The sequence below is a fragment of the Anomalospiza imberbis genome, chromosome 7 (genome assembly GCF_031753505.1).
Source record: "Anomalospiza imberbis isolate Cuckoo-Finch-1a 21T00152 chromosome 7, ASM3175350v1, whole genome shotgun sequence".
NCBI lineage: Eukaryota > Metazoa > Chordata > Aves > Passeriformes > Viduidae > Anomalospiza > Anomalospiza imberbis.
In genome coordinates, this window is record NC_089687.1 from 37,965,695 (window position 1) to 38,026,642 (window position 60,948).

Sequence of the window (60,948 nt, forward strand, 5' to 3'; positions counted from 1 at the left end):
TTTAACTTCCAATTTATGGAGGCATTTTACCATCCTTCAACTCTCATTTTCTCTGAGGAAACGCAGGCCCCACTCTGCGAAACGTTAAAATAAATGGATGTCGCCAAATTATTAAAATTAAAGGCAAGTGCAGGGTTGGCCAAGCAGATCATGGCTGGAGCCCAGCTTCCCAAATTCCCCGAGCAGCTTTCAGCTGATTGTGGAAAGGCGCCATCAGCGGGAATGCCGTGTCTGCAAGCATCACCTCACCCTGGTATGTTTGGAAAGCTCATGGACAGCCTGTGCCACAGGGAGGGGAGCGTGCACGGATCGTCCATCATCCTGGTGCCTTGGGGGAGATGGCTGGAGCCATAAATCAGCAAAGCTCTCCTGCTCCCTCCTACCCATCCCGCTTTTATTTATCTCCCCGTGCTAGATCGTGGAATCACAGAGCGCTTTGGGTTGGAAAATATCTTGAAACCCATCCTGTTCCACGCCCTGCCATGAGCAGAGACACCTTCCACGAGGCTGCTCCAATTCCTGTCCAGCCTGGCTTGTCTCAGTTTGGAGTTTTTAGACCCTTTTTAGGAGCAAGGCCGTGGTGGCACACGTGGACTCTTGGCCAGGCACGCTCGGGCTGGCTGAGTTTCTGTTGGAAAGCTCTGCCGTGCCTCTCACAAACACCAGATGCTCCACGCCGGGGAAACAAAGAGCACTTTGCTGTAAACAACAGCACACTGCGGCCCTCTCCCCAGCACAAACAATGGGAACCAGCAAAACAAGTGAAAAGAGGTGGAAAACAGAACAGCACGCGTGTGCTGGGGGGGGGAAGCGCTGGATGCAGAGGGAAGAATGGGAAAGGTGTTGGATGCAGGTGGGGGAATGGGAAAGGTGCTGGATGCAGGTGGAGAATGAGCTCTGTGGGGACTGCAGCCTCCTGTCACTGTGCAGGGCTGGGGAGGGCTTGGGCAGCCACTGCCCTTTCCATAAAATCCCAGAAAGTTTGGGTGGGAAGGGACCTTAAAGCCCATCCCATTCCATCCCCTGCCATGAGCAGGGACAACTTCCACTATCCCAGGCTGCTCAAAGTCCTGTCCAACCTGGCCTGGAACACTTCCAGGGATAGGGCAGCCAGAACTTTTTCCTTCTTTTTCTTTCACAACCCTTTTCTTTCTTTTTCTTCGTGGTTGCAAGTTGCAGGAGTCACAAAGAGCTCTTCTGGGAAGGAAGACAAGGCTGGAGCAGCTGATGGGGAACAACAACAATAAAAAGTTAAATAACTTGGGGCTTCCCCAGCCGTGCCTGGGGAGTGGGAAGAACAGATCCTAGAGGAAATGCTTTGAGACTGCCAGAGATTTGGTCAGCTCTCATAGCCCAGAGTGAATATTTGGGCATCACACAGCACAAGAAGAAATCTTTTCCTCGCTGCTGCAGATCTCAGAACGAGATTAACAAGCATGAGTAATAAGGAACACGTTGCAATGCTGTTATATAAAGCAAGGACAGGCTCTCAGGTGAGTCTGTCATACAGGGAATTCAGTGAGAGGGGGCCAGAAATCCCAGCTTGTCTGTCCTGGAGGGGACAGGTAAATAACATGCAATTCCTTTAAACAATTCCATGTTTATAGTCCCCAAACTGGCAGCTCAGACACACAGATCTCTCCTGTTTGAGGATAAATCTCCAGTTCCAAGTTGCAGCACAGAGAAGTTGTCACTTACTTGTGGGTACCAATTTGGGGTGGCCTGGGGGGAAATGCATGAAGAGGCAGGAGGGAGACGCTCCAAATGAGAAAAGTATCGAGGCTGGAAGTGTTAAAATTTAAGATTAGGGCTTGTTTGGCTTTGTTTTTCATCACCATCATTCCAGACCATTTGATCATTTACTTCCAATTTAGGAAAAACTCTGGTTTTGCCTTCAGAGGAAACACTGGCACCAGATCAGACAAACATCTCCCAAGAGAAAAAAGCAGGAATCCTAAAAAAGGGACTGTGCCCTTGCCTGGAGGCAGCTGCATGGACTAAATCCTCAGGTACACATGCTAATCCTCGGGAAAAACAGAGCAACCAGCAGAAACTCTTGCTGCTCAAGCTTGTAGGGAGTTTTCCAGTGAAAATGACACAAAATAAAAAAGCTAAGTTATAAGAATCAAAATATTTTGAGGAATTACATCTACTTGCATGCCAAGACAAACTGAGGAGCTGCATTTCCAGAGCTACCAAGGGAGCAGGAGCAGAAATGAGAGGTTTAAAGAGCCCTCTTCAGCCCGGTGTGAAGGCGGAAAATATTCAGGATGCCCTGAATATCGCCCAGGAGGGGCAAGGCAGGAGGTGGCACCGGCGCTGTCCCTGTAACCCCCAGGCAGGGACCGCGGTTCTCCGGCCCCCTCCAGTGGCTACAGAACAGGGAGAGGCCGGCAGGATCCAGGCTTTCCCAAATTCAGAGCCATCCTTCTCTTTACTGGGCTGCAGGTGGATCCAGACACACCACAGGTACCTCCTACCTGCCCTCAGGTCTGATCCTACTGTCCCAAACCATTCTGACCCTGGGAAAAGCCAATACGCACTGATGGGCACTTCTGGAAGTGGCATTTTGTCCCCTTCGTTGTGTCCTGCCAGAGTTTTCTTCACTGGAAGAGGAAGGACTAAAAAGGTACTGTTACTCAAGGGCTAGTTTGGGGTAAAAAGGGCTTTACTGGACTTCGGGGACTGAAAAACAAGAAACAAACAAACAAACAAACAAACCTCCAAAACCAACCAAAAAACCACTTCAACCCAACAGATGCCTTTCCCCCACCTTTTGCAAAATGAGCAGGAAATTATATTTGGATCCCAGCTACCAGCATCCCATGCCCTGGAAATCCTCCCCAAGCAACAAAGACAAGAAAGTCAATGTGAAAAGACAGCTTTGAAGCAGCTTGGCTGATTCCAGATCTGGTTTGGTTCTCTGAGCATTTTCCAAATCTTCTTATCCTGTCCCATTCAAGCTTCCAGCAAGGCCACACCACACATCTTTTATCTATTCTGCACAAATATAATGGGTATTTTTCAATGGATGGGATGTACGCTGCAGGAATGTTTAATTTCCCACCCACAACTTCACAAAACTCAATTTTTACTCACATTATCTGAGCATGCCCCATGGACAACATAGGAAAAAACACCTTTACAAAATGGATTGCTTTGCTGCATAGGAGGGAATGGTGAAGTCCAAGCTAAGGCAAAAAGAAATGCCATTTATATAGTGTGAAAGGATACAAATGCATGAATTATTGAGATTTCTTGCTGGAAGACTATTGTTTCCTGGGTTTAAAAGGGCAGGGTAAGGCAGAGAATGTAGGGTTTGGCCCTATAGGACAGGACAATGAAGTCTATGAATATCCTGAATCTATTTTGAGATTATTATCTTTCTACAGTGAAAATTCCAAATTCTCTTTGTATTAAACCAGCTCAGCAAAGCTGGGTTTAAGTAGCCACAGAAACCAGTCTCCACAGAGACTTCATTCCAACAGAATCCTGTGCGCTTACAGCTTAATTTCATGTGAGTTGTCCCCAGGTTGGATTCATTCCAGGCCCTCAAGCCAAAGGTTTGGCCATTTCCAGAGGCAAAGTCCCTCAGTGAAGACAGAAGTTGGATGGATGATCGAGGCACTCCAAAGCCTTGATTCTGCACATCTCCAAGTCACTGATGAACCTCAGACTGGTTTGCTACTGGGCTGGGAGAACCATCCTTAGACCTGGAGAGATCCATGCTCAGGGGAATCCTCTGGATGAGATCTCTAATTAACACGGGAACAGGCTCAGCTTTAATTACAGACCAGACTTACATCAAGCACTGAGTTGAGTCCATTCTCTCAATTTCTTTGGGCCACCCTCCGATATTCCACTGAGGCATTTCACTGCAGCTCATTCCAGGTGGAACCACCATCCAGAGGGTTGCTGAGCACAGGAACAGGGAATGGTCCCAACCCCAAGGCTGCCCGAGCTCCAGGAGCATCTGGACAATGCTCTCAGGGATTGTTGGGGTGTCTGTGCAGGGCCAGGAGCTGGACTGGATGATCTCTGTGGGTCCTTCCAGCTCTCCTCACATCCATCCTGCCACCTTTACCCCAGCTGGGGGTCCCATTTACAAACCAACTAAAAATCTTCAAGGAAAAACCAACCCCAAAAGCTGTTCCCGTGGCACTTTCTCAAGACAGCCCATCTCATTTTCTGCCTCCCTATACTGGAGCTCAGGAGCACGGTGAGCTCCTGCAAACCATTATGGATCTCCCAGCAAGGTGCCAAGAGGCTTTACAACCTGTTTGCATCTCCCAGGCATGTTCACACCTCTATAAAGCCAGTGCACAACTTGCTGCCAGCGCGGGGAAAACTGAAACCAGCTGCAGGCTTGGGAAGGGAACAGTGCACAACTGCCCCTCCTCACCTGCCCACAGCTCCACGTCCACTGCACCTCACCTGGAGAAGGTCTGGAAATATCCTCTGCTTTGGTTTGCTTTTGCATTTATTTGTGTCTCTGGGAAAAGAACATTTTGGAACCAGCAGTGAGGCCTACGGGGTAAACCCATAGGGTCCAGGGATAGGGTTTGGAGCAACCTGGGATAGTGGAAGGTGTCCCTGCCCATGGCAGGGGCTTGGACCTAGGTGAGTTTTAAGGTCCCTTCCAACCCCAACCAAGGTGAGATTCTCTGGTCTTTAAGGTCACATCTGGAAAATTACCTTTGCCAGGTGTAAGAGCATGGGAAGAAGAGCAAAGAAAAATAATCCAAAAAAGACCAAAAACAAACAAAAAAAACCACCTTATAACACAGTGACTTTACTTGAATCAAAAAATTTAAAGCAAGTACCAATTATCACCTGAGATTTTTCCCAAGATCCTGAGGCACCGTTATCTCTATCCTTCTAAAGTTGCTGTTTCGACAACGATTCCTCTGCACTGAGCACATCACTGACTGACCCTGAGACCCCAACAAAAGGCTGCTGAATCCCTGCAGAATGACTCTTCTGGGAGTTTGTGGCATGAAGAGGCACTGGAAGTCAAGGGAGCCCAGGCTGCTGGATGCAACACTGTGATTAGAAGCACAAGATCTCCCAACTCCTCAAAAAAAACCCCTTTTTTTCTCCCTTTTCCACAATGCAAACAAAACAGACCTATTATGTGGATCTACGGGGGTTTTCTCTGGTCTTAGCATGGGATATGGAGTAAAATGCAGGCAGGAACTTCTGGTTTTATGTGCTGTGATGGGAAAAATAGTAAAGTAAGGACACTTTCCCCACGCAGAAATGCCACAGAGACCCCAGGTGTGTGTGTGACACAGATCAGCAACAGAGGTTACACATTTGCCAACAGCTACAGGATATATTGTATTTGCTCCAGCAACACCCACACACGTTTAGCAGCCTCTCCCCAGGGAGATAAGACACACTGAATCACTGCACCCTAAACCTGAAGGGGAAAAAACAGGAGCAGGGAATTATGTGCACTCCATGAGGGGGAAAGGGGCAGGATTGGCACCTGGCTCTGTCAGGGCACTCATTTACCTAGTCAAACTGTCCCCAAAAGCAGCCAGCCGCCCTTTAACTGTGTTCATGGAGTAAAAATTGTTTAATGGGGTCTGGGATTGGAAGGCTATGGATCAGATCCAGGCGGGATTTGCCAAGGATTCTCCGTACAGCTATGCGGCACAGAGACAAGAGGCTCCGGGTGCGGCCTGCAAGGAAAAACACAGGGAAGAATTACTGGGGAAAGACACAGGGACAGCAGCAACACGCAAGCAGGGCAGGAGAGCCGAGCGTGCACAAATCCTGCCTCGTGAGGAGGTCACACCTCCTGGGTTTGGAGCAGATTTCCAACTGCATGGGCAGGCTGGAAGGGCCAGCTGGAGGCTGGATGGGCTGGGGACCATGGAGGCCATCACTGCCAAGCCCACAGCAGGACCTGAGCGAGCGGCTGGAGCTGTGCCCGGGGGGTTTAGGTTGGATTTTAGGAAAAGGTTCTTCCCCCAGAGGGTGCTGGGCACTGCCCAGGCTCCCCAGGGAATGGGCACAGCCTCAAGGTTGCCAGAGCTCCAGGAGGGTTTGGGCAATGCTCTTAGGGATGCAAAGGGTGGGATTGTTGGGCTGTCTGTGCAGGGCCAGGGGTTGGACTGGATGATCCCTGTGGATCCCTTCCAACTCCACGATTCTATTTGGATCATTTTAAAATGATGTAGATAGTATTTTTTTCCCCACCCATCCCCTGCAAAACAACAGCACTGACAGCCAGCTCAGGCCTTATCCCAGCTTTCTTTTGAGGGCTTCCTCTGAGCCCATGGAGAGCTCTTCCAGCACAGGGACAAGAGGATGGTGGTGCCCATGTTGAGTCAGGAACTGGACCTCCATGGCATCACTCCATTATCCCATATGCTCCTCCTGAGGAGTCCCATCTGCCTCCTCAACCCAGGCCTAATGGCGCTCCAGCTTATGTGAGCTTCTCTCCTCAGAATCCCAGGCAGGTTTGAAAACCAGGCCCATGCAAAGTTGAGTAACCTGGGGATGTGAATTGTATCCCACAGCCTGAATCCCTTTGAAATTTCTCTGGAGTTCAAGAGGGAAACTTTACTTCCACCCCTGGTGCAAAGCTGTGGCCTTCACCAGGTGGGCTTCCGAGGTGCTGTGCTTTTCCCCACCTTTTTTCACCTCCATCCGAGCTTCCTCCTGCCCCTTCTTACCCCTTCTTACCCCCGTTTGTGGCTTTCCTTCCCAAGCAGTCTGTCCAGATTAAACTCCCTCCTGGATCCAGAACCCAGGGTCACACAGGAAGCTGGGACACACCTGTGTGGCTCTGGAGAACTGGATGCCACTGGTGATCCACAGCTCCAAAGCCCAGCTTGGATGGGACCCCTACGCCTTGCCTACGTGTGTAGGCAATGGAAAAGAGCTGGGAGAGATGAAAAAGGCGGAGTAACAGACAGAGGTCGTGCTGCTGAAGGACTCAAGAGGGGAAAACACCATGTGAAGGTACAAAATGCAACAGGGGAAACGCAGGGAGCGGAGAAGTCATTAATGCTTTGTTTGTCAGCTTGTTAGACCCCATTATCTAATTGCTGAAGATGCTTGAAGTGAGGACACCAACACCCACCCCACCACCTCAGCAGCACCTTCACTTCCAAACAACCCCTCCAAAGCGCTCTCCTGCATCTGCAGCGCTGCTCCGGGGACCCAAACCCACTCACCCCTCGCTTCTTTGAACACCTCCAGCGCCTCGGCGTTCACCTTGACCCTCCCCGTGGCCTCAACTCCCAAGGCCTCCACCTTGACGAGGTTGAGATCTGCTCCAAAGTCAATGAGGAGGCGGACGAAGGCCGGCTCGCAGCCGTGCCGCAGGACGGCGTCCAGCACGCACACGGGCGAGCCCCGCGAGAAGCCCTGCACGTTGATGGGCCCGCAGCAGTTAAAATCCGGGTTGGCTCCCGCCTGGAGCAGCAGGCGGAAGCAGGGCAGGTTGTGGTAGGCAGCGCTGATGTACAGGGGACACACCACCAGCGTGGTCAGCGGCCGCAGCGTCTGCCCCGGCCCGCGGGCGGCCAGCTGGTGGTTCACATCCACGTCCGCGCCGTACCTGCTCCAGGGAGAGGGAGGGAAGGTTGGGAATGGCAAGGGATCGGGCTGAAGGACGCGTGCAGAATGAGAACCCTTGGAGCCCGCCCATCCCTACCCTCAGATGGGCCTGGCAGTGCTTCTGAGTGGGGACGACACAGTGTGATCTCCCAGAAGCAAAGATGTTTCCCTGCCCACAACTGCCCGCCCGGGATTTGGAGAGAGGAGGAACAGCAACATCCTTGCCCTCCTGATGGACTGGGTTTGCATGGCCGGGTTTTGGTAGTGGGAGGGTACAGGGGTGGCTTCTTTCAGAAGCTTCCCCCATGTTGTATGAAGGGGAACAGGTAGAGCTTGAGAAGGAGGGAGGGGTGGGGGAAGGTGTTTTTTACGATTGATTCCACTTCTCACTACCCTGCTCTGATTTTATTAGAAATAAATTAAACTGATACCCCCAAGCTGAGTCTGTTTTGCCTGTGATGGTATTTAGTGAGTGATCTCTCCCCTTCCTTATCTCCCCCACTTCTTATCTCTCCCATTTCTTATCTTGACCCAGGAACTTTTAATTGTATTTTCTCTCCTCTCGTGCCTTGGCACCAGGGATGGCTCAGCTCTTAGCCAGCACCACGTAATGCTGGATGCTAACGAGCTGCCTGGGGAGCAGGGATGTTTCCAGATGACTCCACTGAAGAGGGATGCTGAAATAACTTCCCTACCAGGATAAAACAGGCCAAGAAAGCAACACGGGCACTCGATCCCAAACAGCAGGGAAATGGAAACAGGAATCTGCACTCCACAGCGAAACATCCGTGACAAACCCCTGCTCCCGAAGGAGCTGGAGAGGCTGGAATCTGCTGGGGATTCCCTCAGTCAGTGGGGACAGTAATTCCATGTACCTCTCATGCAGCTTGGATGGGAAGAAGGAGGAAGACTTCACAATCCCTAAGGAGTAGCTGGTTTTAATTGTAAAGCCCTGTCCGTTCTGCCCACAGAGGAAGAAAAGGTTCCTTCACCCACCAGTCCCCCTCCCCAGATTGCAAACTGAGCACTCAGAGAACCAGGTTTTTCCTAGATAACATGATATTCCTTTCAGGAGTTCATAAAACTAAGGAAAATACTTGGGGACAAATCCTACCTCAAAGCAAGAACAGTTCTCGCTGAAACCAGCGGGGACTGCTCCCTATCCGGCAAATATTTAACCATATCCTGCAGTCCTGAGCACGGGAGGAGTCTCATTCCAATTAAGCACACCCAGAACAAGGGCTGAGAGACTCCTCTAAGAGCTGCAAATGGCACAAAGTGTATTTTTTCCCTTAAAATCAGATTACACAAGCATTAGGCCAGAGTTATCCATGCTGCTCTGGGACTTCCACAGGGCTGTTTTAAGGCCACTGCCTCCTGAGCAGACAGCAGATCTCCCTTCATTTCAGTCCTTTCTTCCCCCATTATTACCACCAAAATTCTCAGTGGAAGCCCTCAATTCAAAGCAAACTCCCAAATTCTACTTTTAGCAGGGTTAGGCATGCACCCGAGGGATGGGAGTGATCTGGAAGCTCTCTTTTTCCCCGTTTTAGCCTGGCAAAAGGATCCTCTCATCCTTGCTACCCTCAGTTTCACTGCAGGCAGCAGTGGATCCCACCACAGCATGATCCCAAATTATGAGGAATGTCATTTATACCCTGGCATTAGAGCCTTAAATATTTACAGCAGCCTGTCAGCAAAATGGATCCCCATTCCATAGCCACATGTGGATTTACTGTTCATGGATGGGATTTCACCTCTTGCTTGGTTCAGCACTTGTAGGAATGCTCAGGGATCCCAACGGTGCTACCATAGGATTTTCAAACCAGGTGATGTTTACACATCTGCAGCACACCTGACTGGGTTCAGGTTCTCTCAAAATAGTCCCTCCTATCTCAGGAAAAGTGTCTTCCTCGTTGCACTCTCCCTGCCAAATCCTGTAGATCCAACATCTTAAAAATCCCTGTAACATAAAGGCTGCATTTTTCACTAAGTAACTCTGCACAGATCTCTGAAATCCCTACTCCAATATATTTGAAATTTTGGGCAATCTGACAATTTGGTATTAGCTTAGCAGCCTTGGGAGAGACATTGCCTAATAAAAAGAGATTGGACAAACTCCAGTTAATTTTTAATCCTGAAAGTTGTCCAAAATCTTGCTTTTAATATTGCTGGTGAGGTATCCCAAGGAGCAGACACATAAATCAAGGCATCAGCTCTCCCTGTGCTGCTGAAATACCATTTGCTACATTTCACCCTGCCTGGGTGGAGAGAGCAGGGGAGATTTTTGGGAATGCAGCGCGTTGAACCCTGTATCAACAAGCCTGTGCTGATGGGAACATTCTCTCCTCAGCTTGTTGGGAAAGGACCAAGGAGAGGGGGATTATCGCCCCTTCTTCCTCCAAGCTGTACTTGTATGAAAATCCAAAAAAAAAAAAGAAAATCCCCAAGGATTTTGCCTCTTTTCCTATTCAAATACTTTTGTTATTTTCTAGCATTTGAGGTCATCAAAGGGATTCCTTCAATTTTCTTCTCTTTCACTATTTCTCCCTACAACCTACATTTTCCCATTACGATCCCTTATTATTTGGCACCCATGGCCCACACAGCTGTCCAGCACAATCCCTTGGACAGAAAATCTTCCCATTTTAAAAGAAGTAATAATCAGGGCACGCAATCAGGAGCAATTCAAGTTCCCACAGCCTCCTGCTACACCTTGAGCCCTGCTGGTGCTACCAAGGGAGTTGCCCGAGAGACAACCCAACACCCAGGGAGGTCTTTTGGGGGAATCTGCCTCCCTCCTAACTCCAGTCATGGGCGTGGTGGAAGTCGGGGGGACTGCAAGGTTTGGATCTGACTGGATGGCAGGTTCAGCACTGGAGACTCCTCTCCTGAGCTTGGATGGGAACAGGTGGGAACAGACCGTTGCCAAGGCCAAGTGATGGGAAATCCAAGGGTGTCCCTTTGCGCACCTCTCCACCCTCTCCTCTCCAGTCCAAGAGGTGTGGAGGCTGCGGCCAGGTGAGGAGGGAAGGCCTCCCAAGGGAGCAGGAAAAGGGAGAGGCAGCCCCTGAGCGCAGCCCCGAGCTCTGACCTGATGAGCTCCCGCAGGATGTCGGCGCGCCCCACCCGTGCCGCGTGGTACACCGGGGTGCTGCGGTGGTGCCGGCTGCCGTTGGGATCAGCGCCAGCCTTCAGCAGGATCTTGGCACACTCCAGGTGCCCGTTGACCACGGCCACGTAGAGGGCTGTCTGCCCCTTGACGTCCACCAGGTCGATCTCGGCCCCTTTGCGCAGCAGGAAGTCGACGCAGGGGCCGTGGCCGGCGGTGGCCGCGATGCGCAGCGGGGTGCAGGGCAGCCACCCGCAGCACCACACCGACTTCTCGTTGATCCGGCTGCATTGGGGGGACACGCGGTTAGAGGAACCCCATTCCCTCGAGGAGGGTGCCCCCTGGAAGCTTGGGGAGTGAAACAGACTCCCCGGGGAATAGGCACGGCCCCGAGGCTGCCGCAAGCCCAAGGAGGGTACGGACAACGCTGCCAGGGATGCACTGGGTGGGGTTGTTGGGGTGTCTGTGCAGGGCCAGGGCTTGGACTAGATGGTCCTTGTGGGTCCCTTCCACTCAGGATATGATTCTCTGACTTTTGGCACTTTTAGTAGCCCCAAAAAGCTCCTGTCAATCACCTGACAGATGCTGCCTGGACAGGTGAAGCAGAGAAGTGCTTGGATGGTGGGCTTTAGTTGTGCCAGGGGCTGCACACCTGCACAAACCCTGCCTCAAAAATCACTTAGAAAAAAATCAAAACAACCCCTCCCTTCTGTCCCTCTTAAAGGGAGATGTCCCAAACTGGTAGCCCAGAGAAGCTGTGCCTGCCCCATTCCTGGAAATGATCAAGTCCAGGCTGGGCAGGGCTTGGAGCTACATGGTCCAGTGGAAGGTGTCCCTGCCCATTTCAGAGTTAGGGTTAGGATGAGCTTTCAGGTCCATATCTACCTCCAAATTGAAAGACTTCTCTGCTCACTCCATCACCTGTGGAATGGAGCTGTGGGCCCCACCCTCCTCTTCCGGTCAAACTCTGCTTTTTCCCACAAAAAACCCTCAGCCCTAGTGTCCCAAGAGCCCCAGCTGCCCAGGTAGCAGAGAGAAGGGCTGGCTCATTCTCATTTTTTGCTGAAATAACACTTTTTTTTTTTTTTTTTTGAGGCTGGGAAACATTTAGCACTCTAAGCAGATTTCTCCATGATGCGGGAAAATTAATTAACTATCCCCATAGTCACAGGGTTAGCACTGGGCAGATTTTGTAACATGGGGTGTTTCAGGTTTATAGTTGATTATAATCCCTTTTGTATGTTTTCCCCATTATCCGTAGGCTCCCATCTTCCTGGTATCACATTCCTATCCTGATCTGAAAAGAGTTTATGCACAGCTGCCATAGCCTCATGAGCAGCTGTGAGATCTGCCTCCTGGGAAACCGGGGGAATGATCTGGGGGAAAGGGGAGCATCCTCCCACCCTGACACCTCTCCCATAAAAACCCCCATGCCTGGGAGTGTCCAAGACCAGCCTGGATGGGGCTTGGAGCAAGCTGGGATAGTGGAAGGTGTCTCTGCCTGAGCCAGAGGGTGGAATAAGATGAGTTTTAAGGTCCCTTCCAACCCAAACCATGCTATGAAAAAAAACGGATGAGATGAGGGTCACCAAAAGGAGCAGGCTGTGAGGACAGCAAGAACATCCTAGGAAAAATCTCTCCCCAAAACCAGCGGGTGGGATGGGAGTCCCCAAAAGGTGCAGGCTGTGGGAACAGTGGCAAGAACACCCAGACACCTCTCTCAAGAAAAAGGGCGGAGATGGGAGTCCCCAGAAGGCGCGGCTGGGAGGACGGCGAGCGAAGCATCCTCCCTGACACCTCTCCCACAAAAACCCCCATCCCTGGAAGCTTCCCAGGCCAGGCTGGACGGGGCTTGGAGCACCCGGGGGCAGTGGCAGGTGTCCCTGCCGGTGGCAGTGGTGGGACTGGATGCTCTCTAAGGTCCGTGGGGCGCGGGGCAGGCGGCGGGGCCGTGTCCCAGGGCGGCGTGCCCACCTCTGGAAGCTCTCGTCCTGCAGCAGGCTGCGCAGCGTGGGCAGGTCCCCCACGAAGGCCGCGTCGTGCAGCCGGGTGTCCTCGCAGTGCTCCAGCGGGTGGTCGCAGAACTGCTCCCGCAGCCACTCCTTCAGGTCGCGACCTGCGCTGGAGAGAGGCACACGGCGGGATGAGAAAGGGCTGGCAGAGGGGAGCCACCCCAGGGTCCCGCGGCACGGCCGCCCCTGCCCGCGGTACCTGCCCGGGGCGGGCGGGTCCCCGCCCTCCGCCATCGCGCCCCGCCGGCCCCGCTCGCCCTCCCTCGCTCCCTCGCTCCCTCGCTCCCTCCCGCGGCCCCTCCTCCCGGCCCGATTGGCCCCGCTTCGCTTCCTGCTCCCGTTAAGGTGGATCCTCCCCGCCGGCCCCGCGGCCCGGCCGCTCGTTTTCCTCGGGGAGCTGCGGCTCCCGCTGCTGCTGCGGGCACCGCTGGAGCCAGCACAGCTGGGGCAGGCATCCCGCACATTCCCGCGGCTCTTCTGGGCTCCTCCTCTCCCCGTTTCTGGTCATCTGACCGATCTTATCTCGGTTTTCCCGCAGCGCGGCTTCCGGGATCTTCACTTGGAAGGGATCCGCAAGCATCATCCAGGGCAGGGTGCCCAGGACAGCCCAACAATCCCACCCTGGGCGTCCCTGGCAGCGCTGTCCAAGCGCTCCTGGAGCTCCGGCAGCCTCAGGGCCGTGTCCATTCCCTGGGCAGCCTGGGCAGTGCCAGCACCCTCTGAGGGAAGAACCTTTCCCTGATATCCAACCTAAACCTCTCCTGACACCGCTCCCTCAGGTGCTGTACCCTGGCCACGGAGAGCAGAGATTGGAGCTGTCCCTCAGGAAGAAGATGTGGACCATGCTGAGATCTCCTCCCTCTCCCTCCTCTTCCCCAGCTGAACAAGCCAAGTGCCCCCAGCTTTTCCTCATCCCTTGACCATCTTCATTCTTTCTATTCCCTTCACCATCTTTGTGACATTTCTTTGAACACTTTCTAACAGTTTTATATCCCTATTATTGCTCTACAAGCGTTTAAAACACTCCCTCAGCTTCTAAGTGCCCATTTTCGAGTCTCCAGTGGCAACAGGGAATCATGGCCATCCATCCATCCATCCATCCATCCATCCATCCATCCATCCATCCATCCATCCCCTCTCCTGCTGCTCTGTGGCGGGATATCCCTCCACAGACGCCAGGCCCTGGCTGCAAACACAGTTTCCTGTAACTGTTGTAATTTGGGCTGAAGGAACACGCAGGAGAGAGGCACAGCCTGCAAATCAAACCCATTCCCTTTGCCTGCTGGGAGATCAGGAGGGGATGGGATTGATGGGAATTTCTGATCCACTAGCACTGCCACTTTCCCCTGCCTGCAGCCCTTGCGCCACTGGATGAGGCACACCCAGGGCCAGCAATTCTTTGCTTGGTTTCTAACCCGAATTTGCAGCTGCATCCAGAGGCTCTGCATGCCCCACTCTGTGTCCACTCTGGGCAGGGAAGCAGCCATACACATCCCGTTCCCTGCTGCATCCTTACCCATTTAATGGGAATGCATTTAATGAGCTCCCCCAGCTCCAGTGGAGCGATGGGGGCTCATCCAGAGGAAAAACCATGTTGGCCCATGGGCTTTTTTTTGGTTTTGTATTTATTTTTTTTAATTTGGAGCTGATTCTGCTTTTCTCCTGCAGGGAAATTGTGGACAGGTAAGAAAGGGGAGCAGAGGATGCAGCACTGTTTATTAGGAATATATCCATGTGGGCAAAGCAGAGCCCTAGAGGGGAATAAAGGGAAGGATAAACAGAACAGACAAAGCTGGAGTCACTCATAGTTTGAGTTTCCTTCAGTTCTTGCTGCAATGAAGGCAGAAAGTTCTTACATACCATATCCCACTAGATTTTCCAGCAGTTTGTCTCCTGAACCAGGCTTTGATTTTCTCCTTTATTTTTTTTCAATTTTCCTTAAGTGCACGTGAAGAGCGGCCCATCCCAAATTGTCCTGACGAGTTCTTGTACAGTGGTGGTGAGAGGGAGTGACTGTGCAGACTCAGCCTCCAGCACTGAGAATCCATAGGTGTTTAAGAGAAATCCCATGGGGAAATGCACTAAACTCTGCCAATTTATATCACTCTAAGTGGCTGCAGTGGGGAAGTGGAAATTTGCAAACAGTTCACCATTTGGTGAAGACCTAGGAAACGCTTTTTCCAAGTCTGGAGAAATCGTTTTTTTCCAGCATATCCTGACAGCTCCTACCAGATGTGCCACGCTGAGGGCACAGGCTGTTGGCAATCCACACCGAAACTGGAGCCTTCAGGAAGAAGGCTAAGGCTAAAAATAGTCACTTATCCAACACAGCAACACATGCTGGCTCACCCATTAGGCAAGACCTGTTCTCTAGCTCCTAACCCTGAAGCAATGTAAAAAAACCCCTCAAATTCAATAAATAAATAAATACATAAATAAATCCTGCTGCTCCAGAGGATCCCTCAGCCACACCCTCCACCTTCACTAAGATTTCCCACTGCCCCTCCTGAGCAGACACATCCTCCCACTCCCCATCCTCTCCCAAATGTGCTTCTCATGCTCCAAATAAAAAAAGTTCAGCCATCCTGCTGCTGGAAATGGGATCCCTAGAAAGGACCAGGAAGGAATCAGCCCATCCACTGGGGTCCCACCAGGACCTTCCTTCCCTCCTCCCTTCCTTCCTTCCTTGAGTCCTTCCTAGAGTCCTTCCTTCCTTCCTTCCTAGAGTGCTTCCTTCCTGGAGTCCATCCTTCCTTCCTCCTCACTTGATCGTGGCTGAGGGGAAAAGAGGGGGCAGGGGTGAACTCCCATTAATCCACTGCTTTTACTCCCTGGAATGAAGCCACTGGTTGCATTTAGTGCCAGACTGAGAAGAAAATGCACCTCCCTCTCATTCCTGGATAAACATGGAGATCTTGGGAGCCTTGCCTGGAAAGGACAATGATTTACACCTGATGCTAAAACCAGTGGTTAGTCTGGCCACCACCACCACCTCCAACGCCCTTTTCCAGGGGCACCACACCTTTTAAATCCACCTTGGTTCCTCCCAGACCTTCCAAGCAGCAGGAAAAAAAAGCTATATTATGAAATACTTTGCAATTGTAACTGCTTCGATGCCAGGGTCACAGAGAAGGAGAAGAAAGAAAGGAAGGGGGGAAAAAAAATGCCGTGACCAGAAGTGTAATTCACACTTAGCTCAGTCCATAAAACTTCTCCCTGCCTGGATCCAAGCCATCGGCTTGGATTTGTAGTGAACTCTCAAGTGAAGTTGCCCTAGTGATGAATGCATCTGTGGGGAAAGAGGTGGGGGGAGAAAAATCCCTCATCCCCCTGTTTTTAGCACAGCCTGATGTTTTTCTGGGGAATTGGTGCAGTTCCTGAAGTGGACATAAAGGCGTGCATTAACAACAGAAAACGGGAATGAGAGATGGGAGGAGAATTGAATTCCAGCATCCAGGATGTCATTAGGACTGGGGCTGGAAGCACAAAGATGACAACAGAAAGGTTGCTTGGAGTCCAGGAAGTTAATTCTTCTGCAAATGGGCCTGAATATCTCTGTCCTGAGGGAAAACGGGCAGCACTGATGCATCAGCCAGCTGAGTTTTAACCTTCCATCAGGTATCCAGCACTTTGCTCCTTCCATCCTGGCCAGGAGAAAGCAGAGGGTGTGGAGTGGAGATTCTACTGCAACACCACAGAAAGGCAGGGACTAGAAAATCCCACCCATCATCATCATCATCCATCATTGTCATCTTCATCATGAGACAGAGCTGAACAGTCACCCTGCTGCTCCCAGGGAAACTGGGATAATCCGTCCTGACAGTGAGGGAAAAGGGCTAAAATGGAGTAAAGAACCATCAGGATGAACACAGTTAAAGAAAAATAGCCCTAAAAAGGGGAGTATTCCCTCTGGTTGTGCCCAGAGGCGTGTGGGTCACACCACCTCTGATCGCTGGAATTTTGGTTAGGATTTTCAGCCTTGCCCAGAGGGTGTCCATTGGTAAGGAAACAGGGCAGCAATTGTCCTACATGTCACTTCCATTTCTCCCAATTAAATTATGGGATTCCCTGTTTCTCTCTTATTCTTTTCCTATTATTTATTCCCATTAAGGGTGTGAAAGGCTCTGGAAATCCTTGTGGACTGTGCTGCAGGAACACCTCAGGAGCACGAAGAACCCAAATCCATCAGCCTGGTGTCTCCATGTCTCCAGCATGATCCAGCCACAGGTTCCCAGCTCATGGATCAAGCACAGTTGCAGACATTTTTTCTCCAGGGCCATCATTGTGAACAAGTTTGAGGCAGGGAAGGAAAACACCGATGGAGCTTTTATCACCATTTTCCAGGAGAAACAGTCATCCTTTGATGGCAGATGTGGGAATTTCACAGGAGAAGCAGGCGCCTCCTTTACCTCAGTCCACAAAGGAAACACCTCCTTACAGGCAGGTTAGAAAATACCAGAAAATCTGCTGAGGACAAGTTTCCATCCAAAAAGGCAAAGGGCTGCCCAGGAATGAGTCACTCAGGAACGTTTCAGCCCACCTCCCACCAGGGATTTGCAGACAAAAGGGATTTATTTATATTTTTAGCTGGTTTTTTTTTTTTTTCCTCTTCAAAAAATATTCAGATAGCTCAAGGAAAAGCAAGGAGGGGGGAAAGAGCTGGGGAGGAGAAAAGCTAATTTCCAGCAAGCACAAGAGTTGGACCTTGATGATCCTTGTGGGTCCCTTCCAAGGCAGTGATTCTGTGATTCCATGTCCCTCTCTCTTCCCCTGAGTGTGGCCATTGTCCACTTCATCACAAACCAGCATTTCTGACACACAGTGATGCCAAACAGTGAATATTTCATAGACATGATTGAATGGTTTGGGTTGGAAGGGACCTTCAAAGATCATCCAGTCCACCCCATCAAGCAGCGAGTATTTCATAAAACTACACAACAGTTTGGGCTGGAAGGAACCTTTAAAGATCATCCAGTCTAACCCACCGAACAGTGAATATTTAATAGAAATTATAGAATGATTTGGGCTGGAAGGGACCTTTAAAGATCATCCAGTCCAATCCATGAAGGCATTCCAGGCAGTCCAGATCCATGCCCAGGGATGCAGCTCCCAGTGCCTTGGGAGTGAGGTTTTTAAACGAGGTCTGCTGCAAAATTTGATGTGATCAGCACAGAGTAACCCTGTCAGAAACCTGCAATAGTGACAAAAGGCTCATCAAGAACCCCGCAGAAGCATCTACACCTCCACATTCCCTCAGAGGAGGTGGTTTGGGAGGTGCATCCAGCTAGGAACAGGCATCAGGAGCTCTATGGTGCTGGACATCTGTGGAAAAGCACGAAGGTGACCAATTCTGTCAAAAAGGAGAAAATACAGCAGGCAGGGGACTGTGCAAAAATAGGAGACATAAACAGATTAATTAGGCCGGCTCTCCAGGCAGCTCTGGCCTTGTGAGTGCTTGACTTTCCCACCTTAACACCATGCTCTCAGCACACTTTTCCCCCCGAAATTCCCTGGAAATAGCGCTGCCCACCCGCCTGCTCTGCAGCCGGAGAATCCCAGCTGCCCCAGGCACAAGGGTCTCTTTATGGAGCAGCTCTCCAGGCACACAGCACCCGGAGCAGCCTGGGTGAACCAGCAGAGAAAAATAAACATCCTTCTCTTGGAAGTGCCTCACACAATTTCATTAAGCCAGGCTGCAGCGGATGTGTATTTATTGAGTGGAGCCCTCGGAGAAACAAAAAGGGGGGAAAGAAGGCCCTGGGCTGCTCTGCTGAGGGGGGATTTAATGAAACCCAAGCAGGCAAGAACCACCTCCACCCTGCTCGAAGGCCAGCGCTAAAAAAGGAACCCCCAAAGTCGCTTTTAGCCGTGCGATTTCTGTGAGGGCGCTGCGGGCTCCAAACCATTCCCTGAGGAAGGAAAGAAAGGTGTCTTTGGGAAGGAGGGGCCCAGGAATTCCAAGCAGCATTCCTGCCTGTTTTCCAGCAGCCCTGGATGCTGGCCCACCTCCGAGGTGGGCTGTGAACACAAAGCATTCCCCCCTTGTTTGCCCCGCTCCCATCCCGGCCTGGCTGCCACTCTCTAATTAAGACATTAAAAGTAACCCTCAGCTCCACACATTCCTCCCAGGGAAGGGATTTCTCTTAAAGGTATTCCAGGTCATTTTTCTCTGCTTGTGTTGTCTCTTTTTTTAATTGGAAGTGGTTCCAGGGATGCTACTTAAAATGTTTCATTTACCAAAACTCAGCTTCCAGTCTTGTTGCTCAGAGAGGCTGTGGCTGCCCCTGGACCCCTGGAAGTGTTCAAAGCCAGCTTGGACAGGGCTTGGAACAACCTGGGATAGTGGAAGGTGTCCCTGCACATGGAATGAAATGAGCTTTAAGGTCCTTCCAACCCAAATTACATGATACTGATGATCCTTTTGACAGCATCTCTCCCACCGCTGATGCAACATTTCTTTTATCAAATGACCCCAAGTTCCTGTTTCTCCACTCAAAAAGAGGTCATGCAGTGGAGATACTTTGGAAATGTCACCCTGCTGTGCTTGAGAGACACAGAAAACACAGCCAGCCATGCCTGAAGGACATAGGAATGTTTTACTTGTGATCAGGACAGCAATAGAGCAATAAAAACTTTAAAAGCTGCTAGAAAGGTGTTATTTTAGCTTTCAAAATCACAGAATGCTTTATTTCTGCACTCAAAAAGGTTTGCAAAGGGAGGTGGCTACACATGGCTGGGCTGGGGCAGAGGAGCAGAGATAATTATTATCCCTAATTAGGAATCCATACAAACCTATTAAGGCTTTGTTCCTCAAGAGGTGAAAGTTAAGCTCTAATACAACATAGTTTATTCTTGCTTTCATTTGTTTAATTAAAAGTGAAACCTAAAGAAAATGGCAAAGAAAGAAAAAAAGAAAGAAAAACCCTGAACAGTCACCAGCACCTGGTTATTGCCAGAATCCAAGGGTATGGAATCTGACTCCCATTGCCTTCATCAGCTCAGGATTTGACAAATCAAAGATTATTTAGATTTTTCAGGGCCTCTCAACAGCTCAGACAAGCCAAAAGCTGAACAGTCCAGCCTCAGCCTTATTAGCAGCCATTTTCATAGCCATAAACCAAGAGAACAATGTCTCATTTTCTAATTAATGCAGATTGTCATTAATAGATCCCAACAAAGCTGCCTTTCATTCCTTTCCTCGCTGGTGCATTTGGTGAAGCACTTAAAGGGGGCCAGCCCAGTGCACGCACAGAACTGTTTTAATTACATCCTGTGAATTTATTTTTCCAGGGAGAAATATTTCTCAGGGAAAACGTCTATAAAAGTAACTTTAGAAGCAAAGTAATTTTGTGTGTGTTTCCTATAGGAAATCTGTTTAGTTTAAGTCCCAGGTTCTAACACTCTCTTTCATGCAGCAGCATGACCTGGAGAATGCTGCTGACAGCCATGGTAAAATCCTGGTATCTCCTTCTGAAATGAAATTCCTGATGGATTTGGGAGCTGTTATCTTGATGGGACCTGGCCTCCACCCCTTTGATTGGATTTCCCTCACAGGGGGGTCACAGACACCCCCCCAGAAGGGGCACCTCACCTTCAGGGCTGCTCCAGGTGTGGGTGTTGTGTTTGTGAGCTATTTTTACTGTCATTTGTTTAACCAAGGGCTTGGTTGGAGTCTCCCAGCTCCAAGGAGAAAAACTTTATGCATTTTCCAGCCATCAAAGTGAGAGCTCCCAGGAAATGCATCCTCCAGGAGGGGCTTTGCTTCGGTTTCAATGTTTATTTCTTTCCCTTAGGAAGCAACACAGCTGGAAACTCCAGTCCATGGCCCCTTTGTCACCCTTAAACTCCACCTTTCTGGGTTCTGCTGTCATTCCACCTTCCAACTTCATCCTGATCCCCTGGAGCTGCACCAGGAGCAGCTTCCCTCACTTGAAGAAAAGGGCCTGGCTTTGGGGAAAAGGGAGGCAAAAGCAGCTTTTCCTCTAGATTAACAACAAGGAATTGGACACTTCAGAGTGTGCAGTGTGTGCCCTGGCTGGTGAGGGAACATGTGTGACCAGGCTGCCCTTCCCAGACTGGAAAATCAGCCTGGCTTTGTGCATGGAAGTATGGAACTGCTTAGGCTGGAAAGGCCCTCTCAGACCACCAAGTTCAGCCATTTCCCAGCACTGTCAAGCCCACCACTAACCATGTCCCCAGGTGCCACATCTATACAACCTTTAAGTCCATGAATAAAAGCCCATTTCAGGCATAAGGCAAAAAACTTAAAGAAAATCCAGGGAAATCAGCAATTCCATCCGCAGAGCTCGGAGGATCAGCTCTGCCAGCTACAAACCCTCTCCTGGTTCCTTCCTCCTTGTGGTGACGGAATGTTTCCACTTCTCACTCCAGACACTGCATTAGTGGTACCACAAATGGGTCTGTAAGGACCAGTTTTAATTTGGGGAAAGCCAGTCTTTCAATGCCACAAAATGTGCTGCCACATTTCCACTGCCAAACACACGTGGGAAATGGGCGGGAGGTGCCGGAGGCCAATAATGCAGGAGAACCATGGAATCCATGGAATCACAGAGGGATTTGGGTTGGCAGGGACCTTAAATCTCATCCAGTTCCTCTGCTGCCACGGGCAGGGACACCTTCCACTGTCCCAGGCTGCTCCAAGCCCCAATGTCCAGCCTGGCCTGGGACACTTCCAGGGATCCAGGGGCAGCCCCAGCTGCTCTGGGCACCCTGTGCCAGGGCCTGCCCACCCTCCCAGGGGAGGACTTCTTCCCAGTATCTGAAATAAACCCACTCCCTTTCAGTTTAAAGCCGTTCTCCTTGAAGTAGTTATGGCTAGAGGAAGGATCAACTCACCTGAATAACTTCTAGAACTCTGGGAGAGTGGAAGGTGCTGTGTTGAACAGAGGGAACATGGAACAGCAAGGCTGGCATTTCTGAAACACTTTCCACTTGGATTGATGCGAAGGAACAAATCCAAGGGGCCAAGGCCTGGAGGTCTCCAGATGGATGAGAAGTCCAAGGCTGGAACATCCCATCCTTCTGCAGGAGATTGACACTGACTCCAAGGGACACCTCAGGTTTGTGCTTTTAACCAACTCCCCCTGCAGAAAGTGAAAAGATTTAGTGCTTAATGTGAGAAGAAATCATGGAAATCCTTAGGATCCACGGCAGGCTGCAGCTCTGCCCCTTGGCTGAGGCCTTCTTTGAAGACTTCCATGCACCAAGGGTTCAAAGAGTTTTTCCATGGCTGATACTTCCTTGCTGGCTCTCCTGGCAAGGCAAGGACACCCAGCTGCTCTGTGGCAGGGGACAGAGGAGGTGTTCAGGCTTTATGTCCCATCTCACAGGCTTGTGCCTGGGTGAGAACCACACTGTGAGAGCGCTGGGATTTAGGTAATTTCCTCCTTCCTTCTCTCCAGGGGTTTTAATTAGCATTGCCATTGCACTCCTTAATTTGACCACACTCCTGGCTTCCAGGTTAAGCCCCCCTTTCATTTTTCCCCCCTTGTTCTGATCCCTTTAAGACCCAGCTGTAAAACTCCGCAGACCTCGTGTCGTAACACTTCATAATCACACTTAGGCTGGAGTTACCTGGCAGAAATCAGCTCGTTCCTGGTGATCCAGGGGGATTGGGAGCAGCATCTCATTCCTTGCTGAGCTCCAGCAGGACTGCTGGATGCTCCCCGCTGCAGGTTTTCTTGGCAGGGTTCTGTGGTGACCACTGGGATGAGCTGAGGCACCTTGTGGAGGGTCCTGCATTTCTGTGGAGAGGGGTAACACAGAAGGGGAAAAGCAAGATTGTTTTTGTGTTGTGAGTGTCCAGGAAAGTGACCTGTATGTGAAATGAAGCAGGAAAACAATCTGTGTGTGAAGACAAAATCCTGCCAGTGCAGATAATGGAGTCACGAATCCTTTGGGAGCACAAACACACATGTGGGTACAGTCATCCACCAAAACTGGCCTTTCTCTCACAGGTCATGAAATCCTGGAATGGTTTGGGTTGGCAGGGATCATAAAGCTCATCCAGTGCCACTCCCTGCCATGGGCAGGGACACCTTCCACTGTCCCAGGCTGCTCCAAGCCCCAGTGTCCCGCCTGGCCTTGGGCACTGCCAGGGATCCAGGGCCTGCCCACCTCCCAGGGAAGGATTTCTTTCCGATATCCAGTCTAAACCTCATCTCTTCCAGTTTAAAGCCATTCCCCCTTGTCCTCTCACTGATCATTCCCTTCCTCTGCCCTGCAACGTGCTGCACCCCTGTCCTTACACATTTTTCCTCCTGGCTGCACTTTCCAGGCCCTCATCCAACCCTCTGAGGAGCTTCCCATTGACTGGAGCAGGTCTTGGATCAGGTGCCTGGAGTGAAGCCTGTCCCAGCCAGATCCCACCGCGGCGGTGTCGTTTGGGAGCCCGGGTTTTAATCCCGGCCTTGGCTCCCTCTCTGACCTCTCCACAAACCTCTCCTGGTTTTCCTTGGCCTCTCCCGTGGTTCTGCAGCCGCCTGTGGGTTCCGTGGTGGCTCATGTTACTCGCTGATAGCCTGTTCTCCTGCCTCTGCCTTTCAGGAAGGGTTCACTCCAGGATTTATAGCAGGTTCTTGGTAGCACCCTCTGTACTTCAATCTGTGAAACCATTTCAGTTTAACCACCTGTTTTCACACGCTCATAATTTCACAAAGCATCCACCTTTTGGGATAAAATTTTCCATGCTTCAGCTCTTGCCCGAGGTGCTTAGTTTGTTGGGTTGAGTTTTTTTTAACTTTAAATAAAATTCCAAAAGAAAAAGTAAGTTTGATCCAAATCCATTCCACATTTCTGTGCTTGGCCCCAGGCAAGAAACTTTCCCTATTCAAAAAAAAAAAAAAATTCTAACCACACTTCTTGTTGTGGAACTCAAAGGAAAAAAATTCTGCTCCGGAGCTGCCACAAACACTGTAGGGAAAGGACTGGAGCCCAGCCATGGGCTGAAAACCCTGATCCACCCCAAAGACTTGAAAACGAGGTGCTTCTGCCTGCCTTGCTGTCAGGCCGTGGGTGGTACAGAGCCTGTGGTTCCTCTGGCACCAGAGCCTGTGGCCAGGCTCTGCCCCAGCCTCTCCTGGAGCCAGTGGGAACTTTTCCATAAAAATGGATTTTTTTTCTCATGCTGGCAAGTCCATCATGAATTATGGGTGGGCTCAGAGTGCCCCGAGGTCAGGAGGAGCTTCCCAGTGACATCGGCCACTGGGCAGGTTCAAGGGGCTGCTGGGGTCTGGGGGAGAAGCCGGCACAAGCTATAAAATATATCCCAGATTTTCCTTGGATTTTTCACTCCATGCTCTTCAGGGCACCTTGGGAAAAGGAACACAAAGAAAAAACAGCAGGCTGTGAGATCAAGCAGTCAAAGTAATCAGGAAATGGTTTTTAAAAACTTTCAATTGCTCCAGAAATAATGTCTCAGCTTCCCTGAGCCGTTTGTGTTCTCCCTGGTGTTGACAAACGCATCACTTGTCCTGTTTGAGCCTGTCCTCATTCCTGTCACCAGAGCACGCTGTCCCAAGCCACCCCAGACCCCCAGACAGGGCAAACAGAACAGTCCTGACCCCAAAACAGGGCTCTGGCTGCCCCCAACAGCATTTTCCTCCCCCTGCCCTGGAGAGCTGCCCCACTAATTACCTCCATGGTGGCACAAGCCTTCACTCTCAGCCCCAGCCTGGAAATCCGTAACCTGGAAGTGCCCAAGGCCAGGTTGGACAATGGGGCTTGGAGCAGCCTGGGATAGTGGAAGTTGTCTCTGCCCATGGCGGGGGGTGGACTGGATGGGCTTTAAGGTCCCTTCCAACCCCAACCAGTCTGGGATTCTGTGATTCTTGGAGTGCAGAAATACAGTTCAGCCCAGGCTGGATATTTTTCCCAATATCCCATCAAAAGGAGTGGGAGCTGACCACATGCCCATGTTGATTAAGCCCTGCCGGGAGCACTGGGAGTGTGTGAAGGTGTGGAGCTCACCTAGGGCGGGTAAAGCTGTGCCAGGTCCACACTTTAATATTTGATTTAACAAAGGGAACTTTGCACTTGCACAAAATAAGGCCAAATTTTCTGGCCAGGCACTGGGAATGAGCTGGAAGTGAAAACCAGTGGGCATCAGGCACTTCACATAAAGCCTTGGCAAATTTCAGGGTTAATTGGGCACCAAAATCTGTCCTTGATAAACCAACACTGCCCCAAAAGTGCAACAGAACCTCCTGCCCACCAGCTCCTTTCCTGCAGGGCTGGCATGGCCATCACTCCATGAATTTGGGAAGGGCTTCCTGCCTTCTGGAGGGGCTCCAAGCACACTTTTCTCCCCCGGAGAGCCATCCCACAGTGCTCCCCACAAAGCCCAGCCTGATGCTGAGGGCAGCAGTAGAAGCTCCCACACATTCCCCACCTCTGGAAACAGCTGGATGCCTTGGGGTGGTCCCGTGCTCCCGGAGCTCTGGGCAGTCCCACACAGAGAGCAAACACAGCCCTGACACCTGAGAAAGTGACACTGGAACAAAATCCCACGTTCTCAGCGCGTTCCCACACGGCTCCCGGTGGCTCCAGCAGCAGGTTTGGAGCCAGCACAATAGAACAGTATTTGGGTGTGAGAGACCTGGGGCTCCCACCTTGCTCCAAAGACAAGGATCCCATTAATGGGAGCTCCCAGTTCCCAGCCCAGCAGGGTTAAACATAAAACCAGCCCTTTCTTGACACTTCACTGGAATGCCAGAAGCTTGGGAGTGCTGAAACTGGAGGAGAACACCTTCCCTTCCTGCCAGGTTACCTGAGCAGCACAAAGCTGTGGTGGGTGGCCTGGCTGCAGGGCTGGTCCCCTGCAGGAATGCTGAGACCTTTTCTTTTCCTCTCCTTTTCCTGTGTGTGGGGACAGGAAAAGTTTTCACACTGAAAAGCCCTCACCTGTTGGAAACTCCACTGGCTCTTCTGCTCAGCAGCTTCCTCCATCCAGGCTGCTCAGGATCCTGGTTGGATGGGATTTGGAACAACCAGGTCCAGTGGAAGGTGTCCCTGCCCATGCCACAAGATTATCTTTAAGGTCCTTCCCAACCCAAACCATTCCGGGATTCTGTTCTCACTTTTAATCCAGGTCTCTTGGAGCACCCTCCAGAACTGATACCCCTTTGCTGTCCTCTCTGGACATTTGTGTTTGGACCCAGACTGCTGGGACTTTTACTCAGTTGCTGCCCTCCCAGGAGGAACAAGAAGCAGGAATAAAGCTTAGTGAGACAAGAACAAATAAACCTTCCTGTACATCAAGCTACATGTCCCACAAAGGGCTCTGCATCTTCATCAACCTAAATAACGCTGCTTCTCCTTGCAGGCCTCTCCTCCACGTGCAACTGTCAGGGAAGAAAAGCCCACACCAGAGCAGGGAGATGCCCAAAGGAACCTCTGGCCCCATGGGAAGCTTGTGCTGGAGCAGGGTCCTGGCAGGATGTGTGGCCCCATGGAGAGAGTAGCCCACACTGGTCAGTTCCTACAGGACTGACCCCGTGGATAAAGGGACCCACACTGGTCAGTTCCTACAGGACTGACCCCATGGATAAAGGGACCCACACTGGTCAGTTCCTACAGGACTGACCCCATGGATAAAGGGACCCACACTGGTCAGTTCCTACAGGACTGACCCCATGGATAAAGGGACCCACACTGGTCAGTTCCTACAGGACTGACCCCATGGATAAAGGGACCCACACTGGTCAGTTCCTACAGGACTGACCCCGTGGATAAAGGGACCCACACCGGTCAGTTCCTACAGGACTGACCCCATGGATAAAGGGACCCACACTGGTCAGTTCCTACAGGACTGACCCCGTGGATAAAGGGACCCACACTGGTCAGTTCCTACAGGACTGACCCCATGGACAAAGGGACCCACACTGGTCAGTTCCTACAGGACTGACCCCATGGATAAAGGGACCCACACCGGTCAGTTCCTACAGGACTGACCCCGTGGATAAAGGGACCCACACCGGTCAGTTCCTACAGGACTGACCCCGTGGATAAAGGGACCCACACTGGTCAGTTCCTACAGGACTGACCCCGTGGATAAAGGGACCCACACTGGTCAGTTCCTACAGGACTGACCCCGTGGATAAAGGGACCCACACTGGTCAGTTCCTACAGGACTGACCCCATGGATAAAGGGACCCACACTGGTCAGTTCCTACAGGACTGACCCCATGGATAAAGGGACCCACACTGGTCAGTTCCTACAGGACTGACCCCATGGATAAAGGGACCCACACTGGTCAGTTCCTACAGGACTGACCCCGTGGATAAAGGGACCCACACCGGTCAGTTCCTACAGGACTGACCCCATGGATAAAGGGACCCACACTGGTCAGTTCCTACAGGACTGACCCCGTGGATAAAGGGACCCACACTGGTCAGTTCCTACAGGACTGACCCCGTGGATAAAGGGACCCACACTGGAGCAGTTCCTGAAGGACTGACCCTGTGGATAAAGGGACCCACACTGGAGCAGGGAAGAGAGTGAGGAGTCTTCCCCTGAGGAGGTAGCAGCAGCATAGCCCATTAATGATGAGGTGACCACAGTCCCCATTCCCTGTCCCTCTGTGCAATTGGAGGGGAGGAGAGAAAACCAGGAGTGAAGTTGAGGCTGGGAAGAAGGGAGGGGTGTGCAGAAGGTGTTTTTAAGTTTTGGGTTTATGTCTTGCCCTACTCTGATGGTATGATAATAAATAAATCCAATTTCCCCAAGCGGAATCTCTTTTTCCCATGACAGTGATTGGTGAGTGATGTCTACCAGCCGTTATCCCAACCCCTGAGCCCTTCCTCACATTTTTTCCTGTCTGATTGAGGAGGGGAATGATCAAGCAGCTTTGGTGGGCACCTGGAATTCTGGGCAGCCAAGGATAACCCAGCACAGATGGTCAGGGGCGTAACTTGGGTATTATGGACAGGAGCAACTCAGGTTCTTTCTCTTCCCACTGCCACTTCTCCAGTTAAAATAAAAGAAAGTAAAATAAAATTAAACAGCATTGTGCAAACAGTTAAGGGCTGTTGGTCTGCCTTTAGCAGGATTTGAGGAGACAAAGCGGCTGGCACAGGCTGCCCAGAGCAGCTGTGGCTGCCCCTGATCCCTGGAAGTGTTCCAGGCCAGGCTGGAAGGGGCTTGGAGCAGCCTGGGATAATGGAAGGTGTCCCTGCCCATGGCAGGGGGTAGAATGGGATGATCTTTAAGGTCCCTTCCAGCCCAAATCCCTCTGGGATGCCATGAAAACCCAGGTCTCTGTGTTCTGGCCATCAGTGTCACTTGTGGTCATTGCTGTCCCGTCCTGCCTCCAGCCCCTGATGCTGACCCAGGCCCCAGCTCAGGTTCACTCCAGTTTCCAGCCCTGTAACGTGCACTGGAAGTTCTGCCGAGATTTATTTGAATTGGATAGGAAAACTTCCTTTCTCCCTCCCGAGGTTAAAGCCAGAGCAGCTTGGAACCTCCAGCTTGGAGCAACTGATGCTTATCTAAACAGCTTCTCCTTCCCAGACGTGGATCCCCAGCTCCTCCCAAGCTCAGCCGACACTTGGGCTCCAGCAGCAGCAGATGCTGTTCCAAAAAGCAGAGAAAACCTGAAAGCACAGGAGAAATGAAGCACCTCTTGCCACCGAGCTAATCCCAGGGAAAGCTGCTGGCCAGGAAGCAATCCCTGTGGTTAGGGATTGCTGCCAGCCCAGGAATGAGGAGACACTGGGCAGCTCCTGTCCCACTTCCCATCCCTTTCCTTCTAGACCTACTCAGTGCCCCGTTTGTTATCAAAGCTCTCTGCTGAACTCTGAGGTTTGTTCAGGAGAGTGGGATAGAGGTGGGATGCCGTAGTTTTGTCCTGGATGCAAGAAAACATTTTCAGTTGAATGTAAGAAAAGGGACCCACCCTTCCTCAGGGAGGGGACAGGTCCTGTTATGCTCTGGCCATGCAGGATCTGCTGTCTTTCCCCAGGAAAGGAAATTCCTTCTGTTTGTGTCTGTATTTGGACTGGATCTGTTATTTCAGGTATTTTAATAGTCTCTCCTTTTCCTTCTCTGCCTGATCCTGCACGGGGCAGAGTGAGCCCGTTGCCTTCTGCCTGACACTCCTCACTAGCCAAAAAATGCCCAAAAGGGGAAGACAGCTGCGAGGGCAAAGCCCACCTTGCATGTTCCCCACAGACCTGAACACACCCAGCCAGGAGCCTCAGTGACCCAGCCAGCACCTGAGCAGGAGTGACCTGGAAAAAGCAGCCAAACCCCTCCATTCCCTGCCCACCCCTGGGCACACAACAAAGCCAAGTCTGTGGGAGCCAGCAGGGCATAAAACAAGGCTGACCCGGGCAACCTCTGCCTCACAAGTCATAAATCTGGGAAGGAATTCCTCTCCCTTTTCTCCTGGGAAGCATTTCCCTCCTGTGGCTGCCATCGGCTCGTGGATTTTGGGTAGGAGGGGGTGGGAGCTAATCCTTTTTTCGTCATGTTAAATTAAACTATAAACCATACCTCTTAATTCCTTTTAATTAAATTTCTTCCTGGAAAATGGAAAGGTTATTTTGCCATGTTTTTTCACAAAACAGGCATGGAAGAGATGGGTCTTGGTGTTGCAGGGAGTTTTCCAGGGAGTTGTGGGAGGTGCCTGGGGTTCTCCAAGAGCTGAAGGGGACTCCATGGCTGGCAGATCTCAAATCCATCCCTTGTGCTAGACTGGTTCACCTTCACAAGGGTAAATCTGGGAGGAGGGAAGAGCACAAATTCACCTGAGGCAGAGTCCAGCCATTTTAGATAAGTGAAGTCTTATTGCCAGCCCATCCCTTTGGATTCTCCTGCTGTAGAAGGACACATTCCCAATAATCCTTGCAACACTTCTACACAGCCACAGTCCTGCCTTTCACTCCTATGCCATCAGTCTGTGGTGGTTGCTTCCCCAGTGGATGGATCCAAGGTGCTTTGGGGGAAAAAATATTTAAAAAAAAATCACTGAAATATTTCATATTTCAAGCAAAACTGTTGGAGCAAGACCAGCAAGAGCAGCACCAGCTCAAGGAAGTAGAAGCCCAGACTGGACTCGGGGACATCATGGCTAAGTTGGAGATGGGATGTTCCACACATCAGAAATTCCTGATTTCGAGGCAAAACCAGCAATGCTGGTGAGGATGAGACTGGAGCAGAGGTGGAACTCTTCCCAGGTCAGCAGACAGCCTGGAGCCACAGCCTGGGACGACACAAAGCCTCAGTATTCACCTCTGAGGCCAAAGCTTCCACAGCACTTCCACAGCACTCCACACTGTTCATTGCACAGCAGGGCCACAACAAGAGTGAGCTCTGTCCCTGCTGGGGACACTGCAGGGCACCAGGGGAGTGGGAAATTGGGGCTGAGGGTGTCCAAAGTTCAAAGGATCCCCAAGGATCATTGATCCAACCCCTGCACGGACAGCTCAGCAATCCCACCCTGTGCATCCCCGAAAGCTCCTCGGGCTCTGGCAGCCTCGGGGCTGTGCCCATTCCCTGAGGGAGCCCGGCCAGGGCCCCAGCACCCTCTGGGAGTGCTGTGGTTGGATTTATTTCATTGATTCCCTGTTAGGTGCTTCCCCTGGGTTTTGCCCTCCCTCAAAGCTGTCCCTCATGCCATTCCCTGCCCTTCGTTCCAGCTCTTTCCCTGCCTGTCATAGCAAGCCAGCCCTTGACTCCTGAACATTCTCTGCCACTTAAACCTCGGGCCAGTCCCTGTCTGCAGCACCCCTTTGGAATTCCCCTACTCCTGGAAGCCCCACTGGCCCATGTGGCCCATCCTCTCCACCCTCCTGCCCCAGCTGGCCCCAGAGCTTGGTGTGATCCCATCCCCTCACTCCTCCCCTGAGGGTTCCCTGCTGGTATCCCCCCCAACTTGTGTCTGTACAAAACCCCTTGCAGAAGACAGCCAGGGGCTTTTAGTCCTGCTCCTTTCACCGCACACGCTCCTTTGTGGAACCTCCAGACGGAGAGCCTCCTCCTCTCTCCCCTGCCTGGTCCCTGTCGTGGCTGGTTTCTGGCACCTTAGGGCAAGTGGCTCTAAAGGTTCTGCCTCTGGTAAATCCCCAGGCAGTTTCGGGTCAATACCGAGGGCAGTTCCCCGCTCCTGGCGTGGCGCCGGCGTTTCCAGAGCTAGCCCGGGCTCCGGCGGCCACTTGATGGGAGAAGAATCTTTTCCTAATATCCCACCCGACCCTGCGCTGACACAGCTCCAGCCGCTCCCTCAGGTCCTGGAGCTCAAGAAATCAGCTGGATACGGAAGCAGCTCAGATGATCAGGGTAGCTGGGGACACCGGGCACTGGTGTCTCTGGTGAGCACCCAGGTGAGCAGAGGGTCCCTCACAACCCCAGCTGGACCCTCTTGTACCTAAATTCCAGCCGAATTCCGCGTCACACACCTCAGCCCTCCAGCCGTCCCTTCCCTCGCACTCCTGAAGCCTCTGCCATTCCCACCCTCGGGAACAGCCTCCCGCACCCAGAGCCCTCCCAGACGTGTGAGTTCATTGGAGACCTCTGAGCTCAGCCCACTGTCCCCTTCCTTCCAGCCTCCTCTGTCCCTGAGTCCCGCTGGCCTGGGGCGGTCCTGGCACCCCGCGCAGTCCCTGCCTGCCCAGCCGCGCCTTTCCAGCGGAGGAGCATTCCCGGCCCGCAGGCGCAGGGGCTGGCAGCCCCCTCCCGACCTGCGCGGCAGAGGAATGTCAGGCACGTCGTGAAACACAAATCCTGCTTCCCAGAACTGTCAGGCTCCATTAGCGCCGCCGGGGCTGACAATGAGAAGGGCTTTCGATCCCAAACCACCGCTCCGGCAAAGTTTCCTTTGCTAACGAACCACCCACAGGCTGAAACACAACTCCCGGGCCCTGGCTGAGCACCACATCCCAAGCCCTCCTCCAGGCGCAGCTGCTTGGCTTTTTTGGTGCTGCCTCCTCAACCTGCCTCTGCTCGGAGGCTTTGCTCCGTGCCTGGAACACAGAACAAATCCAGAGAGCTAAGGCTGCGTGATGTTGAAACGCTGTTGCACCTTAATACCAACCAGTTCTTGTTTGAAGCGGTATTTGGTCAGCAAGCACAAGAAAATGGGTACATAAAGATGCAAAAGGTCATCCCTGAGCTCTCCCAGGCCTCTGAGCCCAACCTCCCCACCTGAGAAGGGACAGGCACTTCTAACACAAGGACGGAGGGACTCGGGGGTCACGTCAGCAGGCAAAGACCACCCAGAGCCCACCTGCAGGGACACGATGAGGGGAGGCTGAGGGGAACTTCGTGGGGCAGCTGAGGGAAAGGAAAATCATGACTGAAATCCTGTTTAACCCAGAAATCCCTCGACGTCTTTGAAGAACACCTGCTGGTGCTCCCACTGCTTTCCTGCCTACCCCAGGCTCCAGCAGCACCATGCCGGATTTTATGGAGGCAGAGGCTGTGGGAGGGGACCATGGGGTGACAAAGGCTGGGGGACAGGTGACAAATGGTCTTTAGGAGTGGCTTGGAGCAGTGGGAAGCTTATGGGGCAAGAGTTTGAGCAATCCTAGCAAACCCCGTACTGTACAATCCGAGCGTTTAAAGGGAAAAGTGACCACACAAGCTTTCACCGGCAGTTCTGGGGGTGCTGCTGGACATCTTGAACCCCTCTTTCTTCATGTGCTGAGACCCAGGATGCAGTTGAGCTATTGGACAAGGGCCATGCAAACACAAAGAGCTCAGTGTCACAGGCGGTTGTTACAAGAGATCAAAACATTTCTCCTCTTCCTTCCCAAGCCCCCAAATCCTTCTCCACCCCCTCCAAAACCCCACAGAGCAAAGCCTCCCACCTTCCAAATGTCTGTATTCAACACCCTAAACACTCACATTATGATGATGATCACTTGGTAGATTTTTAGGTCCAGACACCAGATAAAGAAACCACGAAGGAAAAAAAAAAACAATCTGAAAAAACATATTTACCAATCAAAGAAGGAAAAACAAGGCCACTAACACTTCATCCACGGCCCAAACAACATCATAAAATCCTTGGCAACAGCCTTGCAGGGGACTAAAGCCTCTGCACCCAGCACAGAGTCACACAGTTGTGTCTGCACTAATACTCTTTGCAGATTTAGGAATCACTAACGCTCGACTCTCATGGGCAGAACACTCCAGGGGTCATTAGGAAAATGCTCCAGACATCTGCAGTTCACTAAAGAAAAATCAGTGGAATTATTCCTGTAGAAAAAGCTACAAGGACATGCATTGGGGAGGAAACAGGTACTTAATTTAATCCTTTCCAAATGAACATATGCAATAAAAATGGAATTAACACCTGTGCAGATAAAACACTTCAGCTCCCTTACGTAGTGATGCTCGAATTGCATTTTCACTTGGTCCTAATCAGATTCCTGATAGTTCTGAACAGGATTGAGAACTTCTGACCTGGAGGAGTTTGGAACATTTAAGGGGAAAAAAGAATTCTTTAATACCCACTTATCAGGCCAGTGTGTTCAGAGGGAATTCAGGGGAAATAAGGAGAGGAAAGGAGACATGGCCGGGGGGGAAAGGGCACTCTGGAAGTGAGAAACAGCAGCTCACAGTTTAACAAACAAGTTCTTTTAATAGCTCTGCAACTTGAGCATTCAAGTGGCTATCATTTTATCCTTAAACAAACAAACAAACAAACAAGTTCTTTTAACGGCTCTGCAACTTTAGCATTCAAATGAATATCATTTTATCCTGCATAATATCAACATCTAAAAATCAATGCAATAACAGAGTTTTTTATAACATTTTTAGGGTTCTGGTCCCTAAACATTCTATATCTGAACAAGGCATGTCTGCTATTTGGGTTTTGGTTTTTGGTAGCAATGTCAGTCAGTGAGTCCTAAGGCTCTTTAATTTCTTTTCCCTCTTCTTCACCTTCTTGAAGACACATTTATGCTAAGAATCATCCTCTGGATTTTTTCGTCGTTCCTTAAAGTATTTGCTTTTACAGCACAGATCTTGTCTTGCTGGTCTTTAATCAGCTGCTCCAGTTCAGCCAGCTCAGCTTTTAGTGGTTCCAGAGTGCTGTCTGTGATGCTGGAAGAGACACAAGGAATGTGATGTTGTTGGAAACTTTCAAGATGCTTCAGGTTATTTAATCCTCCAAGAAAATACATTTCAATACCTGAAAGTCTGCAAAGTATTCCATGGAATCACAGAATCCCAGGATGGTTTGGGTTGGAAGGGACCTTAAAGCCCACCCAGTCCCAGGCCCTGCCATGGGCAGGGACAGCTTCCACTATCCCAGGCTGCTCCGATAGATTCACGTTCTGGTGTGAGACAAATAAGACCAAAGAAGCTGTTTCAACAACTGCCACTCACACCAGAACACAGTGAATCCATGGCACAAAGAGCAGGCTGGGATTTAGGAATGCACTCCTGCTCTGGGTTCAATATTTACATTGTTTGTAAGTTTCAAGGGCCCCTAAAGTTTTTCTCAAGAGACAAGCCCAGCTGCCTGTGGCCCCACTCACCTCTGCTCCCTCCGCAAAGCCTCCGCGTGCTCCCTGTTCTCCTGGCGCCACATCAGCAGCTCGTTCCTCATGGCATCCATGTCCTCCTGGATGTAATCCACCATCCTGCCCAGCCTGAAGACATGCTGGCACACAGTCTGAATGGACCCCTGGAACTTCTCGATTTCTTTGGCTACCAAATCTCTCTCCCTCTTCCTGGATGCTTCTGAGACAATTGGCTTCTCCTAACAGAAGGGGCAAACAGGGAAAGCATCAGAATTAGGGAAGACTGTTGCTGCAGGCTGAATGAAGGATGTTTGGAGACTGCAAACAGAGAAGGAGCTGGAGAAGTGTTTATGACAGTTTGAAATGGAAGAGAAGAATTGTGGAATCACAGAATGGTTTGGGTTTTGAGGGACCTTAGAGCTCATCCCATCCCACCCCCTGCCACGGACAGACACCTTTCACTATCCCAGGTTGCTCCAAGCCCTGTCCAGCCTGGCTTGGGACACTTCCAGGGATGGGGCAGCCACGCCTTTCTGGGCAAGCTTTGAAAGCAGCATCAAGTTGTGCTGCTGTGCGGGAGCTCCAGGGCACAGCCTCCTCTGAGTTCTCTGAATCAGCCCCTTCAAGATGCTTCTCCCCCTCCACTGTCCATATCTGGATTTCCAGCTCCTAATGCTGCTCCTAACAACAGCACTTCAGAGTGAAAACAGCCATGGTTACTCCCTGCCTTGCACTCCTGTTCACGGCTGTAAAACCATACAGGCTGCAGGTGTGGCCTCCATAAACCCCACTACTCCAAAGGAATTTGGGCTTGTGCTACTTCCCTCATGTGCAGCCAGCAGAGTCTCCATGGTGCAGCTCCTGAGGCCTCTCAGCTCACTGCAAGTCAAATTCAGAGTTTGCTCCAGCGGCAAAGCCAGCAGGAGCAAAAGGATGCTGTAAAAAGAGCAGAGTGATGCCACGCTGCTAATACACTGGAATAATCTTATTCCAGCAAAGCCATTAAGGAAAAGCCCACTGGGATTTTCTCCTCCATGAAGAAAAAACAACCTCGTTTTTCTTTCTTTCCAACACTCCTACAGGTCAAATCCCCAAAGCCAGACACACAGAGCTTGAAGTAGAGTTTATTTAAAGTAATTCTGTTGGTTTATTTTATGCCAAACAACTAGAAAGGCCTTTCTCTGCCACCCCAAGCAGAGGGTGAGCCAATTCCTAGGCACAATTCCTGCTAAACACAGAGGTGGCAGTGCTGGGACAGGGAACCCGCCCCGCTGTCCCCTCCTGCCCTCCTCCCAACTGCCTGGCTTCCTGTGCGAGCTGGGGCTGTTTGCTCAGCTGGCTTTTTGGAGGCTACAGGGCCTCCTGCCAAGCACACTTCAGCAGCCCTGGGCTGGCTGGAGGACTGGGGACACGGACAGATGTGTTTGAGGAGAACGCTTCGCCGAAGATCTGAAGGCTGAGCCTCGCTCGGGGCTGCTGCCCGCGCTCTGCCACACACACGGCACAGGGAACGCGGCATTTCTGACTCTACTGGGAGTTCCCGTTTGCATGGATCCATTAGGAGCTGGGCTGAGGTGACAAACGCTGCTGAAGTCACCTCACGAGAGCTGGCTGAGCTGTTAAAAACAACACGGCCCCGAGCTCCCTCCAGTTCAGGCCGTGCCTCCCTCACAGCAGCAGGTGTTCCATTATACCACACCAGCCACAGGATTCACGGCTTTTCTGGAACCATCCATGCCTTTGCTGTTCTTTAGGATGGAAGAGCTGCGATCTCACAGCGTTTCAAACCCTTCTCTCTCTATCCTGACTCTTTTTCTACTGCTTTTCGTCCTCTGTGCTCCACCAAAGCCAGAGGGAAGGCTCAATCCACAGCACTGCATTTTCCACATAGGGCTGGCAAGTGAACTGTGCAGACAAGCACCTCCAGTCCATCAGCAGAGCTGGATCAGGTCCAACAGCTTCCCAGGAAGACATCCCATTCCCTTGTTTTTCCTCTCCTAAGTGCTCCAAACCCTCACCACTCTCCTCCCCGCCATCCATTATCTGAAGGCTCAGCCAAAAAATAAGGAATTTATTTCACATCCAGCTCTCTCAGAAGGGAAAAGACTCAGCCAGTCCATTATCTGAGGGTTGTTGTGAGAAAACTTGCTTCATTTCTATTTTCCAAATGCCATGTTTTGGGATGTTTCCCTAGGCATTCTGCTGGAAAAGCTGGCAGTCTGTGGCTTGCTAAGTGCACTCCTCAAGGGATAAAAACTGGCTGATGGCCTGGCCCAGAGAGGGGTGGGGAATGGGGCCATGTCCAGGTGGGATTGGTCACCAGTGGGGTTCCCCAGGGCTCAGCACTGGGCCCAGTCCTGTTTACTATTTTGATCTTTCTCAAGGATCTGGGTTAGGGATGGAAGCTGCACACACGGAGGTGGTGGGGTGTGGATCTGCTGGAGGGCAGGAAGGCTCTGCAGAGGGATCCATGGGCCGAGGTCAGCGGGGCCAAGGGCCAGGTCCCGCCCTCGGGCCACAAGAGCCCCACGGGGCACCGCAGGCTCGGGAAGAGCAGCCGGGCAGCGGAAAAGGCCCTGGCGGTGCTGGTGGCAGGGCTGAACACGAGCCCAGGTGGGCAGGAGGCCGATGGCCCCCGGGCTGTGCCAGCCGCGGTGTGACACAGCCCCGGGCAGGGACTGTGCCCCGGGGCTGGCCCTGCCGAGGCCCCTCCAGGCCGTGTCCAGCCCGGGGCCCTCCGGCCAAGGGACACCGAGCGGCTGGAGCCCCAGGAGAGCCTGAGGGAGCTGGGAAGGGGCTCAGCCTGGAGAAAAGGAGGCTCGGGGGGGACCCTGTGGCTCTGCACAGCTCCTGACAGGAGGGGACAGCCGGGGGGTCGGGCTGTGCTCCAGAGAACAGGGACAGGAGGAGAGGGAACGGACCCAGGCCGGGCCAGGGCAGGCTCAGGGTGGACACCAGCAGGAATTTCCCCATGGGAAGGGTGCTCAGGGATTGGAACGAGCTGCCCAGGGTGATGTGGAGTGCCCATCCCTGGAGGTGTTCAGGAAACACCTGGATGTGGCACTCAGTGCTCTGGGCTGGGGACAAGGTGGGCATCAGTCACAGCTTGGACTGGATGGCCTTGGAGATCCTTGCCAACCCAAAGGATTCTGTGATTCTATTTCCCATCCTTGTAATGCTGCCACGACCTCTCCAACACCCAGACGGACCAAGCAGCCCCACTTGCCTCCACAGGGAAGTACAGGATCAAAATAAAAAATAAAACAGAAATTTAAATCCCACAATTCAGTAAAGAAGCAAACCAGAACTGTACGCTTTAGATACAGAATGTATCCATATACAGATCTACACAGGTCTGTAAACACAGGTCCAGCTCACAATTTGAAGTATTCCAGGCTAAAATACACAGCTGTTAGAAAAGCTCAAGTGAAACAAACAAAAAAAAAATTAATATTTTTCATTAATCAGTTTCTTAAAGTGTATTAGTAAATACTGAAAATTAATTCCAGTGTCCCTGTAACTCCAGCATGTTCTTTGCGCAGTTGAATACTTCAAAAGTGAGATTAAAAGGAGAAAGTATTATGCCATCCAAAGTCAGTCATGGAATTACAGGATCATCACGGTTGGAGAAGACTTTTAGGATCACCTAGCCAACTGGCATTGCAAGAACTGAAACATTACACCATTTTAAAAAATCTATTAAATATTATTTGAAATAAAAATCTAGTATATATTATTCATACAGGTTCATCAATAGGCTTGTTTAAAATAAAACCAAAAAAATTTTAAAAATTAGTAAGTGTCTTTGAAACACATACGATATTGAAGTGGTGTAAGAACTCCCAAGTTTCAGGAAAATCCAAGAAAAATTTCCTCCCAAGATTTCCCAACCAGAAGGCACAGCAGTTCAACCTTGAAAATCACCATCAATTCTTTGTCTCATTAACACCTGTGCCAATGATCCCAGAATCCCAGAGTGGTTTGGGTGGGAAGGAACCTCAAAGCCCATCCAGTTCCAAGCCACACCATGGGCAGGGGCACCTTCCACTATCCCAGGTTGCTCCAAGCCCATCCAAGCTGGCCTTGGACATTCCAGGGATGAGACAGCCACAATTCCACATCCTGCAGCTCAAGGCTCAGAATTATCACTGTGACACTCTCAAGCTTTGCCAACTCATGCTGATTTTACATAATTAAGGGAGAGAAATCCATTAGTGCCTGTTCCCAGCTCCACAGTTCCAGCTATGGGTTAAAACCTCTGGAATGATGGCAGATGGTTTCCTGCAGCCAGCGACGTGGGCGGTACAAGCCCCGGGTGCCACCTTTGCTCACTCTGCACAAAGGCGTAACAGGAGATTTTCAGCTGGGAGCAAAACGCCAGAATCCGAATTGTTCCAGGCTTTTTCATTAGGCCCTACACCTCAACCAACTCCCCTTTCACAACAGCCCCAGAATCAATAAATTATCCCCGTGTAAAAGGCTGGATCACTTCTGTAGGCCCAACACGTTTCCCTTCCTTCGTGTTTTTCATAAGGCACCAAGATAAATGTTTACTTTGGATTCCTGGAAAAAAGGCTGCTTTTCCCATTACCTCAATGCGAGCAGAACACAAGGTGGACTCGGGTGCAGCGACCTGAGAAATCTGAAAGCAGGAATTTTCTTTTTAATCAAGAAGGTGGAAATTATCAACAAGGCTCCAGAAGCCACCAGAATTTCAAGAAACAGCATTTGCTTACTTTTATACACCTTCATCTTTGTTTCTTTTTTTTTAATTAACAGGTTTTTAAAATATCAATCAAATTAGTACAAGCATCCATCAAGCATTTCAATAGTTTCTACAGCCCCTTTGAACACTATTATTATGTCCCACTAGGAAAACGGACCCAAGTAATCACAGTTTTATTAAGCTCCACCATTTCCCCCCACCTCTTTCTACAGAACAGGGCAGAAACTTCATTTTGGACAAGTAACTGGGATATATCCAGTGCAAAACCAACAAGGTGGGGTGCTTTTTTATTGTATAAAATATATTTTTTGATCATAAAGGCTGTTTTCTTTTCCTGGTTTTTACAGAGTCTGTGTTTTAAGTAGATTGTAACTATCCACCAGGGATCCCCATAAGAAACTCTTTCACAGAACCAGGGGGAAACAGTAAATGTTAAAGCATTTCAAATGAACAGGATGCTTTTTCTGCTGATGCCAGGTATGGGGTTCAGGCACGGGCCAAGGAGTTAGAGACACAATGTTCTTTATCACTGCACTTGCCAGAGTCAGTCTGACCTGCTCCTGAGCTGGAAGGCTCCACAAGAAAATAAAAGAATGGCTCTTTCAAGAGAGTTTTTTCAATTTTTTTTTTTTTTGGAGGGTGGTGGTTTTCCACATTAACTTAAGTTCATACTTGATCCTTCCAAAAAGAGCTGGACTTTTCACCTGTCGATGAACACCCACTCCAGCCCACACATCCACCCTGCTTTCCTGGGGAGAAGTCAGTTCCCAAAACCTCCCATATTTGGGGCAGTATTCAGCACAAAAAGCAAAATTATGGAATCATGGAATGGTCTGACTTGGAAGGGACCTCAAAGCTCATCCCATTCCACCCCCTACCATGGGCAGGGACACCTTCCACTATCCCAGGTGGCTCCTGGCCTTGGGCACTGCCAGGGATCCAGGGGCAGCCCCAGCTGCTCTGGGCACCCCGTGCCAGGGCCTGCCCACCCTCCCAGGGAACAATTCCTTCCCAAGATCCCATCCATCCCTGCCCTCTGGCAGTGGGAAGCCATTCCCTGTGTCCTGTCCCTCCATCCCTTGTCCCCAGTCCCTCTCCAGCTCTCCTGGAGCCCTTTAGGCCCTGGAAAGGGCTCAGAGCTCTCTCTGGATCCCTCTCCTCTCCAGGTGAGCACCCCCAGCTCTGCCAGCCTGGCTCCAGAGCAGAGGGGCTCCAGCCGTGTGAATCCTGAGCCAGAGGAGACAAGCCTGGAGATGATTCCGGCTGAAATTAGTGACAGCAGAGCACATTAATTCACCCATGATGCCACACTGGTGCCAGTTCTGTCCAGCCTTCCCTCTCTCCTCACACTCCTTGTGTCCAGAACCTCTTCCTGCTGAAAGAGCACCCTTTCCTGGTGAAAACGGACTTGGAATAAACCTGCTCCTTGTATTAAACAACTTCCTCCCCCCAGGCTGTGCCCCAGCACCTTGAAAGATGTGACAGGCCCTGTGCTGTGTCCTTTTCACACTGCACCCTCTCCTGGGGGGAACCACAGCTGCCTCACCACTTTTACACATCCTTTGTGCCCACAGATCCGTCTGCTGTCTCATTTGGATTTATAGTGCACCCACAGGACAGGAATTCCGTGGTTTGGGGCACAAAGGAGCCCTGACACCAGGATTATCCCATGAGTGGCCAGAGCCCTGTTCCTGTGTTCACAGCTTGCAGCACAACTGCTTGGGGGCCACATTTTTTTTTTTTCTCTGAGAGCTGGGAGCAGAGTAAGGATCCTGGAGCACACACTCCCTCCATCTGAGCTCCTGTGCTGCTCAGCTGCTGGGTTAAAAATCCTATTTTGGAGGAACTGTGTGCTTGCACCAGAGATTTCCTGCTGAATTAGCATCACATCACCATCAACAGAGATGTGACAGGGATGAAAACCCTTCCATGGGTTACTCCTCCTCCATCTCCCTGTCAGCATTCCTGAGGGCACACCAAGCTGGCAGGATGCTGTGGTGAGAATGATGAGCCTCCTCCAAATACCTAAATGCTGGCATTTCTGACTCCAGCTGCTGAACACAGCACATTCACTGCACGGACTGGAGGGCACACCCAGATGTGCAGCTGATGGGTTAATGTAAAAATCAGTGACCTGCAGCTCTTCAAACAAACAGAATCAGCACTGATTAGATCTGTCCTAAGCTCTGAAGTGCATAATGTACCACACTGGTAATTCAAGTTAATATTGCCCAGGTGCTGAGCTATTCAATACCACTTGTTCCTCCCAGAAGCCTCCAAGCTGCTGCTTTTCTGAAGCCCTTTTGGTTGTGCAAAGATGGGAATTCTGTTATCCCACTTGCTTCAGCTATTTAATAACCTGCCTACGTTTTTCCACACATCAAATAAATGAAGTGGAATACAAAATGGAACATCTGTTTCTTTCTCTGGTTGACATTAGAGGCTTAGATTCTAAACAAATACATTTAGGAAGTTTTTTTAGGAATTTGTTAGGCTGAACACAGCTAATCAAGGCAGCAAAAATCTTGTGTATTTCCAGAATGACCCCTTTGACCTCAAAATTGTGTATATTATTTTAAGTTTCTGCACATGCAAAACCTAGATGATGAAAGTCCCAGTTTTCTTTCCTTCTCCCTTCTTTCCCTTTATTAAAACTCCTTAAAAAGCAAACGCATGTTTGGGAAACACAGCACAGAAAGGGTTTTGGAGGAATGTTTTTAACATAAATAAATGTTCCCCAGGCATCAGCAGCTGGAAGGTGTGAAACATCCCTGAGAGGGCACCAGTGTTACAGTTGGATTAAGCATTAATCCACCAACTTCACCTCATTTCTGGTTGATTAATTCCCAATAAATCAGGTGGATCCATTGATAATTTTTTTGCTGAGAGTTAATAATGGATTAACCAAAAGTTCCAGCACTCAGCCTGCTATTTTTTCCCCTCTTCATTTTCCCAACTGGCAGAAGATCAAAGCTCTAAAGACTAATGAATATAAGTGGGAAAACATTTCATTTCTTTTGGATGTACTGGATAGTTTAATAAAATGAGGGAAGATGAACATTCTAGTGACAGATAGAAGGAAGGTGGTTTCAAGTATTCCCTGGATTTTTGGACAACTTACTCCAAAAATATGGCAGTACCCTTAATTTTACTCTGTGATGCACAACACAGTTTGGAATACAGCTGCATCCTGATGCAGAAGATACTTCTGGAGAGTTTGATTGAAAACAAATTAAATAGTCAGAGAAGCATTCCCAGAGTAATGCTTCCACATTGGAAATTTGGGGTTTTTTTTTTTACTTTTACTGTCACAGCAACTCCATTCCTAAAATCATTTCCCAGGATTCAACTGTGTCTCTAGCTCTTGTTTTCTGAACTGTCAAGTGCCTGTCACACACTCCAAGCATTTTTAATCATCTTTTCCCTTCAACTCTGCTGTCAGGCAATCTCTGGATCACAATTTCAAGAAAACCACACTTGTGGATCACAATTTCAGGAGAACCACAATCCTCTCTGGATCACAATTTCAGAACTACACTCCTCTCTGCATCATATTTCAGGAAAATGACACTCCTTTCTGGATCAGGATTTCAGGAAAATCCCACTTCCCTCTAGATCACAATTTCAGAACTAGACTCCTGCCCAGATCACAATTTCAGGAAAATCCCACTCCTCTCTGGATCACAATTCCAGGAAAACCACACTTCTCTGTGGATCACAATTTCAGGAGAACTAGACTCCTCTCTGGATCCCAACCACTTCCACACCATACTCTGAAAAGCAGGAGCAGCAGAGGAACCTCCTGCAGTAGCAAGCAGCTGCTTGGCCAGGCGATCCCATGGTATTCCAGGAGTTTGGGCAGTTTTCCACGTGATGGACTAGGAAGTCAGCAGGTTTTTTTCCAGAATTAGTTGTCTATTCTCGGCACGGCTAACGCAGAGCAGGGCTTCAAAAGTGCAACAAAAGCCAAACAAGTGCTGAATGAATGTTTCAGGGGCTGAAAACCAGCGAGGGGACTAACAGTGATTGTAGAGGGTCACAATTGGCCATTTAAAAATATTTAAGGGGTTAAAAAGGGACTGTTTTAGTTTGTTACTCTCAGTAGGGAAAAAAAGCCAACCAGAAAATTTAGCACAGACACCAGAGGAAGCTTCCTGAGCTTGAAATCCATGTGACTGTCTGTGTAAATCCTCCCCCATTATCCTGTTCCATGCCCAGTGTTGGACAGGACACACCACCAAAGAGGGCAGCCCACGGTGAGGGAGTGCTGAGAGACAGCATTCATGAATTCCTAATGCTCTTCCCAAACTGAGCTGGGAACTGATGATCCAACAGCACCATCTAGTTATAAACCCGGGAACAGGGACAGCTGCATGGCTTGGGCTCAAGTGCCAGCTCAGAAATGAGCTTTGGAGCTGCTGCAGAAACAGCAGGATCAACCTGGAACCCTTCTTTGTCTCCAAACAATTCTCTAAAGACAGAATTTCACCAAGCAGGAAAATTTTCCCATTGGATAAACTCATGCCAAGCAGGCAGAGGTGTTTCAGAGACCACAGACACCACAAGAAGCACATTTCTAACAAATGGATGCAATTCAGCAAGTTGAGTAAAGCTAAAACCACTCCTAACAGATTATGGGCAACAATCTAAAGGCGCTAACCTCTTTCTAGAAGGGTTCGGTTTCTTCAGTTGTAGAATTATCCCAGAGGAATTCAGGCTGAGAGGAACCTTAAAGTGCCGTGGGCAGGGACACCTTCCACTGTCCCAGGCTGCTCCAAGCCCTGTCCAGCCTGGCCTTGGGCACTGCCAGGGATCCAGGGACAGCCCCAGCTGCTCTGGGCACCCTGTGCCAGGGCCTGCCCACCCTCCCAGAGAACAATTCCTAATTCCCAATATCCCATCTAACCCTGCCTGGGCTCATCAATCCCAGCCCTTGCAATACATGAAAGGAATTTTCATCCAGGGCTGGATCTCGGCCAATCCCAAACTCCAGAAAGGAGGATACTCCCCCAGGAGTCAGATCTGCCATCCCAACTTTCTCAACGTGCTGGAAAAGAAAGGAAAGCCAGAAGAGGCAGACAGGAGTCTGCTTCAAGAGTCTCCAGGAGTCACAACTGATTTCACAGAGCTCTGTGAACAGCTGACAGACCAAACACTACAGACCATTCCTGAAAAGCATACACGTAGGAAAACCCTACAATACTGAATTTAGATTAAAATAAATGTGATTGGAAGATATAAGAGCTCATGGAATGCGTTCACCTCCCCCAAACATCACGTACTTGTCTAATTTTATGAGACTTTTATCACTGCAGTGCCTCAGTGCCTCTCCCCAGCACATCAAAATGGATTTAGAAACTTTCAATGGGATCAGAGAGTCCATCTCAGTGCCTTTGCTGCCTCTCATGCCAGGAGCTCTGCAAGGCAGACAAAGCCAGAGCTCTCTGTTGCAACAGGAAGACACTCAAATGTGGGGAGCTCAAGCTTTTGCTTCTGGTTTGTGATCACTGCTAGATGCTTCCCACACACTTTCTAAGTGATAAAAAACAACAAAAATCCCCTACAAAACCCACCAAAACCAAAACTTACCCTCCCCTTCTCAACTGTGGAAAAAAACTACCTAAGCAAGACAAGACATGACAGAAAAAAGCTTGATCACAGATGGAATAAAACAGATTTAAAGCACAGAAAAAGGTCACAATTGAAACATCTCATCTCCCAGTTCTTTGAAGGCCATTGCCACCTCACCCTGTCTGTGGTCTGTGATGATTTCTGTGATGCCTCATAATCCTTCTTTGTTTCTAGGATTCTTTTCACCAGCCCACCTGTTGAAAAACCAGGATTTTTCTAAGCATTGATGGACACTTAACAGTTTTAAACATTCAGACAATAAAATAAAAGCCAACTGTTCTTTTTAATGCAAACAAATTTTAGAACATAAACAGCATTTTATTTTGTATTTTAAACACTGACACACAATGTATTTGTTATTTGACCTTTTTTCTCCCAAGCTTTTCTAGAACTTGTCTTTAAATCCAACCTCGTATCTCGGAGCTGACAAGCTGTACCTGACTCTTGAAGAAACGTTAATTTATGAGCTTTATGCAGAATTTTAAATCCTGCTGACATTGAGGATGCATAGAAAATGTTTCCTTACCACAGTTGTAAATCCAGCTGCACAGGAAAACAAGCCTGGGTAAATAAGTTGGTTTTCCTGCAAACGTTGCAAACTCCTTCCCTCAGGAGGGATTTTAGTGCTCTGTTCAGCACTTTAAGTGTTGAGCATTTGGTTTAAACCCAGGGGTTGATTCTAGATCTGTATAAATATACATAAAAGCAAACGTACCATGCTTTTGATCCTCAACCAGCTCCACTTCTGGCTCCTACACATGCAGGAAGAGAGCTTTAGTTGCAAAAAGTTGGCATTGCTGTAATATGGAACTATTCAAAAATATTCAGCTGGAGGATATTTCAACAAGTCAGGGAATCGTGGAATGGTTTGGGTGGGAAGGGACCTTAAAGTTCATCCCATTCCACCCCCTGCCATGGGTAGGGACACCTCCCACTATCCCAGGTTGCTCCAAGCCCCATCCAGCCTGGCTTTGGACACTCCCAGGGATCCAGGGGCAGCCACAGCTGCTCTGGGAATTCCAGTCCAGCCCCTCCCCACCCTCCCAGCTGGGAATTCCTTCCCAATATCCCATCCATCCCTGCCCTCTGGCAATGGGAAGCCATTCCCTGTGTCCTGTCCCTCCATCCCTTGTCCCCAGTCCCTCTCCAGCTCTCCTGAAGCCCCTTTAGGCCCTGGACGGGGCTCTGAGCTCTCCCTGGAGCCTCCTCCTCCCCAGGCTGGACATTCCAAACAAAACAGGGAAAAAGGTTCAGTCAGCTGCAGCAGGAACAGACCTTTGGCATCTCTGGCAGGGGCTCTGCTGCCTCCACCACGAACTGCTCGTCCTCCTCATCAGAAACCTGCTGCTCCCTGAACACGGTCGGGGCCGTTTTAGCGCTGCCGCTCCTGTCAGGGACACAAGGAAGAGGGGAACGAACGGAAATACTGAGATCTGTCCAGAATGAACTAAACTCAACTAAAAGCCATCAAAAGATCCCAGAATCACTGAGGCTGGAAAAGCTTTTCAAGTCCAACCTGTGAGCAATCCCCACCCAGAGCACTGAGTGCCACGTCCAGGCCTTCCTTGGACACTCCAGGGATGGGAACTCCACATGTCCCCACCATGAGGTGGCCATCCCAAACTGGTGATGCCAGAGGAGCTGGCAAGGATGTGCGCCAAGGAACACCTCCCCTCCACATCGCCCTCATCCCTCACCTTTCTGGGATTAAGAGCTCGGTGCTCTCCTGACGTTTCACTCGCGGAGGTGCCGGCCTCGCGCTGCCAGGACGGGGAATCCGCCTGGAAGAACAGCGGGAATGGGGAAAAATCATGTTCACAAGTGACACAGCAACGCAAGCCCTTTGCTGAGCAAAACCAAAAAAAATTCAAACATTCTAATTGAAAAGCAAGTTCAGCTTATCCATAACACCATCCTTATGGAATGCACAGAGGAAATACAATATTCTCCTCAAAAATTTTAGTAACATTCCATGGGAGCAGTTTATGGATTGAGAAGGGAAGAAAGGATGGAAACACACCTTTGGGCAGGCCAAGGTGAGACATCAGGAGGTGCTTCTCCATTTTCAGGCTTGTCAGGAGCATTCTCTGCTTCTCTTTCTATTAAACAAAACAATATAAACCTAGGGCTTAGCTGGGCTAGGAAAACCTCAGGTTTTTATGACAGTATTTGGAATCTTAGCACTGCACTGAAAAAAAACAAATAAATTTCTTCATTTTTATAAGTTTCTTAATATTGTGAAATTCCCCTCTCTGTGAAAATTACATCACCTCACTTAATGCTTTTGTTTCCCTTAACCTCTTACCTTCCCCTGCTGGGATTCTTGGTTGAGGTAGTGGCTACTCCTTAACTAAAGTCTACTCAAAGCATCTAAACTCAGCCCAATTATGTTCAAAAATTCTATAATACATCACAAAAAGGGCAAAAAGCATTAGAGAAGGGCTTGATTTATTAAAAAGAACTTTTTTCTGTTAAACATTTTCAACGTTTCTTTTGTCACTGGAATGTTACTGAGCCTCTGGCAAATTAATCTGTAAATAACAAACAGACTGATTTTTCAGAAAAGTTCTATTTATTCTGCAATCTGATCAAGTTGGGCATGAAGCACACATCAGGAATTACATCCAGAACTTGGGAACTACTCCCAGGGTCAGGAAAATTGGGATACAGAGCCTCGTTGCTCTGCAACAAAATGTAACTGAAGCAGACAGAAATAATGCTCTAGAAGATCCAAGAAAATCAGTTTACTTCAGCTAATAAACAACGTTTTATAATCCTGGGCTCATGCACTGGCTTGGATTTGGATCTTAAAGGTCCTGAACCTAAAAAATGAGGGGTTTACAGTGCCTTGGTGAATAAGGCTGAAAAACAAGATCAGCCAATAAAATAAAGGTTGAGCTTGATGGTAAAGGTTGGACCTGATGATTTTGGAGATCTTTTCCAACCTTCATTATTCTTCTGATCCTGAATATTTGGTTCTTACACCACCAGGGGATCCAGTCCAAATCCATAATGAACCTGGGGGTACGCCTCTTACATGCATCCCAATTATAACATAATTTATTTCCCACCCCAGACGCATTCCAAGGGACAAGACAGCTCCAAGAGATGAAAGGGAATTCGCATGGAAGTTCTCCCAGCCGGGGAAGGTCACACAAATGTCTTGGCCATCCATCCATATTTCATTAGGCTGCCACAGCCACGAGGCCCTGGAGGCCAAAGGTGGGCTGGGAACACCTCCCACATCCGTGGGATCCATCCTCCCAACTGGCTCAAGCATCTGCAGCTGGAGAGAACAAAAATGCAGCTTTTTGCTGCAATTTCAGCTCCTCCTCCTGCACTTTGCTTCCACGGCTCCATGTGTGTTGTAGCTGGATACACATCCATGTCTTGGGAGCTACATCCAGCTTGGGGGGGGGAAATGGAGGAGTAAGAAAGAATGCAGGGATGGAATTCTCCTCTGGAATCCTGTAAAATGCAAATGCTGAGACTCCCAAATAGTTGCACAAAAAGGCAACGTGCAAAGATTCCCTTCTTACAGAGAACAAGTCACCAAGGGATTCAGGTGCAGCATTTGCCTCGTGGAAAACAGAAGAACAGGAAAAAAGAAAATAAAAGCAATTGCTTTATCAGGGGATGGACATTTTTCAAGGCAGAAAATGAATCAGATGTGATTACAACACACGGCAGCACTTGGATTAAGTGTAAATCACCCTCCTTACATCATCTAGCTGCATTAGATTTGACCCAAACACTCCAGCTGGGCTTTCCATGGCAGTCACACTTTAACTTTCCCTACCCTTTTGTTTTTCTGCAAGACCTGGCTCATTTTTCTCCTGCAGCTCAGCAGCACCATCCTCTGAAATCCCATCTGCCACACTCCTTGTGTCCACAGCTCCTGTAACAAACCAGTTTATAGTCAAATGAAACCCAAGAGCCAATAAAAATTCAAAATAAAAAGCCATGCTAAATACCTGCTAGGACCTCTTTAAGGGCTAGCCTAGTTTAATAAACCCTCTTCAGTGTCAATAAATCACATTCAAGGTGCACAAAGACTTTCTAAATGAGTGCTGACTGAACTCCTGAAAGATGAAATATTCAGTATAAACCTCTATAATTTATCTGCCCACAGACAAGAGGCATTCCTTCCTGTTGTACATTGATTCATTTCCAATTAATAGAAGATAAAATAGAAAGCTCTGATCATCATCACCGGTGTGCAACATGCATCAGCACAGCTCCAGAAAGTTTTCCTACCCGCTGTGTCAGAAAAGAAAGAGGGATAATGCCCCAAAATATTCCTGGCTCTGATAAACTAAAATTTGAGTGCTGCATCAGAGAAAGAGGAGTATTTTAAAACACTCATCCTAAAGTCATTCCCTGTATTAAATTTATCAGGAAAACTGGATTCCGGTTTTAGAGTGACAATCCCATAAATGGGGTGTGTCAGGTCCTTGCAGTTTAGTGCCATATAAAACAAATACTGAAATTTTGGCAACTAAAAGAAGTTATAGGATCAGCTAAGGATCACTAAGCAGTAAAATAAGGCTGCAGTTTTAATGGAATCCAGACAGGGATTTTTCAGCTGCCAAATTATTCAGACTTCACAGCACAGGAGATGTGACATAAAAATTTCAATTTTCTAGCACCAATTTGAATGAGGCTCCTAAATTAACACACATTCAGATCCCAAGTGCCAGGATTTTTCCAACGTATTTAAGGTGCCCAAACAGAGCTATTCATTATCCTGAAAGCAGGACTGATATAACTCCAGTATTTTGCCTCAGACACATGGAAACCTAAAACAGAAATCCAAAAAAAAAAAAAAAGTGGGAGCTTGGGAAGACATCCAGCAACACATGATCTCTTTATATAAATTAATAATAATGAAATTGGAAAATTAAGTGCATGAAGATTTTCATTAGTCTAAACAGCACTAATTTTGAACCAGAACTGGCTGTTTTTAACAGGCATCAATTCACAGGTGTCACTGAATCTTCTGAACAGAGACGTTTATGTGATTTATGTACAGTGACTTCTCCTTTAGAATTAAAATACCAGGGGCACAAAGCACTGAAAGGAAATTAGGAACAATCACTGAAATAAGAGGAGGGGGAAAGGCACTGAAATACAGACAGAAATTGCAGTTCCACTGCTGCTTGTCTGAGCTGTGGGTACAAGCCACTTTTATTCTTTATCCAGGAGTTTCTCCAGGCTCTTCCTCTTGTTTTCCTACACAAAGAGATGGCAGTGCTAAGCTAAGATTCTTTTCCTCCTGATGTGCAATATTTGGGATATTCTGAAGACAATTCACTTTCCAGTCAGTGTTAAATACAATATTTAAAGGTTGAACTACGAAAGTTGGTGACATAATTGCAAGGAAGCACCTCCACAGAGAAATAATTTATTTGGAAAGCCTGGACCAACTGTCTATTAAACCAACCTTCACTTTGCTCTGCTGTAAACATCTAACAAATGTTAAATTTGTTTATTAGAACAAATAGTCTGCAACTATTAGAAATAGTTGCAGACAAGTCCAAAAGCTCGTTTAGAGAGTAATTACACAGAAATTGCCAAAAGCAAGCTGAATTTCTATCTGCAACTGTGCGCAGGGAAGGAGAGCAAACTGAACTGAATCTCGCTTCCTATATCCCAAATCCAGGCAGGAAAATTTCCTCTTGGATTCCCAAATGCAGGCTGGGAGTACAAACCAAACCCTGATAATAACAGGGATATTTAAGTATTTCTGCTATTCCTACTCAATAACCCTCCAGCATATTTGATAGAAATAACAATATCCTCCCTGTGGTTACCTTCTCCTCCGGGCTTGGAGCGATGCCTTGATGCTTTTGCTGAAGGCTGCTTTGGTATCCTTGCAGGAGTTTCATTCTGGAAAAAAACAAAACAAAACAAAACAATAAAAGACCAGAAATTTATATAACAGTAGATTTAAATATTATATCATTATATCTAAAATTTACTTCCTTGTGTTGCTTTTCTAAGTATTATACAGAGCAAATACTGACCTAAGAATTGATCCACACATTTATGTTGTATTTCCCTCACGGCCTGTGGATGTTTTTTCCTGGATAATTGCCAGCTATTTTCTTTCACATGAACCTATTGGATGGAAAAACAACTTCCAAATGGGAGCTAAGAGTATCCAGCCTTGTGGAATAAAAAGGTTATAAAAAGGAGGACAATTCCTACAACCACCTCTGTGTTTCAGCTGCATCAGATACACAGCTCCTCTTCAACCTGCTGCAAAATCTTTTAGACTTCATTCCAAAAGGGAAGCAAGGATTTCAAAAAATGTTGCTATCAGGCTTGCACAGTCCGTTACTTAAATGGCAACTTTCCTGGATAAAAATCCTGCCTAATATCCCAAATCCTGAAATACATCTAGCACCTCCTGGGATCTCCTTCCTTATGTGCTTTTTTTTTTTTTTTTGCAGTTTTCATCCAAAATTTTTTGTCAGCCCTGCTAATCATCATTACGGTTGGAAGAGACCTCCAATGTCCATACTGATAACCTGAGAATCACAAATTCTGCCATTTTTATGCCATCAAAGAATGGTTTGAGTAGTAGAGACCTTAAAACTCATTGCCTTCCACCCCCTGTGCTGGGCAGGGAAACCTTCCACCAGAAGAAGTGTTGTTCCTCTTTACAAATTCTGGCAAGTTCTAAGGAAAACGAGACAGAATTCCAGTCTTGAAGTGGTTCATCTTAACTTTAATTCTCCATAATAATGTTCACAAGCCCAACTCTGTGGAAGGAGGGAAAAGAAAGCTCTTACCCCATCAGGAGCACATCTGGCACGCTGCAGCCCCAGCAGCTCTCTGGGTGAGGTCATTATTAGCACAGGTGGGGAGGGAGCTGCCAGTAGGTGCTGAGGCTGCTGCAAGAGGGGATTTGGTCATTTATTTATGTGGCTACAAACAGAATTTTGTGAAGCCACATGTGCAGCCTGGCAGCAGGTGCAGGGTGAAAGCTGACGTTTACTCACTATGGCAGCACAGAAAAACAGAAAGCCCACAATATTTATGATTGGGGCACTTTCCAAAGGGAGATAAAAGAGGTTATTCCCCTTCAAGACTTTGAAAAGCAGCCACCGGAGCCATTAAAGGGAAATATTGCACTTCATCTCACACCATCCTGGAAAAACACATTACAGCAGAGTCCTTGATGGATGCATGCACGCTTCCCAGTCCTGAGTAATTATGTTTCCACGTGGAGAGGATCCAGAGCCTTCTGCAAACCATCCAGGCTGCTGATTTATCCTCATTATTAACCTTTAAAGAGGCCAAATTTCACACCAAGCCAGAAGAAAATGTTTGCTGGTGTTTCAGAGCTCATTATAAAATAAGCCACTGTGATTCCCCCCTTTAATTCATCAGCTCTGCTGATGGTTCTCTAATAATAAATAAGAATTAAGTCTCTAATAATAAATAAGAATTAAGTCTAGTAATAAATAAGAATTAATTAAGAAAAAATAAAAATTATAAAAACGAAGCTATTTCATTCCATCAACCCTCCACAGTACTCTTCTTCTAATTAAATCCACAGTGCCAGGAGGTATCTTTCCATCTCTACAACAGAAAGCGTGCAGGTATAATTTTATATAAGTAAAACCACATACAAGGAAAGACCTCCACTTGCTAAGGCCAGTTTGAGTGCTGTGCTGGTAAGACTTACTAGGAAAATAGCAATCAATTCTCCTTTTCCTTACCTAAAGTCTCTCAAGATGATGTTCTATTGGTATTAGATCCTGCAAATTAAAACTCAAACACAAAGAGATGAGGAAAATCTCTGGTTTTAAAGCAGTTTAAATGATGGATTTCTGATGTAGTGACACCAAAGAGAGAAGGACATTCCCAGCTCCAGAACAGAAATATTTTAGCCACGTCCTGCAGATTTCCATGAAGTGATTCTCTCTGCTGTCCTTTTTTTAATTCCACAGTTTCATTACATAACCTAAGTTCTAAGAGGAACAGAAGTTCATTAGGCAGGACTTAGAGGCTGCTTTAAGTGACCACTTCCAGAGCAATAGAGTTTGCAGGGCAAATTCCAACCCATTCTGCAAGTGGCCAGAAATGACAGGATATTACAGAAAGCTTTAGCCAAGAGCTCCAGCTGCCATGGGAAACATGGAAGAGACTTTTCCAAGGTGTTTGGCCTCAGGGGAAAATTATTTACCTGTTCTGCAGCCACTTCCAGCACCAGATGCTCTGTGACCTCCCCCACCTCTTGTCAAGTCTAAATAATAATGATCTTCATTATTTAGAAGGTCCAAAAGGCCTTTTTTAGTCAGATTTTTCACTGAGATGGACTGAGAGTGAACAGAACACGACTCAACCCTGATCCCAAACTGCGGGATGCAAGAGGCAGCCTTGAGGCAGCTTCTGATTGCCATGTGGTAGCCAAATGTCTCTTAATTCCTACTTATCCCTGCTTTCTTCTAGCTCCAGAAAATTATGGATACCCATGTGATGACTGCTGCACACTGGGTAACACCAAGAGTTTCTTTAGCAACAGAAAAAATACATTTAAATTACAAAAAAAAAAAGGTCAGCCTTAAGTAGATTTGAAAGCTGTCTTCAATAGTTAGCAGCAAGAAAAACTGAGAGTTGCATGAATAGAGAAAATCTCATTAAGCAAAATCAGGGACTAAACTTGAAGTGACAGCTTCCTGTACATGTAGAAAAAACAAAACCTCTAAATTGATCTGTTCTCTAAAGCAAATGCAGTAAAAATGTAAAGAGGTTAATCCTGAGGGGGGAAAAAAAGTGGCTGACTTGTTGGGTACTGCCTCAAACTGTTTCACTTCTATTACAGTGAATAGATATATTCTGTATCTATAGAAAAAATACATATAAAAAGCTAAAAAGAGATGCTGAAGATTTATAAATTCTGCAGCAGAGACCACAAAACATGATTCATAATCCTTCATGTGCACACCAAGTTGCTTGCCTTCTTTTGAATACATTTGTTTCCCTGCCACGTGACTCAAGGGGAGCCACAGTGGTCAAACTGGGGTAAATCCCTAGAAATACAGGCTGGGAAACTCCTGAGAGGACCAGAAGATCAACCCCATGAAGATCAAGTCCATGAGATGCAATTTCCAATGATTTCCTGCTGGAATTTCCTCTAAATCCCTTTGTGCAGCTATCTCAGCTCCCAAAATTCACTAGGCACGTTTTCATGTCATCTCTCCCTTCCACAGCTTGAAAATGATGACATTTGCCATGCTCTGCTCTCAAGTTTGTGTTTTCATCATCTCAGAAACAAGCAGCCTCTGCTGTTACACAAGCAGGCAGAAGCAGGAATGTCATTTGGATTTCAGGTAATAATTCCAAAGCTTTGGAATCCCTCCCAAAAGCACTTAGGAGGGGAAATGAAACTTTACTGCCCCGCTGCATTATTGTGGTGCCCAAGAGCACGATGAGAGTTTGGGATAAGGCTCAGAATTTCCATTAGAGACCAAATTTGCAGGAAGTTTGACTTGGCCATGAGTATTTGCTGGAGGTTAAAAAAAAAAAAAACCTCTTTTATAACCTCTCCTTCCCAGTACCAATAACTTAAAGAGTTTGCATGGACTGGAGTCAAGGAAGAGCCATAAATTTGTCATCTCACAGGGAAGACACGATAATGACAGTGGGCCCAGAGACTCCCGCTAGAGTTGGGATCCTGCCTGTGCTGCTTTAGGTTCATTTACTGAAGTCTCCCTCTTTAAACATTTGGCCACGTGGCTCCATAATTCCCCAAACTGCCTCAGGTCATCAGGAAGCAGCAGATGGAGGCACAATGGTGACACAAGCAGCAGCTCCTGTGCTGAGGCACTGAGCCGCACTTCCAGCTGCAAACCACGGACCCTGAAACAACACTGGACTCGTTTTCTTTCCAAAACAGTAACTTCTGCTAAAATTGAAAAACAAATACAAAAACCCTATCAGCTTTCCAGGAAAGATTCTGAGGAATAAAGAAAACTTATGGCAGGGGGTTGGAAGACATGAGCTCTAAGGTTCTTCCCAACCCAAACCAGTCTGTGATCCTAAGAAGTGTCCAAAATATGAATACAAAGAAATAAAAACTGCAAAATGAAATAAATTGAGTAGATTTTTTTTTGGTCCAAGCTCAGAGAATTTTTTAATAAATAAACAACCAAAAAAGCCAGGGAAGCATCTATTTCATGTATTTCCCAGCCCTAAAACTTGCTATTCACCCTCTTTTCAACCCTACATTGTTTTCGAGCAGATTCCCAAATCAAAATGCAACACTTTGGTTAACACTTTGGTTATTCCTTCCTCCTCCACTACTAACCTCAGTGTCTGGCTGGCACTTGCTGTCTTTAGTTGGCCTCTGTGGTTTTCTATGCATGGATTCTTCAGAATCTGAGGGCTGGAAAGAAATGAACTGGTTTAGATTCAAGAGAAGCATTTTGGTGCCCATTAATCCTGAATTTCTACCAACAGACGAGAAAGGCAGAATAGGAAATATTAAGAGGAAGTGGAAATAGAAGAGTAACAAAATGAAAGGCAATGAAGAGGTGGCTCTCAGGGCACTTTAGGGCCTAGAATCTTTAGAATATCCAGGAATCCTAGATGGTTTGGGTAGGAAGGGACCTTAAAGACCATTCAGTTCCAACTCTGAGAAGGCCCACCAGTACCTGAAGGGAGCCAACAAGAAAGATGGAGAGGGACTTGGATAAGGGCCTGGAGGGACAGGACACAGGGAATGGCTTCCCACTGCCAGAGGGCAGGGATGGATGGGATCTTGGGAAGGAATTGTTCCCTGGGAGGGTGGGCAGGCCCTGGCACAGGGTGCCCAGAGCAGCTGGGGCTGTCCCTGGGTCCCTGGCAGTGCCCAAGGCCAGGCTGGATGGAGCTTGGAGCAGCCTGGGATAGTGGGAGGTGTCCCTGACCACAGCAGGAGTTTGGAACAAGGTCCCTTCCTGCTGAATGAGCAGGAATGCAAACATGGAAGACCAATGGAGGAAACACAATCCCCAAAGTAACATTTCAATTACCTTTTTCTCTGCTTTCTCCTTTCCATGTTCCCTGAGATGTTCTCCATCTTCTTCTCTGTCTCGATCTCTTCTTCTCTCTCTGTCTTTCTCTCCTTCTTTGTCCCTGGCCTTATCTTTGTCTCTTCCTTTCAGCCTGTCCTTTTCTCTTCTTCCTTCATGTCTTTTCTCTCTTTCATGTCCTTTATCATTCCTGAGGTCGTCTCCTCGCTCTGGGTCTCCTTTTCCTTTGTTTTTTTCTGTTTCTCTTTCTTGCTTGGTCGTTCTGCTTTTGCCTCTTTCCCTCTCTTGTTTTTCTCCTTCCTTTGAAGTATCTCTTTCAGGTTCTTTGTGCCTCTCTTCATTATTCTTCTGTTTATCCCTCTCTTTTTCTCTTTCGCTGCTCTGCTTCAAATCTCCTTTGGGCTTTCTGTCTCTGCTGGAGCTTCTGTCTTTAATTTCAGTGTCTCTTCTGCTCTAAAGAGAAAGCAAACACTAAAAATTAATTCCAACACGTGGCAACTCAATCACACAGTGCTCTACAAACACAAAAATGCTAAGAATACCCCAAACAAATAAATCATGGTACCCCAGCACCTCCCCAAAAATGGAAATGCTACCTCTTTATCTTTATGGCTTTTTTGTTCTTCTGCTTTGGGCTCTCTGCTTTCTTTATCTCGAGGTTTAGAGGGTGGAGGTTTCCCTTTAGCATCAGCTTTTTCCCCAGCCAAGACCCTTTTTACAGCAGCATCACTAGACAGCTGCAAGGAAACAGAAAAGCACCACTGAAATGAGTAAATTGTTTCATTAAATAATTAACATAGTAATTATTATTTTAGGAATGTTACAATTCAGTGTAAAAACAGAATAATTCTGTGAAAGACTGCAATAATTCTGTGTAGGAACAGCCCCTGCAGTTGTTTTTAATCAGTTATCAAATTTTGCCATTATTGTATTTCCATAACCAAAAAAAGCACAGTGGAGAAATGACTTTCATTCCACGATTAAGAGATTTGACTGAAAGGAGATAAAGCCAAAGGTGAGTAAGTGGTTGTTTAAGTAATGCATCTGTATCCCAAAATGTTAAAGGTTCTGAAGCTTCATTTTGTGCTTCAAATAAACAAATAAAGTGAACAATAAAATCCTTACTATTCAGAATGCATTTGTGTGGGAAGCTGGCTCAAACTTTTGCTAAAGACCACGAACTCTCTATCTGCTGTTATTGTTATCAAGAAGTGACAAAATGTTTCTGCTGTGCAATTAATGACAGCAGAGGGGTAATTCAGGCACAGAATCATTTGGGTTGGACAAGACCTCCAAGGTCAATGAGTCCAAGCTCATGTGACTGATGCCCACCTTGTCACCAGCCCTGAGCTCTGAGTGCCACGTCCAAGTGTTCCTTGGGCACCTCCAGGGATGGGCACTCCAAACCTGCCAGGGCAGCCCCTGCCAAGGCCTGAGCACCCTTTTCCATGGGGAAATTCCTGCTGATGTCCAACCTGAGCCTGGCCTGGCCCAGCCTGGGGCCGTTCCCTCTCCTCCTGTCCCTGCTCCCTGTGTGCATAACATCTGTATCATTCTGTCCTACCTTATTTAAGCAACACCTCCCAATTGCCTGAAGGAATTCATTGGTTTTCTCAGGCTCGTGTCCAGCCACAACTCGTGCTGGTTTCACTGACAGTGGCTCTCCTGTCACCATCACAACAGCATCGATGGCCTTCTGAAGGAAGTTGATTTTGGAATCCTTATCCTGGTAAAAGAACAATTAAGAGAAACTTTTATCTCCACAATTATCATGTTTGTTTTAGTTTTACAATTATACTTTACAAACAACCTGCCCCAACTGCCCTTCAATAGAGATGATGTCTTTCAGTGATTACATAAAATCAGAAGTAAAAAATAAAATATCAAATAAACAAAGAAAAGCCAAGTGAAATTTCACATAAGTCCTCACAATTAAGGAATCTTCATGATTTCAGTCCTCCTTACAGCTCTCTCCTGTTGATTACTCAGATAAAAATTATTCTCCTGATCTTCTACAACTCCTAGAGAGATCACAGTAAGGAAACAGCAGAGTCTTCATCCTGACCAGTTTGGGGAAGAGGAATTTATGGTTGAGACATTTTCCCCCACACTCCAGGATTTTGATTTCCTCTGCCTGAGCTCTGGAAAACCCCATGGACTTATGGGCTGTGAAAGAAATCTGTGAAACAAAATCTCAGAGACAAAGCAGCATGTAGATGCAACAAAGACCTGCTCAGGAGCTGCTGGGAAATCTGCTTTTTGTGTCAACAAGGACTACCCAAAAACCCAACAATTCAGTTATAAATGACTTAATTTTAGTTATCCTAACAGCAGTAGGAGCAGTCACAGAAATAAAAACACACATTAATCAGTGACTAAAACGTGCAAGAACTGGCTGGAGGGATGAGAAGTCAGAGCTCACACTTCAGTTGCTACGTTAAACAAACACCATGGGATCAGCTGCCTAAGTGGCAACACACAAACACTGCTTTGTTTGCCAGGAATCAGCAACCAGAGCTCCCAAATCAGGCTGGGAGATGGGGAACACGGCATCAGCTCAGCCAAAAATCAGAGGAAAGCAGCCAACAGAGAGTAAAGTCACCCTTGGACTTAAGGAGTTTTCAGTAATAATATTAACCTCCCCTTTCAGTAATCAGCCCGTTTTATATTGCAATAAAGCTACTGTGGAATGCATATCCCAGACAGGTGAGTCCTGGGACATTAAACAGAGATGTTTAACGTATATATCTATATACCATATATACATGTATGTATTTGTACATACACACAAATACATAGAGCAATAAGTTAAGGGCCATGGATTCTCTTGAGCGACCACGAGACTCTTTAAAACCAGAAATTTGGACACAGATCTATAGGTGTTCACCCCATGGAAAGCATATTACAACCCACAGGCAGGAACTTTTACAACTTCTTCACAAAAATAACAACAGCTCCTTGGCGCTGAACACAGAAAAGACCAAAAGAACCTTCTGGCAAGTTGCAAAAAACACTGAAAGCTAAATAAATAAGGAAGTCCCGTGCCCACCTTGACATTATCTGACTTCAACTCGAAATCTGTGTAGAGTCCTTTCAGAAAACCTGTCACTCTGATTACCTAAAAAACAGAATGGAGTAAGTCAAGAACGTTTAAAGCCTCTGCTCAGTAAATCTTGCGTGGCAGCAGGAAATGTATTCTTCACGGGAAGGGTGGTCAGGCATTGGAGCGCAGCCCCCATCCCTGGAGGTGTCCAGGGAAGGCCTGGACGTGGCTCTCAGTGCTCCGGGCCGGTGACACAGTGGGCATCGGGCACAGGCAGGACTCGGAGATCTCGGGGGCCTTTTCCAGCCTCAAGGATTCGGGATTCTGTGATCTTTCACTATCCCAGGCTGCTCCGAGCCCCAGCGTCCAACCGGGAACACTTCCAGGGGCAGCCACAGCTTCTCCGGGCACCCTGTGCCAGGGCCTCCCCGCCCTCACCGGGCAGAATTCCCCCCCAAAACCCCGGCTCCGCAGGCGGGACCCCCTTTCCCACCGCCACACGTGCCTTTCCCGCCCCAAACTCACCCAGCGCCCCAAAACGCCGCGACTCACCCAACGCTGCGGGCGCGCCCCACAGCGCCGCGGCAGCGCCGAGCTCCGCCGGCTGTCCCACCCGCGCACACGCACCTCGCAGATCAGGTCGTGCAGGTAGCGGAAGGGCGGCTTGCTCAGCAGCGCGTCGGTGAGCGGCGGCTTGCGGATCACCTGCCCCAGGGTCTCCCGCGTTTGCCGCGACACCGCCTCGTTCATCGCGGCGGGGCCGGGCCGGGCCGGGCCGGGCCGGGCCGTGCTGGGGCTCGAACCGGGATCGCGGCGGGAGCCGCCCGCCCCCGGCCCGGCGCTCCCGGCGTGCCCCGCGCGGCGCCGCCCGTTGCTAAGGGGCACCGCGGCCTTAGCAACCGGCCCGCCCCGCTCCGCCCTCAGGGCCTAAAACCGGGAAACAGCCCCGAAACAGCCTTAAAAACGGTGACAGCAGTCCCCAAAACCCGGAAACAACCTTAAAAACGATGACAACAGTCCCCAAAACCCTGGAAACAACCCTAAAATCCCTGGAAACAGCCTTAAAAACGGTGACAGCAGTCCCCAAAACCCTGGAAACAGCCTCAAAAACGGTGACAGCAGTCCCCAAAACCCTGGAAACAGCCTCAAAAACGGTGACAGCAGTCCCCAAAACCCTGGAAACAGCCTTAAAAACGGTGACAGCAGTCCCCAAAACCCTAGAAACAGCCTTAAAAACGATGACAACAGTCCCCTAAACCCTGGAAACAGCCTTAAAAACGGTGACAGCAGTCCCCAAAACCCTAGAAACAGCCTTAAAAACGATGAAAACAGTCCCCAAAACCCTGGAAACAGCCTTAAAAACGATGACAACAGTCCCCAAAGCCCTGGAAACAGCCTCAAAAACGGTGACAGCAGTCCCCAAAAGCCTAGAAACAGCCTTAAAAACGATGAAAACAGTCCCCAAAACCTCCGGAAACAGCCTTAAAAACGATGAAAACAGTCCCCAAAACCCTGGAAACAGCCTTAAAAACGATGAAAACAGTCCCCTAAACCCTGGAAACAGCCTCAAAAACGGTGACAGCAGTCCCCAAAACCTCCGGAAACAGCCTTAAAAACGATGACAACAGTCCCCAAAACCCTGGAAACAGCCTCAAAAACGGTGACAGCAGTCCCCTAAACCCTGGAAACAGCCTCAAAAACGATGAAAACAGTCCCCTAAACCCTGGAAACAGCCTTAAAAACGATGACAACAGTCCCCAAAACCCTGGAAACAGCCTTAAAAACGATGACAACAGTCCCCAAAACCCTGGAAACAGCCTTAAAAACGATGACAACAGTCCCCAAAACCCTGGAAACAGCCTCAAAAACGATGACAGCAGTCCCCAAAACCCTGGGAAAAGCCCCAAAACCCTGGAAACAGCCTTAAAAACGATGACAACAGTCCCCAAAACCCTGGAAACAGCCTTAAAAAAGATGACAACAGTCCCCAAAACCCTGGAAACAACCCTAAAATCCCTGGAAACAGCCTTAAAAACGATGACCACAGCTCCAAAATCCCCAAACCCAGCCCCAAAACCTCCGGGAACAGCCTTAAAAACGATAACAACAGTCCCCAAAACCCTGGAAACAACCCTAAAATCCCTGGAAACAGCCTTAAAAACGATGACAGCAGTCCCCAAAACCCTGGAAACAACCCTAAAATCCCGGGAAACAGCCTTAAAAACGATGACAGCAGTCCCCAAAACCCTGGGAAAAGCCCCAAAACCCTGGAAACAGCCTTAAAAACGATGAAAACAGTCCCCAAAATCCTGGGAAAAGCCGCAAATCCCTGG

At 48.7% G+C, this 60,948-nt stretch overlaps 2 protein-coding genes and 1 long non-coding RNA gene across 3 annotated transcripts; all 3 read right to left on the reverse strand.

Annotated features, from left to right (window-relative positions):
• Positions 1-4,809: 4,809 nt before the first annotated feature.
• ASB1 (ankyrin repeat and SOCS box containing 1) lies at positions 4,810-12,958 on the reverse strand. Its single transcript, XM_068196665.1, has 5 exons — positions 12,899-12,958; positions 12,662-12,808; positions 10,670-10,972; positions 7,191-7,576; positions 4,810-5,687 (listed from the first exon to the last, which is right to left on the reverse strand). The coding sequence occupies exons 1-5, from the start codon at positions 12,931-12,933 to the stop codon at positions 5,554-5,556; spliced, it is 1,005 nt and encodes a 334-aa protein (XP_068052766.1). The 5' UTR covers positions 12,934-12,958; the 3' UTR covers positions 4,810-5,553.
• A 1,440-nt stretch (positions 12,959-14,398) lies between these two features.
• On the reverse strand, positions 14,399-22,539 carry LOC137477492 (uncharacterized). The gene is made up of 3 exons (XR_011001026.1): positions 21,556-22,539; positions 15,465-15,530; positions 14,399-15,305 (listed from the first exon to the last, which is right to left on the reverse strand). It is a non-coding gene; the product is annotated as an uncharacterized lncRNA (long non-coding RNA).
• Positions 22,540-33,392: 10,853 nt separating this feature from the next.
• TRAF3IP1 (TRAF3 interacting protein 1) lies at positions 33,393-59,459 on the reverse strand. Its single transcript, XM_068196666.1, has 15 exons — positions 59,243-59,459; positions 58,622-58,690; positions 57,137-57,298; positions 56,169-56,309; positions 55,573-56,025; positions 54,867-54,944; positions 50,359-50,434; positions 48,345-48,443; positions 46,566-46,644; positions 46,243-46,326; positions 45,821-45,932; positions 45,261-45,297; positions 44,663-44,739; positions 34,204-34,427; positions 33,393-33,766 (listed from the first exon to the last, which is right to left on the reverse strand). Exons 1-15 carry the CDS (start codon positions 59,363-59,365, stop codon positions 33,601-33,603), a joined length of 1,980 nt encoding a protein of 659 aa, XP_068052767.1. The 5' UTR covers positions 59,366-59,459; the 3' UTR covers positions 33,393-33,600.
• Between the last annotated feature and the right edge of the window lie 1,489 nt (positions 59,460-60,948).

Bases quoted from the DNA above. Each gene is read 5' to 3' on its own strand.
- TRAF3IP1 (XM_068196666.1), bottom strand. From the start codon at position 59,365: ATGAACGAGGCGGTGTCGCGGCAAACGCGGGAGACCCTGGGGCAGGTG. The intron at 56,310-57,136 runs GTAGGACAGAAT...GTTTCCTTGCAG, and splicing joins GGAGGTGTTGCTTAAATAAG to CTGTCTAGTGATGCTGCTGT. The intron at 54,945-55,572 runs GTAATTGAAATG...ATTTCTTTCCAG, and splicing joins AGGAGAAAGCAGAGAAAAAG to CCCTCAGATTCTGAAGAATC.
- ASB1 (XM_068196665.1), bottom strand. From the start codon at position 12,933: ATGGCGGAGGGCGGGGACCCGCCCGCCCCGGGCAG. The intron at 12,809-12,898 runs GTACCGCGGGCA...GCCTCTCTCCAG, and splicing joins GACCCGCCCGCCCCGGGCAG to CGCAGGTCGCGACCTGAAGG. The intron at 5,688-7,190 runs GTGAGTGGGTTT...TTTTCCTTGCAG, and splicing joins GGTGTTCAAAGAAGCGAGGG to GCCGCACCCGGAGCCTCTTG.